Genomic DNA, 72089 nt, shown 5'->3' with positions numbered 1-72089 from the left:
GAAGAAATGGTTAAATATTTTTATGCATTCATTTACTCAACAATAACTTATTGAAAGCTTAGAATGTGCTTTACTATTCTATATCCTGACCAGTAGTGATGAGCGAATGGATAACGCCTGGAATTTGTATCTCTAGTGGGAAAAGAAAGAAAACAAATAAATACTGGTAACAATAATAGTGGTAAACACATAGAGGGCTGACTATTTGCCGTCAAGCTTCTGAAATGTAATACCGTTTAAATCCTGATAACAACTCTATGAGGTATGTAACTACTTGTGTAAAACTCACTTCTGTCATGAACCTGGGGCACAGCGTAACTTGCACAAAGTCTCATGGATAGTGACAAAATATGGTGGTAATACACAGTATATTATGGTTTCAGGGCTGCTCTAGCTAGGGTGGTTGGAGAGACGTCTCTTGGTCATATATGAGCAGAGATGTAGCCAGATGAGGTGAACAAACTCAGTCATGCAAACGTGTGGAACCAAAGTATGTTTGACCTGGAGAGGAGATGTAAGGACTCTAATGTTCAAAACACACTTTAAGACCAGTGTGGCTGGAGCACGCTCCATGGACAGTGGCAAGAGAAGTCAGAGAGATAGGCAAGAGTAGAACATTTAGAGGGTAGAGGCTATGGTAAGGTGTTTGCATTCTGTTAAAAATGCAATAAGTCATTAAAGGGTAAGGGATGGGGTGGTGATATAACTTGCATGTCTACAAGACCAGTCAGTCTGCTCTGGGGAAAATAGACTAGAGAGGCAAGGCAAACCTGGAAGATAAGGTAGAGGGTAATTTTTGTCACCTGCTTAAATGACAGCGTGGCTAGGACAAGGATGGCAGTAGTGGAGGTGATGAGAAGTGGTTGACCTCCAGCTGTATTTAGAACGTACTTCGTATCAACAGGACTTGCTGATGGTTACAACCAAAAGAGCAAAACTAAGAGACACAATGACATGAAGCTCAGAAGAATAAAAAGCCAAGATTTACAGCAATAGTCAGCACTGTCCAGTACAAAAGAACCTAGAAAAAAACTGAGAAGGAGGAAAAAGGCCACTGGTTTTGACTTCTGAATGTCATGAAGGCTAAAAAAGTGTTTTCAGAGGATGGTGAAGATAGAGGCCAGATTGCACTAGATGGAAAGAGTTGGCTGTGGCTGCTGGTAGAAAATGCTTATCTAGAATCTGGGCTGTGAAACAGAATGGAAATGACAAGTGCCCAACTGTTCAATGATCATACGGCCTTTTGATTTACCAGACCCTATGCTTTTCTCTCTGGCCTTTTCTGTGTTCATTAAAATCAGTAGTAAAAGAACATGGAGATCATAGAAGAGGTTAACATTACTAGTTAAAATGGAAGTTGGGAATCACTGATGGATTTCATACTGCAGATAACTGAGAGTTGGCTCCCACCCCAAATTCCAGGAAACGGACCCGTGCATGTGAGTCATGTGCTTACATAAGATGAAGTCTAGATTACAGGAGGAGAATCTGGCTGTGGGAATAGAAATTAGCCCCTAATCATTGGGTAGGGCCTCTTTCTAGAGCATGGGTTGGGCTATGGAACAGAAGGTTGAACTGGAGAACATGCACAGTAGCTCTATTGAGAGTTTGTTCCTTCCCCAGTGCACACGATAGCTCCTGATCTGTTGGTAGGATCATGTAATTGAAGAATCTTAAGTAGGAGGTTTGGAATTAATGGCTACAAATCATAGATGACTTCTCAGAGGTAACAATTTGCTCTCCTTGATGTCACAGACTGGGAAACCTGGCAAGGGTTTGTAGTTGAAATAAAATGCCATGTTTCTGCCTTCTTAATCTGTGCTTCAGGCTCTCTGATTTACCATTGTCTCTATAATACTATTTCAGAAATTGGGACCCAATCTCTAGTATTCCTATGTTTAATGTATATTTGTTTCCTGGCCACTTGTCATTCTGTGGTACTTAGTAGAAGGGCTCAACATGTGCCACTGATATAATAATGTAAGGAGGGATTCCTTCTTAGGACCAACCTAGATTGTAAAACAGCCCCAAACCAAGACTGTAACAGACAGTGTCTGCCTTTTTAGGTACACGCACACACATGTGCACATACACAAAATGTGGATAGTTTGTGTAGCAATGTGCAGATAAAATTACAAATAAATACATCTAGAGTCGAATGACAAAGAAACAAAACCTTAAATATCACAGATATATTTTCTGAATCTAGGTCCATTCCATCTGAAATTTAGGTCCTCCGAAACATAAAAGAAACTAACTTTGGAAATCACATCACAAGAGAAACAATTGAATTATTTTAAAAGTCCTTGACATTGAGAAAATGAAAATTTAGCATATAATGAAAGTGTGGCTTTTTCACAGATCGTCATGAGTCATAGTGCGTTTTCTTGTCTGAATGTGCAACATTTGGTTTCAAGCTCGATTCTTTCATCAGGAAACAAATTCAATAGACATTGCCCCCTCTGTAACAGCCCTACCTATATCAGTTTACAACAATGGTAAAAGAATTTCTCCATGTTGGTTTGAAAACCGGCCCCTATACACGAAGGGCAAGGACAGACTGAAGGAAGAGAGGTAGACCATTCCAGACTCGTAGGTAGCAGGTTTAATCGACAAGGGAACTTACATATGGGGCTCATCTTGGGCCATCACCCACCTGCCAGAATCTCTTTTTTTCTTTTTTTTTTCAGACAGAGAGAGAGAGAGAGAGAGAGAGCACAAGTAAGGGAGAGGGGCAGAAGGAGGGAGGGAGAGAGAGAGAGAGAGAGAGAGAGAGAGAAATCTTAAACGTTAAACAGGCTCCACACTGAGTGTGGAGTCCCACATAGGGCTTGATCCCACGACACTGGCCTCATGACCCGATCCCAAATCAAGAGTTGGATGCTCAACCACCACCCAAGTGCCCCTCATCTGCCTGAATCTTAAAAGTGTATAGAGGGGCGCCTGGGTGGCTCAGTTGGTTAAGCGGCCGACTTCGGCTCAGGTCATGATCTCGCAGTCCATGAGTTCGAGCCCCGTGTCGGGCTCTGTGCTGACAGCTCAGAGCCTGGAGCCTGTTTCGGATTCTGTGTCTCCCTCTCGCTGACCCTCCCCTGTTCATGCTCTGTCTCTCCCTGTCTCAAAAATAAAAATAAAAAAAAATTAAAAAAATTAAAAAAAAAGTGTATAGAGATGTCTTAAATAGGTTTACTTGCCTATTCAGTCCGGATGGTTTCAACAACGTCTTATTCTCTCATCCTTGTAAATTGTGGGCAGAATGTACATTCCCAGGACAGGGAAGGGTGTGAGGAACCTACGATTGTCTGGGTTCAGTTAATGGGTCAACCAGTGCTCACTTCCTTTCAATGACCTCCTTTCATGTTCCACTAAATGAGGAGTTTAGGAGTCATGTTCTGAATGTCACTCACCAAATTCAGCAGCAGGGCCTTGTGTAGTTGGAAAGAAGCTATGGAATATAGTAGGGTGGTGTGTGAAAAGAACAGGGGTTTTATTAAAATTTATGGTTATCTCTTTTTAAAAGATGTACTCTTTCTTTGTCTTTATAATTATTGTTTTTAATTACAAAATAACATATTTGTTTTTAGCAAATTTTCATAGTACTGTAAAATTCAAGTAAAAATAAGTTTAAAAGTTACCTTTTTCCCTACACCTTAAAATGACCACAGTAGCGTTTTAATGTATAGTTTTGAAATCTTTTATGGGTCTGGGGCTGTGGGTGTATGTGTATGTACATCTACATGCAGAAATTGAGTCACTCTGTGTATGCCATCTTGCTTCTTGTTTTTACCACTTAATAATGGCATTTTTACAAGTCAGCAAATATTAAATAGCATTTCAGTGACTGTATAATCTTAAAACAAAGCTATTATTAGATGTGTAAGTTGTTTATAATTTTCCAAAATTGTATACCAATTTTGAGGAGTATCTCTGTGACAAAGCCATTGTGCCTCCCCATGGTTATTTCTTTAGAATAAATATGCAAAAGTGAGATTACTGGAATAAAGTTAGGTACTTATAAAGTTTTCCTTTAATACAAGCCTCAACAGTTATTTTTTAATTTCAGATGATAAAAGAAATTTCTGAATGTCACTAGAAGACTTTGGCAAGTGGTTCAGTCATGAGTTAACCTGGAAGCTTTCCATCCCCCTTCGGCCATCGTTTCTTCTCTGAACAGCATGAGAAAAGCCCCAGATATCTTGCGCCTCTGCCTCTAAATATTTCAGTATTTATTTCCTAAGAATAAGGATATTCTTTACATAACCACAGTCAAGTTATCAAAATCAAGAAATTTAATATCTACATACTATTGCCAGATATTCCTTCCATATTCAGATTTATCAATTGTCCTAATAATGCCTCCTATGGTTCTTTCTTTCTCTTTTTAGTCATTTTGGTCCAGAATTTAATACAGGATCATATACTGCATTTTGTTTTCTTTTTAAAAAAATTTTTTTTCAACGTTTATTTATTTTTGGGACAGAGAGAGACAGAGCATGAACGGGGGAGGGGCAGAGAGAGAGGGAGACACAGAATCGGAAACAGGCTCCAGGCTCTGAGCCATCAGCCCAGAGCCCGACGCGGGGCTCGAACTCACGGACCGCGAGATCGTGACCTGGCTGAAGTCGGACGCTTAACCGACTGCGCCACCCAGGCGCCCCTGCATTTTGTTTTCAAGTCTCTTTAATTTCCTTTAATTTGGAACAGTTCCTCAGCTTCTTGGTCTTGACTTTGTAAAGATTACGGTATAGCTATTTTCTTTTCTTTTTTTTTTTTTATTTTTTTTACATTTATTTATTTTTAAGAAACAGAGTGAGACAAAGCATGAGCAGGAGAGGGGCAGAGAGAGAAGGAGACACAGAATCCAAAGCAGGCTCCAGGCTCTGAGCAAGCGGTCAGCACAAAGCCTGATGCGGGGCTCAAACCCACGAACTGTGAGACTGTGACCTGAGCCGAAACCGGACGCTCAACCGACTGAACCATCCAGGTGCCCCAGTATAGCTATTTTCTAAAATGTCCTTCATTTTAGAATTTTCTGGTGTTGGTTCATGATTAAATTCAAGTTACGTATCTTCAGAAGGAATATGCCGGAAGCAGTAGTGTGTTTCTCGTGGTACATTATATTAGGAACCACAGGATATTAACTTATCTCAATGGTTGTGGTATTAACTTTGATCACTTAGTTAAGGTGCCATTTATCCTTTAGATTTCTCTACTGCAGTTACTATTTTTCCCTTCCTAATTAATAACTAGTTTGTGGGAGATATGTTTGGGCTATGTTAATGCACTATTTCTCATCAAAATCTCACCACTGGTTTTAGCATCCACTGATGATTTTTCCAACCTGTCATTGCTTCTACATTTATTATTTTGCATTCCATAGTAAGGAAGAGCTTTTCCTAAAGCTTTATTTATTTATTTTTAATCAGTATGAATTTATGAATCCTTGTTCTATCACCGGTTTTATAAATTACAGGAAGAGTCCTCTCATGTCATTTCAGTAAAGGGATTAAGGGAACATGCTCACAATCCAGACTGAGATCCAGGCAAGGCTCTGGTACCTTGGGCGTCTTACTTAACCTGTGAACTTGGCCATGTCACCAAACCTCTCTGTGCCTCCATTTCTTCATCTTTATAGTAATCCACCTCAAAAGGCTACTATAAGGATTAATTGTACCTCTGGGGTGAATTGTTTTTCTCATCCATATAATTAAGTCAGCTGTGCTTTTGTACTTTGGGTTTCTGGTAAATTTTCAGCCTTTCTTTCTTTCTTTCTTTCTTTCTTTCTCTCTTTCTTTCTTTCTGTCTTTCTTTTTTTTGAGAGGGAGTGGGAGGACAGAGAGAGAGAGGGAGAGAGAGAATCTCAAGCAGGTTCCATGCTCAGCATGGAGCCCGATGCGGGGCTCAGTCCCATGACCATGAGATCATAACCTGAGCCTAAATCAAGAGTCAGACACTCAACTGACTGAGCCACCCAGGCCCCGAGCATTGCTTCATTAATCTTTTGTTAGAAGTGCTCCTGAGCAGGAGAAAGCAGAGATATGCACAACTTTTCCAGATCATGCTGAGCTGGTGGAAGATGATAGATGAAGCATTTTCTCTTAGTGAGGCATTGGGTCTCCTTGGAATCCCTGAGTTTGCAGAACATCATGTTGACCTGTTTCTCTGGCGCCCCGTCATCGAGTGGGAGTAGAAAAGACTCAGTGCCTCCCCAGAGGGCTTGTTCTTTCACTTTAGAGGCTGGAGATCAGGAATGGGCAAGAGGAAGTTCAGTGCTTCATGTAAGGTTATAAGAAAACCCATGAAAACAGGAGCTGGAGGGATTAAAAACCAGGAATGTGAACAGAGAGTTACTGATAAAGTTATTAACTGAAATGCTATTTTAAAGAGCACAATCTTAGGTACCACATAAAGTTTCAATTAATGGGAAATACACTGGTCAGAACGTGTGTTCATACTGTCCTTTTGAAATTCTGTTTTGCACAACTTAGCAAGCTTACGCTGGTAATTACACTTTGAGGAATCCATTCTGAAGAAATAGTCTCAAATTCATGTAGAGAATCTGAACAAGGATGCTTATCATATCATTGAACTTAGGATTGCAAAAAGTTGGGAACATTTTATCTATCCATACAATGAACCCATAAAATGAAAATGCTGTTTCTGAAAATATTCTAATGTCATTGGGAAGGGCTCACAATTTAATGTTAAGCAAGAGAATGAAGGCATAAAACTGTGTTGGCTGAGTTTTCTGGGAAGAAAAGATTTGGGGGCAGGATAATGTCTTTGAAAGACAAAGGAGAGGGACTAGGGGAACTGGGGAGAGACTTCAGATGGCACTGTGGGTCTGGCATCTCTCCCGAGAGGGAAGAAAGACTAGATAAGAGGAGATCCTCAGCCTGTGGTTCAATGCCAAGAGAGTCTCAGCCAGGCCAACAAGGGGCTCTGGTTCTGAGATTGCTTGTAGAGGAGTCCCACATGAGGCCAAAAGGGCAGGCCCTAGTACCCATTGCGGTGCATAGCCTTGGCCAGACCTGCCTGTGGACAGTGTCCCTGTCCAGCACTGTGGCAGACGTCAAAGAGGCTTCTGTCTGTGGACTGCACGCCCTCCAGCTAATCAGGACACTCTTTCTTGAAGGGAGATCAGATCGCTTATTTCCTCACTACTTATTTGATGCCATGCCACTTTTGAGAAAGAGAGAAAAAGAAAATGGGGGAAGAGGAAGGGGAAGAGAGAGAAAGAAGGGAAATAAGTAAAAATCAGGTGGCTATTGATTATCTCTGGAGTGTGGGAATATGAATTTTGTAAAAAGTCATTTACATAGTTTACAGATTTCTACAATAGGCATATATTATATTACACTAAAAAAATTGATCCAAGAAAGAACTCACATAAACTCGCACGGAAATTAGCGTGAAAGGTACAAAATATCTCTGTGCCGTGGACATTCCCAGCTACCTTTGCTAGTCTAAGAGCTATGTATAGTTCTTCCACAAACTAACAGAAAAATCCCGGTTTTCATTAAATGTTTCCCTGTGAGCTCATGAGAATTCTAAGCACTATTTAAAAAAGGGATTAAATCAACATGTATTACGGTCAAATGGCAAGTCCTGTTCCCTCCCCACCTCTCCCAGTGAGTCAAAGAACACCCTATAATCTTCATAATCTCCTACTTGCCTACAACATCACATTGAAAAGGTTGGCTGTGCGATCAGAGTCTAGACTGGAGGCAGGTAGATGGTGGGGTATCAGAATGGTGAAGTGGGCAGATGAAGTCGAACCTTAAGGCCACGTGAAAGACATTGTGCTGTCCTGAGAGCCAAGCCACGCCACCAGCAGTGTCCTCCCGCACGAGCACGTTTTATAGGAGCCACTGCTCAACAGCTAGAATAAGGACCTCGATTGTTAATCTCTTTATTCTTGTCTTCCAGATGAAGGGGTTTAGATTGTCAGCTCAGACAAGTAGCAAGACCCTAAATTGTGCCCAGCTTTGGAAATGAAAAATGCATTCAAGAAGAGAGATGGTGGGATATCAATGGACAAGGTAGCTTTTCAAAGTAGTAGAATATATGACACATGATTTGTGATCCCTTTATCCAAGGAGGTTTGATTTTACATTGTAGATTTGTATTTGAGTCCAGTATTTCACAGATTTTCTTTTTTCCTACGCCTAATTTTTTTTTCCCCCAAAGCCTGTAATTCACTTAGCTGACAAGTAGTTTGCTTGATATGGGCTCATCTGAGCATCTGAGTACGATGAATCGTCTAAAATATAGATGTAAATTGTTTTCAAATTACATATTCACATCTATAAACTTAATGCGATGAAAAATTTAAAAAGCATATATATTAGTCATTTCAAATAATTTTGGTTTTCTACTCTTTAAAAGTCAGTATAATTATCTCTCCCAACTTCTGGGGTCGTGGTGAGAATTATATGGATAACACGTCCAAGGGATAGCCAGTACCTGTGTGCGATCTACTCTTCTACCTAAAGAAAGACTGTTCTCAGGGGAGGCCATAGCTGGTCAGGAGGAGCCAACTCATGACATCTGTCTTTCATTTTTCTCAGGCTGGTTTGGAATGTGTCACTGTGAGAGCAACAGTGCTGGTATTTGAGGCTATCCTCAGAAGACATGCAAGAAAGTTGAACAAAAGCCCCAATGAAGGCACTGCTACCTTGGATTCCATTTCTCATCAAAATCGTGTTCTCCAAGGAAGATTTTGGTAGTCATAATCCACCATTAGTGGTCAGATTTTGTCCAAGTGGAGCTGAACTAAAAAAATAAAAATAATTTAAAAATTCTAGCAAAATAAACTGCCCGAGGCTATCCCTCATGTGACTCATTTGAACGGAAATGTGAAATTATTTGAAGGCATTAGAAAAATCTTATATGAAGTGATCCAAATTAAATGAGGTAAATGCCAAGGGATGAGTCACTTCTTTTCTCCAAAAGCACTAGAATTTCTGCTGATATCATTTAGCATCATCTTTCCGTAATTATTCCACCTTGCCCTTCACCTTGCATTTAGTCCACTGTTCTACATTTAAGTCACACAGACTCTCGGGATTGGAAAGCCAGCATACTATTGTTTAAATTTTAAAATTAAAGTTGGTAATTTTTTAAAATATTTGTTTGTTTGTTTGTTTATTTTGAGAGGAGAGAGAGAGAATGAGCAGGAGAGGGACAGAGAGAGAGGAAGAGAGATAATCCCAAGGAGGCACCATGCTGTCAGTATAAAATCCAACGTGGGGCTCGATCTCACAAACCATGAGATCATGACCTGAGCTGAAACCAAGAGTCAGATGCTTAACCGACTAAGCTTAGGCACCCCTAAAGTTGGTAATTTTGCCTTTTGTGGAAGGTATCTGAGTTTTCCAATGAGCATTCGATTTTGCAATACTTCCTTTTTATAAACAAGTCATATAATGCATCAGAAGGATCCACTTACATCCATAGTTCTGAGAAACTGATAATCCGAGAAATTTCCAAACTGTATCATGAATTACACAACAGGAGTATTTACAAACAAATGATAGTTGAAATACACAATTTTTTGTCCTATCCATGTAAGATGTGCGAGGGGTAAATAAATTTCCTTTTCAGATGGTGGTTTGTATAGGTGGTGACATCTGTGTTGAAGTGATCCCACAAGCTTGCACGCTATTCATGCCCGGACGTTTTCCATCAAAGAGGGATGACTAAGAGTGACCATGCCAGCTCATAGGGACAAGAATTCCAGGATAGTCTTCTTGCCTGCCCAGGCCCAACCTGTCAAAGGTTCAGGGATAGAAATCCTCTCTGATCATCCTCATGTTCACTTAAAACTGGGAAAAGTTAGTTAAACAGAGTAGTCTCTTAAACTAGATATTATTTAGTTCTTACAGTTGACCAGTGACAATAGCCAGTGACAAAAACCATGTTTTCTCTGCAATTAGATATAATTTTTTGTTATTCCCTAACCCTGTGCAAATCAACCCTGGGTGCACATTACTATTGAATTTAATACATGAAACCATAGAAATCCTAGAAGAGAACAGAAGCAGCAACTTCTTTGACATTGATCACAGCACCTTCTTAGTAGATATGCCTCCTGAGGGAAGGGAAATAAAAGCAAAAATAAACTATTGGGACTTCATCAAAATAAAAAGCTTCTGCCCAGTAAAGGAAACAATCAACAAAACTAAAAGGCAACTGATGGAATGGGAGAAGATATCTATAAATGACATACCTGATAAAGAGTTAATACCCAAAATGTATAAAGAATGTATAAAGCTCCACACCCCCAAACAAATGATCAAATTAAAAATGGGCAGAAGACATGAATAGACATTGTTTTCAAAGAAGACAGCCAGATGGCTAACAGACACATGAAAAGATGCTTAACATCACTGATCATCAGGGAAATACAAATCAAAACTACAATGAGGTATCACTTCACATCTGTCAGAATGGCTAAAATCCTCAACACAAGAAAGAACAGGTGCAGGCGAAGATGTGAAGAAAGAGAAACCCTCTTGCGCCGTTGGTGGGAATGCAAACTGGTGCAGCCACTCCGAAAAACAGTACGGAGTTTCCTCAAAAAGGTAAAAATAGAACTACCCTATGATCCAGCAAGAACACTACTGGGTATTTTCCCAAAGAATACAAAATACTAGTTCAAAGAGATAAATGCACCCCAATGTTTATAGCGGCTTTATCTACAATGGCCAGTTATGGAAACAGCCCAAGTATATTCATTGATTGACGAATGGATAAAGAAGATATGGTATACATATATGCGTGTGTGTGTGTGTGGGTATACACACACACACACACACACACACACACACACACACACAATGGAATATTACTCAGCTGTAAAAAAGAAGGAAATCTTGCCATTTGCAATGACATGGCTGGAGCTATAGAATACAATGCTTAGTGAAATAAGTCAGTCAGAGAAAGACAATGATTTCACTCATATGCAGAATTTAAGAAACAAAACAAATGAGCAAAGCGGTGGGGGGGGGAGGGGCGGAGAGGGAGAGAGACAAACCAAAAAACAGACTTAATAGAGAACAAACTGATGGTTACCAAAGCAGAGGTGGGTGGGGGATGGCTTCAATAGGTGATGGCCATTAAGCAGTGCACTTGTGGTGATGACCACTGCGTGATGCGTGGAAGGGTTGAATCACTATATTGTACACCTGAAACTAATATTATATTGTGTGTTAAGTGGAATTTAAATTAAAACTTTTAAGAAAGAGAGATTTAAAAAATATGTCTATGCATAGGTCCTACTCCAAACAAATTAATTAACATCTCTTGGGGTGAGATTTGGTAGGAAGCTCCTTGGGATGCTTATGTGCAGACAGGATGAGAAACAATAGTCTCAACCAATGGAATCACTTGATGTGCTTTATAAAGTACAGATGCTTGGATCCCACCCCCGGGGATTTAGTCTCTATTGATCTGGGGTGCTGCCTTGAACCCTGGGAGTTTTAAGAACTCCGAGGATGATTCTAAATGTGCAGCCAGCTCAAGATGGTGGTTTTGTAAATTGTCTGCGTCTTCTCTTTAGAAAGCTGAAGAAATCCAGGAGGAAGAAGTCTCTTGAAGCAGTGGCTCCAACATTGGATCTCTTCAGAAACAACAAAGGTATTTATAACTATAATAACTCTTCACACTTATTTAGCATGCAGTACATTATATTACATCATATTAAACAGGTATGGACATATTTTGAAACAGTATATGGACAGTATATTAAACAGTATATCATTTGATGTACTGTAAACAGTACATGTATTTGAAACAGTATATGGACATATATTAAACAGTACATCATATTAAACAGGTATGGACATATTTTGAAAATAATTACAAACTACAAAATCAATACCTTTCACTATTGCCTATCATTTTCTGCTTTGTATCATCATTTATTTTAACCCTTTCTTAATTCCTCTAATAAACTAGAAATTCCTTAAGGTTAACTTCTGTATCTTATTTATCTTTGTATTCTACACGAGTGCTCGATAAGCGTTTTTACTTGGTTAGTGTTCAATAAATTTCTCTTGCATAAGGGACTGGATAATCCCCTTTGCTTTGGTGAACACTGTTGAGGACTACTGTGCTTGCTTCTCTCCGGGCTTTCTAGATCCATGAGCCTTATGCCCACAGATCCTGTTTTCATGGAACTTACATTCCAGGGAATGAATAAAATGCGAAGATTTCAACTTCCAGGACTACTCCAATGTCTTATGTCCCTACTGACAGGCCACAGCAGAGCTCCAGACGGGGACAAGCCAAAAAACGCAAGGACAGGTGCCTTTTCCTTTGCTAAGAGGAAGTCAAGAGTTAGTCTGTGTTGGATCATTGCACTCCTTCTATTATTTTAAATGAACAACTTTCTATTACTTCAAGCTTCCTCACACAGTGGACTTAAAAAGCACAACCAAAGGAATGCATTAACAATGCTTAGAACAGAAACTTGAAATCTTAACAGACGATATAAATGCCTCAGTTTGCCAGGTAATCTATGTTTTCATTTCCCGATTGGAAGGACTTTGCCTAAAGCTTCTATCTGAACTGGTGATTTACACCTGCGATGCTTGAAATGGACATATTGCGAAGAAGTCTTGGCATGAGAAAACATTTAACATACAATTAACATAAAATTAAATGCGTGCACATGTAACAGTCTCCCATGGACAATTCGGAGGAGAATAAAAGTGGCTTTTTCTCAGGTTATGTCAAGTTGAAGAAGTGATTAGGAGGAGCCTCAAAATGCCTGCTGTTAATAAACATTCTCCCTCTCCCAAATGGCTTCAGTGTCAGATGCTAGTTTATCATCCCTTTAAGCAAAGACTAAGTCCTGTATTCCTCTTCAAGGGAAATTATTGGTCATCTTCAGAGAGGCATTGGGGCTATCACATAATCTGAAGACAGGAGATTTGCAGATCAGGCTCACGGGCTCTTCGCATTTCAAAACTGCCCTGGCCAAGAAGGAGGAGAAATGAAGAAAAACCATAAATGCCCTTACTTTACTCAAGAGTTACATCCTGAGTAACTTGAGCTTTGACTGCAGGGTAGGCTGGGTGAAGTTCGGCCCAAAATAAATTTGCCTGCACCTATGAAAATTGTGTTTTCAATTTTAGAATTTGAGCTCTTTGGATTTGGTGATCAAATGTCTTTTAAGAGTACTGGCAGGCCGAATGGGGCAATGGCTGCGATTCTGTTCAAAAACCCTGTGTGCTCACATTGGAGGCAAGATAATATTCAATATAAACAACCAATTAAAGAATTACCATTATACTGGGATGTGAGGTGTGTAGGTGGGGTGGGAGAAGAGTTATTTTGAGTTTAGAGACCAAATATAAAAGTGATATACATAAATGGAAAAAATATTAGTGTACTTTCAGGTTCAACTTCAACTAAAATTATTTACCATCATAACCATAAAACATAATGACTTTAAAAAGCACCTTGACAAAAATGCGCACAGAGAATGGGAAATCATCTGAAGGTCAGAATCTGAGAGTCTGATCTAAAATTAGGGTTTTCTTCATGAATACCCCTTGTTATGTTTCTACAAATGCCAATCTCAAGTCTACGTTTTCAAAGACAGTAGATGTCTCCCAGCTCTTATTATTCTTTCAAAATGAGGTAATTAAAAGAGCTAATGGTTAACTAGGGAAGAAAAAAAAAAAGTACTACATATCCAAACAGCTGGCCTATAGTAGGTATCACTTTTCTTTTCTAAGGGAAAACAGGATGAAGATCCAGTAACCACATTTAAAGATTGGAAACTGACTAACAGGATGTAACCATCTTGGCATGAAGCTTGTGTAGGAAAGACTTAGAATTCAGCAAGATAAAAATATCAATTGATATACAAAGGCAAAGGAAATTTTACTGAAAGCATAACATTTCCATGTTGGAAATATTAATTTTTTTATATGAAACTTATTGTCAAATTGGTTTCTATACAACACCCAGTGCTCATCCCAACAGGTGCCCTCTTCAGTGCCCATCACCCACCCTTCCCTACCTCCTACCCCCCATCAACCCTCAGTTTATTGTCAGTTTTTAAGAGTCTCTTATGGTTTGGCTCTCTCCCTCTCTAACTTTTTTTTTTCCTTTCCCTCCCCCATGGTCTTCTGTTAAGTTTTTCAGGATCCACATAAGAGTGAAAAGTTTTCCTAAGTGCAAATCAATAGACGATTCTGGTTAAAAATATGCCGGATAACAGAAAACTGATGTAACTGTATTTCTTCCTTCAAATATTAATATTTGTAGCAATGCAGTATTTGTAGCAATATTTGTTGCATTGCTACAAATATTAATATTTGAAGGAAGAAATACAGCTACATCAGTTTTCTGTTATCCGGCATATTTTTAACCAGAATCGTCTATTGATTTGCACTTCAGAAAACTTCTAAGTACACGGATAGTAATTATTCATTATCACAACACTGGGATGCTGAAACATTACGAAGAGCTATTTAAAGGCCAAGCATACTTGTATACTCTAATACTTGAAAATAACCAATGTTTATGTAAATCATGTTCGGTGTATTTTAATTAACCATAACATTATTTCCTAGGGATGCCAGACACCAGACTTCTTGTAAATAACATCTATTGGTAGGATTCTCCCTTAATTTATATAAGTAGAAAAAGACCCATCGTTGAGGCCAATTAGAAAAGTGAATTATACTAAAGAAAAATGAGTAATGAATCATTAGCCTCATACTTCAAGTGACAATGAATTTGAACTCACCGATTTCACTTCTCCACCAATTTCTAGGTATTAGACGGTTTCTGATTAAGGTTGGTTCTTCTCGACTTGTCTGTCACTTTTGCCATTTGGAGAATAATATTTTAGGACCACGTTACTGAGTTCAAGCACAGATGTGCAATGATGGGAGTGATTACAAACTGTAAGAATTATGAAACCTCAATCACTAAAAAGTGTTAGAATAGCATTTTGCAAAGCATACTCCTTGGACCACTTGCATCAAGAAACTATCTGGGATGTTTGCTGCACACATGATTTCCTCGACCCCACTCTAAATCTAATAAGTCAAAATCTTGACACAGGAATGGGCATTTTAATTAAGTGCCTCGGTTGATTCTTATTCGTGCTGAAGACTGAAAATATCTGGAAAAAAAAATGACTTCTTTTCCTAACTTAAAGCCAAAATGTTGTAAAATCTGGGAGTAATTAAAGATTTAGGTTTATGGTGAGATCTAAGCTCTGGCTAATGTAAGACTGACTATCTCTAATGGAGTGATATCAAGGGCATGTCCTATTGTCAACAAAAACCATCTTGGAATGCAAGGATTTGGTTAGAGGCAAGGAAAAAGCTTTATTGCCAGGCAGTTTGCAAACTGAGAAGACGCAGCCATTGCCCACACACCAAAAGTATGCTCTGAAGGGGGAAGGATTGGGCTCCGGGTTACTCACCAGTTTTCTGCCCTTTGCATGATTTGGTCGGACTCAAGTCCCGACCTGCAAGTTTCAGGAGCGGAGGACGGCACGGAGGACACAGCTCACTATTTGTGGGAGCACTTTCAGGATGTGAGCTCTTCGAGGGCGTGACAGATATGTGGTAGGTGTCTTTTTGCAAATTTGGCTGAATTTTCTGCCAGCTTGTCATCTTAGGCTGTCCTGGCTGATTTTGTTCTTCGTAATCATTCGGCCTGATTCAAATTTTAGTTTTTCATCTTTGACATGAGGAAACCCATCTTTTCTGCCAGTTATTGCTGTCTCATTATTGGGTCTCTTGTTCTCACTATGACGCCTCGAGGAAGCGCTTCCACAGTTACAGGATGATGACGATGATAGTGGTGGTAGTGGCAATGGTGATGAAAATGATGGCGGTGATGGTGGTAGTGGTGGTGGTGATGACGGTGGTGATGATGGTGATGGTGATGTGGAGGATGATGGTGATGGTGGTGGTGATTGATGAGGTTTTTTTGAGGTGACAGTGGGATATGCAGAGTCTGGAGCTGACGACCAAGAAAGGATTCTTGAAGACATCTTTGGTGCAAAAAGGTGATTTTATGGGAGTACGGGACTGGTCCAGTGGGCAGAAAGAGCTGCCCCAGGACCATGAGGAGAGACTGATTATAAACTATGGGATTGAGGGAGATAAAGTCCAGGGGAAGTTTCCAGTGAGATTTTCATATGCTAAAGAAGACTCACAGGATACTGAAGGCCTAGCTATTGTCAACCTAAGCTTGTTTTTCCCTCTAGCAAAACATTAACATTAAGACAGTAGGGAGTTCCTGAGGAGACATTTTACTCTGCCTGCCTCAAGTATTTGTCAATGGCCGCAGGTTACAAGGAAATTTAATTCTATCCGCCATTTCCTTCTGCCTTTGTTTCCTACATCACTATGGAGGGGTGATGGAGACTTAGGTCCTGAAGGACTATGATCTCTATCAATTAACCATTAGTTTTTCCCCTTTCCTTTGTTCTTGGGCAGCCAGGAGTGCCTAAGGAATATCACACAGATCCCACCTGGTGGGGGGGGGTGGGGGGGGGTGTTTGCGGCCTGTCAGCTTGCCTTATGCTCCCTCATCAGTGATGATGCAATCAAATTAATTTTAGCCAAAATTCCAGAAAGTGTCTTGAAAATATGAAGTGCAATGCTCATCACAGGGTCTTTGCACTTATTTACGTTCCCTTCCCTGAAGTGATCATTCTCTAGATTTTAAATCGCCAGATTTTTATTTGCGCTCAAGAATCACTTTGTCTGAGAGATCTTCCCTGGCCACCCCTTAAATTTCACCACCCTCCCTTACTCTATCCTCTCACGTGGATTTATTTTTCTTCATAGGTATTATCATGTTCTATATTAATATTTATTCGTTTACTTGTTTCAGTTCTTCTCCCACTAGAATGTAAGATTGATGAGAGCCATGTCTTCACGTGTTTTGTTCACTGCTCTACTCCCAGTACCTAGGATGATGATAGCACTATGAGAAATCTTAATACATATTTGTTGGCAGTGAATGAGTCAACATACACAGTTGTTAGTCCCTCCACAAACACATGTTTTAAAATGACCTAAAAGGGAACAAGAATGTGAACTTGTAAAACCACGATTAACCTCATGTTTTTCATGCTCTGGCAAAGTTGTCTACACACACACACACACACACACACACACACACACACACAATGTACTAAAGGTAAATTTATGTTCCAATGTTTCAAGACACTCCCCTGTTAAACTCATCTCCCTGCTTTCACTATTGTCACATCTAATTCATCTTCCACGTTGAAACCAAGGTAATCAGATAACATCATTCATCTGTTTAAAACCCTTCAATGGCAGCCCATTGTGTCCAGGATAAAATACCCCTAGGGCTTTGCATGGTCCAGCCTCATCAGGATTCACACCTGCCTGATCAGCTCATCCAACAGCGCAAACTCTGCCAAACTCAAAGCCATATTGATGCTGACCTCTCTGCAGAGACTGCCCCTTTCTCCTGGCCTTGGCCAGCTCCTGCTCGACCTTCAGTTCTTAGAGGAAATGTCATTTTTTTCTATGAAGCCTTTTTTAACCTTGTGGTCTAACCTAGTTCTTCTTTTTTTAAAAAATTTTTTTAACGTTTATTTATTTTTGAGATGGAGAGAGATAGAGCATGAACAGGGGAGGGTCAGAGAGAGAGGGAGACACAGAATCTGAAACAGGCCCCAGGCTCTGAGCTGTCAGCACAGAGCCCAACGCAGGGCTCGAACCCATGAACTGGGAGATCGTGACCTGAGCTGAAGTCGGACGCTTAGCCTACTGAGCCACCCAGGTGCCCCTAACTTAGTTCTTCTTGATGCATTTTCTGATAAGCGTTCCATGATACACTTCCATAATATTGATCACAGCTCATATAGTTATTGACAATACGATTATTATTTTTAGAAGCCCACTCAACTCCACTAAACTCTGCGTTCCATCACACAAGATCCTTGTGTTCTTTTGTGTCCCCACTAATCGGCACAATGCAGTGTGGGCTCTCAATCAATATACGTTGACTGACTGAATGAGCCATCCAGAACTACCTTCTGGTAAGAGTGTTGTTAAGATACAGCTATTTTACACCATTGTGAGTGCTTTGTAGTTCCCGGAAAGCGTAATGCTTTTAAAATAGTTTTAATTCTAGTGTGCTCTTTTTATCGTTAACAGTAACTCTCATGCATTATCTGGATTTGATTTAATCCTTTAAAACCTTTCTGAGGTAGTCAGTATTGTTTTCTCAGAGAGGAGGCTCAGTACAAATGATGGGCACCAAGGTTTGAGTCCGGTCCTATGGACTCCATAGCCTGTGCTTTAACCTTCAGACAGTGCTGCTTCGGCAATAACAGCACCTCCACCAGTCTCTTACTCCTTTCTGGAGCCTGGGACACGTATTCCTGCAGAGGGCCTTGAATTCACCTTCACCGAAACTTAGTTTTCTGATCATTTAAGTAGTTACAAAATCCAATGGAAGTGAACTAAGGCATCTTACTTGATCCGTATCCACTGCAATCAAATACTCCACTTAGTAATTCATGTATGGTCTTGTGGTTTTAGGTCCTAGATTTGGGGTCTTAAAAGACAGATTTGTACTTTATTTTTTCAATATTATGAGTCAAAAATTTTAAGGAGTACAACTAGACATATTAACTATATATATTAAGATTTGCCTAATATGCAAGATTCGTATTTGGCAGCTACCTGGCATGTTAAATGTTGAACTTAAACATGCCGTGGCATGTACGAATGAGTTTGCTTTCTCTGCCCTCTTTATGACATTCGTGCTGATAAAGAAGGCTCCCGAGTCAGTTGAGAATGCCAGATCAGCTATGGAATTTATAACATTATTTGCTTTGAATCAAAGTTCATTTGATCACCCCTGGCATTCTGGATATCAGCCTGGTTCCTCTTAAATTGTCCTTGTTTATTCTAAAGTAAACCTCGGTTGATGTTTTAAAACCTTGATTAACAGGAAATCAGTGGACTGTTGAAAAAAGTAAAAGGCAAAAATTCTTTTTGTGTGAGAGTCCACTGGGCCTTTGAAGACATAACGTAATTGACATGTGAGTCACCAGTGTGAATGAGTTTATTATGTATCACTACGATTTTACCTTTAATCACCAACTTTTCTATGTGAGACAATTGTACTTCTATTAAAGCCATTCTAAAATTTCAACACTCTGTGTACCTTTATGGTTATTTCAGATGCGATCCCAAATCTGATTATGCTTGCTTAGATTGAAACAACACGCCAAGACAAGAAATCAGAAACTTTCTAACAGAATTGCCTATTTTGTTACGTGATTGACAAGAAAGAGGAGAGATAGCATTTAAGAAGTTTAGAATAACTAGCAAAAATTTCACCCGTATTTAAAGTAGGAATTGGACCATTTGGTAAGTCATGAAGGTTGTTTGAAAGTGAAAAGAATGGAAGTAGTCATTTGGCCTTTTATTTTTCCAGGCTTATAACATAAATGTGTACTAAGTTAGTGCACTTAGGCTTTAATGTACATTTGGAATTGCCTGGGTATCTTGTTATGTAACAGTTTGTGATTTACTAGGCTAGGACCTGAGATTCAGCCTTTCTTTCGAACACTAGCTGATGCGGATGCTGATGGTTCCTGAACCACACTGTCCATGCCTTACATTGTGTAAGAATTCAATATAGGCCGATTTTATTTTTTTATTTTTCATTTATTTTTCATTTTTTTAACATTTTTTATTTTTTATTTAAAAAAAATTTTTTTAACGTTTTATTTATTTTTGAGACAGGGAGAGACAGAGCATGAACAGGGGAGGGTCAGAGAGAGGGAGACACATAATCTGAAGCAGGCTCTGAGCTGTCAGCACAGAGCCCGACGCAGGGCTTGAACTCAGGGACCGCGAGATCATGACCTGAGCTGAAGTCTGCCACTTAACCGACTGAGCCACCCAGGCTCCCCATTAACGTGTTTTATTTATTATTGAGAGACAGAGAGACACAGAGCATGAGCAGGAGAAGGGCCGAGAGATGGAGAGACACAGAATCTGAAGCAGGCTCCAGGCTCTGAGCTGTCAGCACAGAGCCTGACACGGGGCTAGAACCCACAAACCGCGAGATCATGACGTGAGCCGAAGTCGGTGCTCAACCGACTGAACCACCCAGGCTCCCCATAATAGAGGCCGATTTTAATTGAATCCATGCAAATTCACTTTGGGAGGCCATGCTGTAACTTTGTCATTCTTTTATTTATTGTACAAATATACTGCGTGCCTACTGTGTTCCAGACACTGCAGTAGGCCCTGGGTATGCCTAGTGAAAAAACCAGATTCATAGCAATTCTTACAGGCCATGGTAGTCAGAACCAACTGAGTTCTGCTCTGCTTCAGAGTCCTGTGGGGAAGACAAATATTAAAGAAATAAAGACATAGGCCTATCTATCATTACAAATCATGGTATATGCAATGGACAGTATAATGAAAAAACGAACAGGTTTTGACTGAGACGTGCAGAAGTACATTTGAAAGAGGCCTAAGTGTTCATCATATGACGAGGAGGAGGAACGTGTTTCAGGCAGAAGGGGGATGATTTGGATGGTGATCCTAAGATGTGAAAGAGTTTAGCTTCCTTCTGAAACTTTATTGTTTTTGTCTTAATCTTTAGATGGCCAGTGTTAACTAAACTACAGCAAAAGAGTAGAAGGGACAAAGAAATGGGCCAGAGCTGAGTGACCACCTACCTAATTTATTACCGAATAGTCTTTCTGACAATAAAAGACTGCATTCTTAATAATTACTTTAAAACAATTAGGTATAGGGGCGCCTGGGTGGCGCAGTCGGTTAAGCGTCCGACTTCAACCAGGTCACGATCTCACGGTCCGTGAGTTCGAGCCCCGCGTCGGGCTCTGGGCTGATGGCTCAGAGCCTGGAGCCTGTTTCCGATTCTGTGTCTCCCTCTCTCTCTGCCCCTCGCCCGTTCATGCTCTGTCTCTCTCTCTGTCCCAAAAATAAATAAACGTTGAAAAAAAAATAAAAATAAAACAATTAGGTATAAACCAAGGGGTACGGAGACCACCCTAGTGTAGACAGGCAAGCAGAGGCCAATCACACAGGGACTTTGGGCTGTGAGGTGTTGAGGATTTTTGTTCTGATTTTTCCTCCGATGGGAAGAACTCCTGGCCGTAAGGGTACCTATCGGGCTATGATAGTGAAATCAGTCTTTTCGGTTTCTTTCCAAACATTTTTTGGTCTACTTCAGAAGATGCAGTGTTAAAAAGATACAACATTAATTGGAAAAAGGCTAAGGTCACATTTTAATTTTGTCCACTATATATTCCATGTGGTTACATAAGATTTAATTATTATACATGGCATATGAATTAAGCCGTTTCCATTTGTTTAATTACAAGGGCATAAACGCTAAGAAATTCCCATAAAGAACTTTAAGATTCTTGCACTATCAAGTGTTACATAAATTCAAAGAATTTTTTAAAAGTTGATTTCTTTTGAGAGAGGAAGAGAGAGCTCATGAGGGAGAGGGGCAGAGAGAGAGAGAGAGAGAGAGAGAGAGAATCCCCCTGCTCCATACTGCCAGCACAGAGCCTAATGCAGGGCTTGAACTCATGAACCCGGAGATCATAACCTGAGCTGAAACCAAGAGTCGGATACTTAATTGACTGAGCCACCCAGGCACCCCTAAATTCAAAGAAAATATCAGGGGTGTATACTAGCAGCCTGAGGTGGAGAAGTAGATATTCACAGAAATGATGTTCCTTTCCCCATATGGATCTGCTGGAAAATTAGAATACCTCACGCAGATGCTATAGAGAGACCTCTGGGGTACTTTAAAACAACTAGCTAAGTCACCAGCTTCCTTTACATTTCTTCTCTTCAAGAAGCGATTTTAATGTACCTTATTTTATTGCTTCTACATACGAAAGTGATTTATGTATCTAAAGTGATTTTACGTGCTTTGGTCTAATGACCTTAACAGTAGAAAATATTTCATCGCTTTGAACCTTTTACAATACCCACATCATAAAATCTTTCTTGTACACCCTTATCGCCCGTCTCCACAAAACTCCCTCAGACAAATTTCCAACACTTGCTCGGCTATATGCGCTGAAGCATGGAAAGGGAAGGGAAAGAATTAGGGAAGGTTGTGTGGCTGGAGTTGGAGCAGAAAGGGAAGGAGGGAGAGAAGGGGAAGGGAGAGGGAGGGAGAGAGAGAGGGAGCAGTGGAAGAGATAGAAAGGAAGGAGAGAAAAGGGAGAGAGAGGAGGGGAGGGATGGAGGGGAGGAGATTGGAATAAAGAAGGAAGGAGGAAGCAGAAAAGGGAGAATTAATGAGATGGCTGAAATAGAAGCAAGAACTCAAAGATTCGGTCATCTCACTCACTGGTGACCCAAGACTGATTTTTTAAAAAATATCTATGTATCTGGCAAGATTTTGTAAAATGTTTTTATTTATTTATTTATTTATTTAATTTTTTTTGAGAGAGAGAGTGAGTGAGCAGGGTAGGGGCGGGGGTGGGGGTGGGCAGAGGATCCAAAGTGGGCTCTTAGCTGACAGCCGCAAACGCACTTTGGAGCTCCAACTCACACACTGTGAGATCGTGACCTGAGCCGAAGTCTGACGCTCAAGAGCCACCCAGGCTCAGATTTTTTTTTTTTTTTTAATAGAATTGGGCAATAGATTTTTGTAATGCCTGAAGTTCCGAAACCTCCCACAAAAGTCCACCAGAGTCGTAAGTCAAAGCCAAGCGGCAAGGGTCGTTTATTGCAGGTTCGAACCTGGTCCCCTGCGCACTCGTCGCCGGTGACGCAAGAGGCCTCGATCGGGGTTGGTACAGCGTTTTTATAGACAGAGACAAAGAGCACAGGGGAGGTTTCAAATTATGAGGGGCCTGATTGGTTGATTTTAAAGTAAGGACATTTGTTGTTCTCTGATTGGGCGTCCTTTGTCTGTCCTTTGGCGGGAAGGCTTTGTCCGTTACTTGTGGCGGGAGGAAAAAGGGGGAAGGGGGAAGAGGGTAGGGTAGGCGAGGAATGTGCTTAAGCAAGCAGGTTTACAGAAGTGAGAAATGCCGGTTAGTTTATGTACAATTACTCATTCCATTACCTATCAGACTACATTTAGGAAGGTTTACAACCCATTCTACTACACAGCGGGTTACATTCAGGAAAGGCTTCACAATGCTCGTAGCAAACAGCAAGCAAAACAGACTTCTCAGCAATTGTATTTCTTATCAAAGATCCATAATAAGCAGAAAAGAGAACCTAGCTTTAAACTAAGGCAGGGCTGTCATTTGGATTGTTCCTTTCATTTTTTTTTTCAGTCACCTTTTTGGGGGGGAGGGGAGGGGAAGCCCACAAAGAAAAGACTGAATTCTGACCATAATTCTTCAAGACAGAAAATTCTCCAAGTTCTGTTGTATTTTTTTTTTTTTTTCTATTCCTTCTGTAACGGAGGAAATTCTAAGCCACCCAAGCTGGACAGAGTCGGTCTTGTTGATCAGAATCTCAAGTTCTTGTTGCCGCTGGGATATATGGCCATTAATCACCAAGGGGCTTGCAGGAGGGTAGGAACCATTTCCACCTCAGTGGTGGAGAGCAACTTAATGTGCTGGCTCTATTTCAGACAGTTAGGACAGCCACTCCATCTAGACATGCTGGCGGAGTTGAATCGTATCCAAGTTAGTTTCTTCTCCTGTTCTCAACAATGAAAGAAAAAAAAATCCGTCTTTCCTATTAGTACTTTTTTACAATTTATGATCTTCACAGTTTATTTGCTATTCTGATTACCTTTCAAAAAAAACATGCTTGGAAAGGCTGTGCCAATTAGTTCTTCCCAAATCTTCATGTATAATGGTCCTGGGATATTCCAAATGCATATATATGTTAAAACATTGTTTCCATACATGAATGGAATCTAGATTGGACCTCTGATAACAATCGTCTGATAACAATTCGATTTCGAATAAAGATAAAATACAGAATCTAGAAAAATCTTTTCTATTACCAAAATTAACGTCTGATGACTGATCAGGGAAGTGCACTCAGATTTTGATTGAACCAAAACATAAACAAACAAACGCTGAAACCATTGATTCGCGTTTTCAAGAGAAAGGGAGCATTTGGAAGCTGTTTTCTCATTTCATCAGAATTGACATTCATCTGGCAAGGATTTATACAGTTGTATTACTCATTTAAATATTCAGTGCTTTTGAACTACTTGGTAAATAGCTGTGGCTCTGAGCCCTTGACTCCCCAGCCATACTGTCCACTCTTCCGAAGTCTTGGCACTATCTAGAAAAAGAAAAAAAGAAAGAAATGATCTCTCATTTCCTTCCGAACCTTTCTGAATAGAAGACTGCCATGCTGACAATGCACAATGCTCTTGTATATCAGTGATTCTTGTACCTTCAACACCTCCCCACAACTGCCGTGTGTCAGACCCTCCCCCAGAGCCAAGCGAGTTTCTGGCAGTGATTTGGTTGCTGGGGGAACCCAGTCACTCCCTCGGGACACGGAGGACTGTTCATGTATCCCAGGAGCCACACATGGGTGTGGGAGTGAGGGCATCCAAAGGCTCAACTGCTTCCTTTCTTCCCTCTTCCCCAACCTCTCACTGCACGCCCTCTGATGCTGGTTGACTCATGCTCCATGCCCCATCATCTCCTCTGGAAGCCATCCATGTTCTCCCGCCTTCCCATTTCCTCCGCCTGCAGCTCTAAGACACAGAAATGCTTTCCTAAAGAGATGAGTGATATCACATCCTTTTCCCAACTGTTTATCTTACCCCCAGCTCGTGCTACACCCAGCAAGTTTAATTCCCTTTGTGCTAGAGAGGTCCTTCACATTTGTCACTGAACTAAATTTATTTTAAACGCCGGATGGCATCTTTGCTACTGATAATGGTTCTCCAAAGAATACTTAAAATAAAGAAAATGAAGTAGGTATTCCTGTCCATCCACCATCATTTATCTCTTTCATAAATAAAGATGTTCGCTGATTCTGTTTGCCAAAATGGGGGGCACCTGTGTAAAACAAGATTACTCAGCCATCTCAGGTAATAAATGTCCCTCCTTCAGCATGTAACAACTGGAGACTAATGTAGTTGCTGGAAAAAATGAAGGCCATTTCCTGATATTAAGTAGTTCTATAAGATAATGTATTTTTGAAACAATACACTTTTTACAAATTCTAAAAAACTATAACTTTTTATATTTGTTGCCAAAAGCAATTGAGCACAGAAGACAATGAAACCACCTGAGGATGCAAGGTTAACGTTGGGGACCACTGAGATCAGGTTTCCAAAGTGAGTTTCCATGTTCTCATATGGGTGGGCAGGGCTAGAAATGGGGGTGGGGATGAGAGAATAACAATCATGACCAATGGCACTAAAGTATTTCTAAGTGGGTGGCAGAAGGTATGCATCATTTCCTTGTCCATGCAAGATGTCACAGCTGCCTCTGTAGAGAGGAAGAAAGGAAGGAGGGGTGAAAGCAGAGGAGGGTATGTGAACAAAATTCTCCCATCCCTACCTTCCTCGGGACACTTCCTCAAATGGTAGGAAAAGTCAAAGAATAAAAGTGAATACAACTCACTTTATTAAGTAATTCACCAAGTGTCTTCTGGGAACACATGAACCTGGTTCTCCTTGTGGATGTGACGTGATCATAGATGATTAACTTGGATACTGAAATCATAGCCCATTCTATTCATTTGAACCTGGGTGGCTGGGTATGTTTGTATCTCTACTTTTTTCATGGATGACACAATTCCATACAATTATTAGTCCCACTATGTGATTGTTCTTAAGGGCCCCTAAGGAGGTACAGTATGCCTTTACACAATTCTAGTCTTAGGGGGCTTCATGCCTACTATTCCCTCTACCTTGAACTATGTCCTCCTAAATCTTTGCATCATGATTTCTTCATCGGTCATCCAAGCTCAAATCATACCAAAGAGAACTTCCCAAACCTTTTCGACATATAGCAGCCATGGTTACTGCAGCCCTCTCTAAAACTCATTTCATTTTTTTTTTCATAGTTTTACCAACATTTGTAAGTATCGTCTTTATTTATACTGGTTTATTGTCTGTGTCCCAACATTATAATTAGAGCAGAGACCTCATATGTCTAGTTCGCTGCTCATCTCAGTGTCTACAGAAGTATTTGGCACATGGTTCTTTTAAATATATATTTATTAAATAATGAATGAATGAAACAATATTACACCGATAAAATAATTTCATTGAAAGCAATGGATAAAGCTTAAATGTTTGTGACTCTCTGACTAGTCCCTTGAAGACAGAAGCAAACAAAAAAAGGAAATTCTGGGAGAGGATAGTGCGCAGATTACCCAGAAGGTGAGTCGGTCTGAGGATTCTCTTTCATGTGCTTACTCATTTCCTTTCCCCAGATTCTCTTAATTTAGGCATGTGAAAACACTTGGACACTGTGACGTACTTTATAAACATAAATGTTTTTTATTTCTATTACCAAGAGTCATCCTACGTTTGCCCTACTTCATTGTTGAAGATGAGGAAGACACTGGTTGTGTGGGGGGAGAACTGAGAGACATAAATTGTACGAAGGTGCAGTACCTGGGAAGGTAGCCAACCTTTGCTGGATGTCTACCACGGATCAGTGGCAATCACAGCTCTCAAAACAACCCTATGAGATACTCCTTGTCGTCTCCACTGATCAGATGAGAAACTGAGATTAAAAGAGTTTTGAAAAGTCTGTTTGAATCATATAACTTATAACTAAAGCTAGTTTTTTTTTTCCCCAAAGCTAATGTTCTCTGCTATACCATGATGGTCTAGGAGGGCAATGATGTGTGAAAAAGGAAGCCAACTCTGTTACCATTGTCCCCTCCTTACTCCACGTTACATACAGTATCTAAATATGATGGCCTGTAGCACTACAATCCCTTAAAATGTTGAGGAAAACAATCATTTACTCTTTCTGCCTCTTCATGAAGGCGCCTCTCATTTCCGCTGTGCCTTTGACTTAATTTACTATTGCAAAGGAAGCGCAAAGGGAGAAGCAAAGGAAGAAGGAAAAGGAGGAGGAGAGGGAGGAAGGAAGGGATAGAAGGAAAAAAAACAAATATAGTAAGTCTCTGGGCACCAGGATTCTGTCATTTTTTTAAAAAATCTTGTTGGCCTGCTGTATATAGACATCTATATCTACCGTTGTAGAAAATAAGACCAAAGAGAAATACCTTTCCTCCATGTACATCTTGAACCAAAATATCTGGCTCAACATAAATCTAGATTTTGTGTTTTTCTCTTACCACAGACATCACTTTCCTTTCATGCAATGTCTGGCCTTCAGTTTGGTTTTCATGGTCTTTGCTGAACCACCTTTAACAGTGAGATGTTTTTGCTGTCTCTGTAGCTTTTTTAGGAAATACTCATATCTTTGAATAAGGTTAGGGAGAAGCTGAGGTGTGGATGTGGGAAGGATGAGATACGAGGAGAAAAGGTGCTGAAGCTCAGTTTGAAGTGAAAAACTTTGGAGAGAAGCTAAGTAACCTCACCACCACCCCCAGCTCAGCCCTCAAGAAATGAAGATGTGGGGCAGGAGGGCTATTACCTAAACTGGGCAGGGGCATCCCATGTAACTGTGGCCATTTTAGTGTGGGATCTAAGCTTAGAGTCTCACTGTAACTGGCCAGCACTTTGTTCTTGTGGTCACTCTCCGTAACACCCCTGTCCCTATAACGTATACTAGAACCAGTCATGTTTGTAGTGAGGTGGAGGGGATCTGGAGTGTCCTCAGCCACCCATATGGTGGTTAAACATGGAGCCCTGTTTGGGCCTGGTTCTTCTCTGACTGGTGCCTTCTCCAACTCTCCCTGATTGGGTTGACCACATCCTTAAATAGTTCTGGCAGTTGGACCTTTATCTGGTCCATCCTGTTGAAACCCTGAATTTGTGCCCTTCTTACATATCTGTATGGAGTCTTATTTTGCACTCCTGACCCCAGCTGGATGCGTTTTGATGTGGACAATGTAGCCATGTCACCACCACCCAAAACTAGGTGTAAGATGTTTTTATCACCCTAGAAAATGCCTTAGTCCCCTTTCAGTCAGTTCATCCTTTCCTCTGCTCCAAAAGCATCTACCTTCTGAATTGTGACCCTGTAAGATTAATTTTGCCTGTTCTTGGACCTCATATATTTGAAAACTTACAGTATTTAAATCTTTGCATCTGGCTGCTTTCACTTTACAAAATGCTTTTGAGGTTCAGCCATGGTATTATACGTGCCCTTCCACCATACAAATATATCACGGATTGTTTAATTTTTAATCTTTTCTTCTGTTGATGGGTGTTAGGCTCTTCCTAGTGTGGGACAATCATGAAGATGGGCGCTATGAACAGTCATGCACATTCTCTTCAGTAAATAGATAGCAGTGGAATACCTGGGTCATAAGTTAGAAGTGTAGTTACCTGTATCGGAAACTGGCAAACCGTTCTCCATAGTAGCTGCCCCATTTTACAACCCACCACCCCCCACAGCAATGTAGGAGGGATCTAGTTGGTCCCCATCATTGCCAAAACTTTGTGCTGTCAAGTCTTTTCAGCTTTAGCCTATCTCAGGGGTATGAAATGGTCTCATTGTGGTTTTAATTTTTGTTTCTTTGACAACTAATGACATTGAGTGCTTTTTCATTCACATATTCCTTATTCATTCTCTGTGCAATGCCTTTCCAACATTCGTTAGTTTGTTGAGCTGTTCATTTTTGTATTGTCAGTTTGATTGAATTTTTTATGTGTTCTCGACACAAATTCTTTGTCAGATATAGGTACCATAAATATATTTTTCTGGTCTGTGACTTCTCTATTCATATTTGTAATGGCGACTTTTGAGACTCAGACATTTTGAACAGGTCTAAAGTATTACTATTTTTTTTCTTTTATGGTTTCCTGTTTTTGTGTCCTATCCAGAAAATCTTTGCCTATGCCAAGATCTTAAAGGTATTCTGACATGCTTTCTTTTAGAACAGTGCCACTTAAATAGAACTTTCTTTGATTGAACTTTCTGCCATAGCTGCACCATTCAATACAGTAGCCGTTAGGCCTATCTAGCTGTTAAGCACTTTAAATAAACCTAGGGATTTACCAGGGGAAAGGGAAGGGGTGTGGGCCAAATGGATGAAGGGAAGCGGGAGATACAGGCTTCCAGTTCTGGGATGAATAAGTCATGGGAATAAAAAATACATCATATGAAATATAGTCAATGGTATTGTCATAGCATCGTATGGTAACAGATGATAGCTACACTTGCGGTGAGCATAGCATAACATGTAGACTTGTCAAATCACTATGTTGTACACCTGAAATTAAAGAACACTGTGTACCAACTATACTTCAATAAAAAAAGAGAGGAACAAAAATATGCCTAGTATGACTGAGGAACTGATTTTTAAATTTTTTTTACATTTAAGTAGACATATATATGTTAGTGTCTACTATGCCAGATAGAGCAATTCAAGAAGTTTCAAAGTTCTGCATTTTATACTTAGATCTGTAATGAATATAGACCTACCATTATTGTGCAAAGTGAAAAAGAAACAGTTCATTTTTATTTCTACATGGATATCCACTCACTACAGCAAGACTTGTCAAAAAGATTTTCCTTTCCCCTTGGATTCATTTGGCACCTTGGTGGAAAAATCAGTTGACTGTATAAATGTGCACGAAAAGAATTCCTAATAAATGATACATGTTTTAGCACTTTTATGTTCTAGGCCGTGTTCTAAGCCCTAGGAAAATAAGGAGTCCTCTCTTTAAGTTTCAATCAAGATGCTATTGCCTCTGTTCTCATTAAGATCTCGGTGCAATTAGGAACAAATGACAATCACAGAAAACTGCAGTATGGTACAAGGTAGGTGAAATACAGGGTGCCTTAGATATATGTACAAAGGGCATGTAATCTGGAGTTGGGGGGGCAAACTTATAGAAGATTTCCTTAGAGGAATTAGTGTCTAAGTGACAGCTGAAAAGGACTTATAGTCAAAGAGTAAGACAATACATATTATGCAAAAGAAGAAGAAAGCATCTACGGAAAAGAATAATGTTTGAGGGCTTACAATTACCCTATGCCTTACACAGGTTATTTTAACTAACTTTCACAATAATCGATTGAGGAGCAATAACAATAACGATTTTGCACACAAATAAATTGAGGCAATCAAAGATTAAATCACTTTCCAAGTTATATATGTAGTAAGTAAAAATACCAACAATATAAAACAAGCTGCCATTCCAAAAGCCAGGCTCTTAACCCACACTCAGTAATGCTCACTTTATTTGATACTTATTCCATTATTCTGTACTATTGTATTTCATTTTTAGTTTTTAACCATGCTGGGCATTAGATCCCCAGAACTCATTCATCTTATAACTGAAAGTTTCTACCCTTTGACCAATATCTTTCCATTTCCTCCATTCCCCTAACCTTCAGCAACTACCATTCTACTCTTTCTAAGTTCTTTTCTTTTTCTTTTTTCTTTCTTTTTTTTTTTTAGATTCCTCGTGTAAGTGAAATCATACAGCATTTGTCTTTTTCTGTATGACTTATTCTACTCAGCATAATGCCCTCAAGATCCATGCATGTTGCCATTTGCAAAATGACAGGGTTTTTTTCATATTTTTTATGGCTGAGTAATATTCCATTGAGTGTGTATTTTAATATGCCTATATATATTTCGCATTTTCTTTACCCATTTATCTATCAGTGGACACTTGGGTTGTTTTTATGTCTTGGCTATTGTGCTGCAGCAAATGTAGGGGGTGCAAATATCTCTTCAAGACAGTGATATCATTAAGAATGGGGTTGTTGGGTCATATGGTAGGTCTATTTTTAATTTTTGAGGAACCTCCATACTGTTTTCCGCAGTGGCTGCACCAATTTGCATTCCCAGTATCAGTGCACAAGGGCTCCCTTTTCTCCAACAGTAGTTATCTCCAGTGTTTTCGATAATTGCCACTCTAATAGGTATACGATGATATCTCATCAAGGCTTTGATTTGCATTTCCTTGATGATTCGTGATATTCTGTATTCTTTAAATAAATGTATGTATTAAAGAAGAATAAAGAATATAAGCCTTTCTACGATTATTAGATCCATTAAGAATCAAGTTTCTTTAAAATTTTCCCCATCAACACTGTAGCTAAAAGCTTCCTCTCTAATAATATTAAAGAATTTTAAGTTAGAAGGTCCTACAGTGATCAGATAATTCTGCACCCACTGAAGATTGGTCAAATCTTTTAACCTGAGTTTAAGTAACTATCATACCTGCAGCCTGAATTTTGTCTTTTCTCATTCCCCTTATTCACACTTTAATATTGAGATAAACGTTTTGGTTTTAAAGGATCTAATGCTCCATCACAAGGCCATATTCCAGACTGCACTAGGGAAGAGAAACCAGTTCACAGAGTACATAATGAGTCCCCGAGTTATCAAGAGCTGGTTGTAATAAACTAAGAATAGCCTGTAACTCACTTCCAAGTCGTTGGTGTTAGCTCTATAGTGCTGACAACAGAGAAAGTAAACAGTCAACACACGGTTATGACTCAGACACAGTACACGGTATGTTTATAGAAAGCCAAGTCTGGCTCTTTCTTTGTATCCCACACGGTTCCTCCTTATGCGGAATTCCTTTTGAAGTCAATTAAAGCTCTGTGATGGAAATGCATTAAGAAACATGAAGAAGAAAACAATAAATGTGCTGGTAAGTGGTTTAAATGACAATCATTATGTCTAATCAGGAATCTAAAGTGATTTACTAACATCATACAGGTGACGATCAACTATACCAAAGCTAGAAGATGGATACTCAAGTGTCCTTTCTTTTTTTAACAAATCCTTTATATAATTACATATGCGTTATAAATATGTTTTTGTTTGTACAGAAGATTTGATAATAGAAATGAAAAAATGTATACTAACACACTTTCCATTTAATGTTTTTAAAATTTTTTTAATTTATTTTTGACAAAGAGAGAGACAGAACGTGAGCAGGGGAGGGGCAGAGAGAGAGAGAGAGAGAGAGACAGAAACACAGAATCTGAGGCAGGTTCCAGGCTCTGAGCAAATCAGCACAGAGCCCGACGCGGGGTTCGAATTCGTGAACCACGAGATCATGACCTGAGCCGAAGTCAGCCGCTTAACTGACTGAGCCACCCAGGTGCCCCATAACACATTTCCCATTTAAAAATACATGAAGAATTTTTATTTCTACCCATCTGCATTTCACTGTTTGCATTATTAAACTTTCTTACTTATTGCACTAAAATATCACTTAAAATTATTTACAGCTGACAAGCTTAAATTTACTTACACTTGAAAGTGTTAACAATTTCTATGAAAATAGAATGATCTTTCATTTGATTTAAAAACAATATCTAAGGGGCGCCTGGGTGGCGCAGTCGGTTAAGCGTCCGACTTCAGCCAGGTCACGATCTCGCGGTCCGGGAGTTCGAGCCCCGCGTCGGGCTCTGGGCTGATGGCTCAGAGCCTGGAGCCTGTTTCCGATTCTGTGTCTCCCTCTCTCTCTGCCCCTCCCCCGTTCATGCTCTGTCTCTCTCTGTCCCAAAAAATAAATAAACGTTGAAAAAAACAAAAACAAAAACAACAACAACAAAAAAACAATATCTAAAACTCATAATCCCATGCCATATGAAAAAATCCTCAAAGCTTTCACAGAGATAAATGAGAGGTGGCTGGGAGAATCATACTGATGAGGTTGGACTTCTCAGTAGCAACACTGAGCGTTAGAAGGCAACGAGACAATGACTATAACGTTCTGAGTGGAATAATTTGAAACTAGCATTTGATACACAGCCAGCTATCAAATAAATGTAAAAGAAAATACATTTTAAGATGTGTAAGAACCCGGAGAGCTAATAGCTCTCACGCCCTATGCCAAAAACTTTATTTGAGGAGATACCCCAGGAACAGAAAAACAAACAAACAAACAAAAACAAATGAAAGACCATGAAAGAGAATGACGCATGTGGTAGAAGGAAGAAAGGCAGGGAATAGGACCCACAAGGAGTGAAGGCAATTAAACAGAAAGACACTTTGAAATAGACTGAAAGACAGAGATGCCTGGAAGATTCTTCTTTGAGCAGTAGAACTTAATGACCTCTTTCTCCACAGATGCAATATATTGCTTGATTCTATAATGTGGCAAATACTATGTATTAATTTTCAATTTTCAAATCATCTACATAAAAAGCAAAATGACATTAATTACAGTAATAGACGCTGGAGTTATAAAATAGAGTAAGATTAATGTAATGAAATAACCATTGGAAAGAGATTAGGAAGTGAAAAAGCGAAAAGTAAAGAAGTAAAAAGTGTAGGGGCGGTCGGTTAAGCATCCGACTCTTGATTTTCACTCAGGTCATGATCTCATGGTTCGTGAGTTCAAGCCCCACATCAGGGCTCTCTCTCTCTCAAAATAAATAAATGAAACCTTAAAAAAAATTTTTTTTAAAGTAAAAAGAGTAAACTTATTTCTGTTTTACTTAGGAGTCAGTAGTTTCTATGTGAGGTCAATAAATCCAACGTCATGTTTTAAATATCTTATTTAAAGTCATAAAGGCAACAAATAAAAAAATACAATTATAACTTACAACATATGGGAACCAAATGAAACTGAGAGGTAGTGTCAGTTATTACATTTCTCTTCCTGGTCAAGCTCAATAATGTATAAACCAGATTAAGTCAAGAATAGAGCTACCACTGTATTATATAAAGTTACAATAACCATCAGAAGAACCGAAAGCAAATGGATACCAAGGGTTGCATCTGAGAAACGGCATGGTGGGAAGTGATAGTGGAGGCAGAAAGTCTTTATGAGTTATTTCGTGTACACTTTTACCCTCGATGGAATCACTTCTCGGCCTTTTTGCTAAGGTCAAGTATACACTTGATTGGTGTAATCATGTCTAAAGCTTAATCTGCAAATTTAAGACTGAAATGAATATAACAACTTGTTAAAATTTCTGTGCTTTAAGGGCACCTGGGTGGCTCAGTCGGTTAGGCATACGACTTCAGTTCAGGTCATGATTTCATGGTTCGTGGGTTCAAGCCCCGCGTTGGGCTCTGTGCTGAACAGCTTAGAGCCTGGAGCCTGCTTTGGATGCTGTGTCTCCCTCTCTCTCTGCCCCTCCATCACTTGCTCTCTCTCTCTCTCTCTCTCTCACTCTCAAAAGAAAAAAAACATTAAAAATTAAAAAAAATTTTTTTTTCATTCTGTGGTTTTGTCAGTGATTTTTATTCCCTGACATTCCAAAAAAGAATTTCAGGAGGCTCGGTTCCATGAGTTTTGGGTTTTATATTTATTAAAAGATGTTTTTCTTTCAGGGCACCTGGGTGGATCAGTTGGTTGTGTGTCCGACCCTTGGTTTTGGCTCAGGTTATGATCTCTCAGCTTTGTGTGTTTGAACCCTGCATTGGGCTCTGTACTGACAGCAAGGAGACTGCTTGGGATTCTCTCTCTCCATCAGTGCCTCTCCCTGACTCACGCTGTTTCTGTCTCTCTCAAAATAAATAAATAAACTTAAAAAAAAAAATAAAAGCTTTCTTGTTTCATAAGCAAAGCATTTTGAATTTGGTTTTTTCCAAGACCTGCGTTGGACATCTTGAGTGTATAAGAAGTCAAAGGTAAATGTCTTTAAAACAAATACCTGATTATCATAAGGTGGCTCTAAGGCACATTAATGATTTAGGGGCTGCTACCCTCACTGTCCTACCCTACACTGGCATTCCTGCAGATCAACACGGGATGACGCACACACCTAAGCCTTCAGATGCAGGAGCTGTCAGCATTTTTATTATTCTGTACTATTCCCAATATTATTCTCATCTAAAATTTGCCCTTTGCACGTTGAGATCCTTAAGAATGTTGTCTTCAGCTTACGCTGTAAAAGTCATTTGTTAATTCCTCCTACAAAATTTTACAGAATCCTATTAGAGGCTTTCAACTGCGGGCTCCAAATCCCTGAACTGTGTGTCATTTGCAAACAGTACACGTATTGAGAACTCTTAAATGCATGAAGGGTGCTACACATGTTAAGGTCTCCGGAATGACTCATGTGTAATAGAACTGCCACAGCAACAGTTCTTGGTAGGTAACAGTCTTTCTCAAAACATGAGGAAAACAAAGCAAGATGATGTCATCAAGGATCAAGCCCAGAAGTGTACTACTGAATGCCTGGGCTTGGGTTTCCTGTCTGTTTATGCGGCTTGTAACAAAGAAAAGGGGTCACAGAAGAAGAGTATTTGTTGCTGTAAGAATGAGCCATCATAGGGGTGCTTGGGTGGCTCAATCAGTTGAGTGTCTGACTCTTGGTTTCGGCTCAGGTCATGACCTCACGGTTCGTGAGTTCGAGCCCCACATCTGGCTCTGTGCTGACAGTGTAGAGCCTGCTTAGGATTCTCTGTCTCCCTGTGTCCCTTCCCCATTCATGCTCACTCTCACTCAAAAATAAATAACTAAACATAAAAAAAGAAATGAGCCATTATATGTCTTAAGAGTTAGATGGATTTCATTATAACTTTAAGACTGCTGACAGTGACCTGGCCAGCTCATAGATGGGGCTCTGTCAGCAGCTAGTCCCCAGCTCCTGGTTAGATACAGACCTTTGTAAATGCAGTTCCCTTGCCTGGAACACTACCATTCTCCTCACCCTCACCCCCACTCCCACAATAAGCTTACACATACAATCGCCTACTTGTCACCTAGCCAGTCCAACTCATCCTTTCCAGATGTCATTTCTCCCAGGAAGTCTTGCTGAATCTCCCAAGTCTAGGCTACATTCCCACACTATGTAGATCTCAAGGTGCCATGTCACTTCTTTAGTCATTTTCTCATGCCACCTAATCACGTGCATTCTAATTATCTGCTACTTGTCCATATCTGCTTCTGTACTGTAAGTTATTTAAAGGGATTGTCTTGGGGCGCCTGGGTGGCTCAGTTGGTTAAGCGTCCGACTTCAGCTCAGGTCACAATCTCGCGGTCTGTGAGTTTGAGCCCCGCGTCAGGCTCTGGGCTGAGGGCTCAGAGCCTGGAGCCTGCTTCCGATTCTGTGTCTCCCTCTCTCTCTGCCCCTCCCCCGTTCATGCTCTGTCTCTCTCTGTCTCAAAAATAAATAAACGTTAAAAAAATTAAAAAAAAAATAAATAAAGGGATTGTCTTGTTCGTATTTGGATTCCCAGGCTTCTCACAGTGCCTGGGATATAATAGGTAACACATAATAATACGTAATACATAGTAACACTTAATAAGTAAGAGGTGTTGGATGGGTGAATGAATAACTTGCAGGTTCGGGACACCTTTGTGGGCATTCTTTTTTTTTTTTTTTTAATGTTTATTTATTTTTGAGACAGAGAGAGACAGAGCATGAACAGGGGAGGGTCAGAGAGAAAGGAAGACACAGAATCGGAAACAGGCTCTAGGCTCTGAGCTGTCAGCACAGAGCCCGACACGGGGCTCGAACTCACAGACCATGAGATTATGACCTGAGCCGAAGTTGGACGCTTAACCGACTGAGCCACCCAGGCGCCCCCATTGTGGGCATTCTTGAAGGACAAATCTGACTTTCAGAGATGGTCTGACCAAACTCGCACAGTGAGATAGAAATCCAGACGTCAATTTAGTAATTTACAGTAAGAATTATGACTGTTGTGCCTGGTTGCGGAATTTTTCCAGCCTGCAGAGACTTTGGACAACGAGAAAAGAGGACAAATTCTAATCAGGAGTTGCAAAAGCATCAAGGTGAGATAAAATGAGTGAGTTGGATATATATACTCTTTCAATAATGGTGTATCAGCTACCAGAATAAGAGAGGGGTTCCTTGAGCCCAAGAAGATCACTCCTGGAAATGTGTTTGGATGCACAGAGCCAACTTTAAATCTCCCTTTTGATTGGCACTTTTGTCCTTTGATTTTATTAAAACAATCAGTGTCTTGCAGGTCTATGAGCCATTTTAATCTTTTAGACTTATTTTGCATATACACTCATTTCACAACTACTCTATTCACATCACATATCTGTTCTATTAGTTATTATAAACTCAGAGGTCAATGTATTTCTGGGTTCTTTTACACTATGGTATCATCAGCATTTGAGTTTATCAAGCAGTTTCCATTTTAAAAATGTCTGAAAAGCACCTACTATATGCCTAATGCTATGCTAGACATTATATGTAATAGTGATTAAATGAATGGGCTTTGGGTCAAAAAGACCTACGTTGGATTCCACCTCTATGAAGTAAACACGTGACCTCCAGCAAGTTATGTGAACCCTTGATTTCCTCATCTGTTACATGGAGACGATAACGTTTATTTAAAGGGTTTTATGAAGGTCAGCTGAAGTAAAATCTATGAAGTGCTTACAGCACAAACTCTCAATAAATGTTATCTAAATTATTTGATAATATTTACAACTTAAAGGTACTCTTTCCAGTCAGAGTCACCTCTTACTATAAAAGAAAGGCAAACCCAAATTAATAGTTTCAGAATTAATAATAAATTATGAGGGTTTTTTTTTAAGTGTAGGAAGCACTTCATGGATTTCTGTTCTTATCTCAGGTACTGTATACAGTAATAAATAATGTTATTTACTGAGAACATCCAACATATATAACATTGTTCTAGGAATGAATGGTGATGAACAGATAAAGAGAATATTCTCCTATTCTTGCAAACTATCCATGTTGGATGTAGTTAGCTCTCATTCTAGGTAGATTTTTCAAGCATCTTGTTTCACTTAACTTTGGTACCCAAATTAATGACTACAGAGTTTTCTTATGTGAAAAAAAAAATCATTTAAAAATGATGGTAAGTTCATTCAAATGTTACCTTGGCAACTGTGAAACCAGATTTTCTTGATTTGCTTACTAAGCATTTTCATTCATTTCATTTTACTGACCCTAATGGAGCCCCTAACCTGCACCAAGCCCAGTTACAGGTGAGAAAGAAAAAAGCATCCCTTGACATCCAGGAGCTGGTCTAGGACTATCACCGTGGCCTTGATGGTCTCCTGTTGAACGTAAACAATTTCACAGCACATCAACATCAAACAAGGCCACTCTGTGGCCATGATGGATTATGGTAAAAGCAAGACCTTCCATAATTATGTCTGAGCACAAACAAAACATAAACACTGTCCAAGCCACAGCACTCACCGAACACCCTCCTCTCTTGATTTCTATGGGTGATGGCTGGTTCTTTAACAATTACAGCTTTAGCCTCTCTACTTCTGTAAGATCTATTAAGATACCCAATCATGAAATTATGCTCACTTCCTGACAGTAGCCATTCCAGAGCAAAATGTCATTCCTTCAACCCTCCTCCAAATTACCTAACCCAAACCCAATCCTGTATGTTCTAACACTTACTCTACAATATCTCTTACTGAAAAATTCACAGTTCCCCAAGCTGCACATTCTTCCTCACTGTAACTTGTTCAGTCGTGTCCCTGGTGGTCTTTGGCTGGAGGACCGTGACACGAAAGGGAGTATCATAATAAATACAAAAGTTTATTGATTAAGAAATCATTTAATATTGGGCTCAGCTGCATATATCAGTAAACCTAAAATAAGTGGCTTATAAAAGAAGTGTTCTCTCTTATATAAAAGAAGTCTGAAGGTAAAGAGTACAGGGCTGATGTGGTAGCTCCAAATCAGGGATTTGGGCTCGCTCTTTCTTTCTCTTCCACCATTCTAGCACGTGCCTTCCAGATTCAGGGTCAGTTCATGGTCCACCAGTATGACTCCTGGAGATGCAGCCAAGTGTCCATAGTCCAGGCAACTGGAAAGGAGTAAAGACAGAGGGATGATAGGAGTGGTTCCCACCTTCATCAGATCCCTTTAAGAAGCCTTCCAAGAAAATCTACACATCACTCCTGCTTAGAGCTCACCAGACCTCACCGGCAGAACTTAGTCTTGTGGCCAGTATTATCTTCACGAAAACGTGGGAAATGTTATGTGTTAGCTGGGCACATTGCCAGTCTGAACAATACCAGGGTTTTACAAAGGGAAAAGATGAGAATGGGTATTGATCAAGTAGGGTTTATGAAAAAATTATTGACATAGTAATTTGGATTGAAAAAATAACTCTTTCTGTTACTTCGGTGTCAATTGGGTTAGTTAATGGTGAAAAAAGAAATTTCACTTACAAGCAATGTATTTACAAGCATAAATGGCCTGATTCTTTAGGAAATTATGGTTTGATGACATTACAGGGTAGGAATTATCAAACAGCTAAAAAAAAAAAAAAAAAAGGAAAGGAAAAGAAAGCAAGGAAAGAATCATTCCACAAAGATTTTTGATGTTTAGAACAAGAAATGCTCTGGAAATGTCATATTCCTGGAATCAGCAATGTAGGCTATTTGCAACAAGACCTTAAAATAACAGAGTTCACTCGTTGCCCTCATCGTTCTAAAATTTTTGAATTCAGGGATGCTTGGTTGGCTCCCACGCACCCGAGTTGGTTAAGCAACCCACTTGATTTTGGTTCAGGTCATGATTTCACAGTTCCTGAGTTTAAGCCCTATCCTGGGCCCCACGCTGACAGCATGGGAATCTCTTGGGATTCTCTCTTTCACTCTCTCTCTGTGGCTCCCCACTCATGCTGTCTCTCAAAAATAAGTAAACTTTTCAAAAAAGTAAAATAAGGTTTTTGAATTCTTACAGACCTATCTGCCACAGTAAGCAGAAGTCCTCAAGTTATGAAATCAGTATGTCAATAAATATTTAGCTAAATTAAATCAACATAGTAATTTATCTGTGTCCACAAATATGCATTGAAAAATTTTTCATTGCAACCCCTAGTACTTTCTTCATTGGTATCAATATTATTAACAATAACAATAATAATAATACATAAGATATTTGGGGTCATCATGAAAGGTCAGATGCTGTTCCAAGTGTTTTACATGAATCATCACATTTAAACCTCACAAGAACCCTATGATTTAGTCACTGTTATTATCATCTATCTCCCTTTTTTTGAGATGAGACATTAAAGCCATAAAGTGTTTGATTTACCCTGGTTGGTAAGGGGAAGAACTGTACTAAAATCCAGTAGTCTCAGCCTGAGATGCTAAAGCCTTAAGCACCTCACTCTACCTTCTCCCTACCCCACCGGGCAAAGGAAGCATAGTCGGGAGCAATTTACTAGGGTAGGGAGATTGCGGGAAAGCAGACATTCAAGTGAACATTTTCTTTCAAATTTGACATCCTCTTTGGAAAAACTGATGTAACTGAGTATAGAAATCATGTCAAATCAACTTCCTTGGGAAATGGTCATGCCTAGATTGGGGTTTTTACTTTAAAAAAAATAGAAGAGGGGCTCCTGGATGGCTCAGTCGGTTGAGCGCTGACTTCAGCTCAGGTCATGATCTCATGGTTGTGAGTTCGAGCCCTGTGTCGGGCTCTGTGCTGACAGCTTGGAGCCTGCTTCGGATTCTGTGTCTCCCTCTTTCTCTGCCGCTCCCCTGCTCATGCTCTGTCTCTCTCTTTCTCCCTCAAAAATAAAATAAAAAAGATTAAAATATTTTTTAAAAATAGAAGAAATACCTGATCTTTGTACACTTATTAGAACTCCAGGAAAGCAATTATTTTTTTGACCAAAGATAAACATTCTTAACACTTCATATATTCTCTCAGAATGTTTCTGTGCATGTATATCTGTATATACACATTTATATATAATATATACATAAATATTTGTAAATGCATTACATGAGTTTCACACTGTACACACTGTTTTGCTAATGTTTTACATAACAGGTATTATTTATCTATTTATTTTTAACGTTTATTATTTTTGAGAGAGACAGACAGACAGAAAGGCAGAGAGCAAGTGGGGGAGGGGCAGAGAGAGAGGGAGACACAGAATTGGAAGCAGGCTCCAGGCTCCGAGCTGTCAGCACAGAACCTGACATGGGGTTCAAATCCAAGAACCGTGAGATCATGACCTGAGCGAAAGTCGGGCGCCTACCCAACTGAGCCACCAGGCTCCCCTCACATACTTCTTAAAATGTTAATGACGTTTGTCTATAAAGCTTTCCTCTCTTTCCTTCTTTTATTCTTAAAAATAATGGATTCTTTAAAAACGCAGACTTGCTCTTATACTGTTCTCTTATCCTGTTCTCTTTCCTCGTGTGTGTGTGTGTGTGTGTGTGTGTGTGTGTGTGTGTTACACTTCAAAAGTTACACGTTTAGGTTTTTCCAAGAAAATATCATTGAAAGTAATCATTTTGTGCAGATTGAAATATTGGTAAGGAAAATAAAAACGAAGCACATTTCATAAATTAGTAGAGACATAACCTCAAATCTCCAAATTGAGCAAATGTGGAAACACAATATTTAACATAGAATTTATGTTCTTATATCCTTATGTTCTTATATCCTTAAGCTACCTGATGGTTACAATAACTTTTAAAAGGGCAAGCTACATGACTTTTTCCAAAGACATAATTTTAGGCAAGACATACCTTCAAAGTTTCTATTTTTTTCTATTTAAATAAATGTAAGAATTTTAGTAAATACCATCTTTGAGATAAGACTAAATGACCAAATTTATATTTCTTTAAAAAAATCCTTTAAAATTTTTTTCTATCATGTAAGTAGTACTCCCTCATCATTATGTCATGATTAGTTCAGGCCAGTTGTACTGTTGAAAAGCCAAGTATTTCTAGGGTGCCTGGGTGGCTCAGTCAGTTGAGCATCTGACTTTATCCCAGGTCATGATCTCATGGTCTGTGAGTTCAAGCCCCGCGTTGGGCCCTGTGCTGACGGCTAGGAGCCTGGAGCCTGCTTTGGATTCTGTGTCTCCCTCTCTCTCTGCCCCACTTGCTCTTTGTCTCTCTGTCTCTCTCTCAAAAATAAATAAACATTAAAAGAAATTATTTCAAAAGGCCAAGTGTTTCCTTATAGTCATACAAGGTAGTGCTTGAGAATCCCGGAATTACCTAGCAATTTGATATTAAAACTATGTTCTTGGAATATTTGTTATCTTGAGAAGTTACAAAACTAATGACTTTTGGAATTCCTATGGAAGGAAAGAAAGCTAGGAGCAAAATCACATCTTCTGCATACCTGACCAAATAATTTGGGAGTACATAAATCCAGGTTTAAGACAAAAATAGTGATTCCAGGAAGAATACTAAGGGACACACTTGATATTTACAAGATTTATAACTTTATTTTGAATCCCTCTTTTCCTATGAGGTCTACTTTTGTCTGGATTCTTCCAAATGAACTTACAATTTTTTTTAGTTATGGTCATAAAATTTTAATACACACATTCAGAAAGTTCCAGAAGCATGGCATCCAAAGGCCTGTTTCTTTGTGGCCTACCCTATCCCTGCATAGGACAGACTGTACAGGAGTGGTTTATTCAACAAATTAGTCATTTATTCACTTACGAAATTTAAAACCGCCTATTCTCATTGAACTTGAAACAGAAGCTTATTGTGTTTATGGGGAAATACAACAAAATCTATACATAAGATAGCCTAACCCTGCTAAAAGTTGAAAAAGACATTTAAAGAGACTATCTAAATTCATAACAAGAATACTTCAACTATGGGTCGGTGATAATAGGATTACATAACTTTTAGAGGTATGCAAATATAGTCAATTAAAAAAAATTTTAATGTGTATTTATTTTTTGAGAGAGAGAGAAACAGAGGCAGAGACAGAGAGTGAGGGGGTAGGGGCAGAGAGAGAAGGAGACACAGAATCCGAAGCAGGCTCCAGGCTCTGAGCTGTCAACACAGAGCCCGACGCGGGGCTCGAACTCACGAACCATGAGATCCTGACCTGAGCCCAAGTCGGACGTTTAATTGACTGAGCCACCCAGGTGCCCCTATTATTGTCAATTTTTAAGTAATGATGGGGCAAATAGGAGCATTCAGAAACTATGAAAAAGTGGTCATCGCATAATTTTGAATGTGTGGTACCTGGTAAATTGCAAAAGAAAATACAAGAAAATTTTAAAACGTAGACATGCACTAAAGAAAGGTTAAGTACGTACAAAACGTTTTCTGAAATAACTAATAAAATCAAGAATATGATTATTTAAAGACTAATTGTAGTCCATAAAAATCTTTCATAGGACTCTGACTAGTTCAGCCATCTGACTTTGATATATTAATTTCTGAAGTAACAAAATGCCAAATATTAATCTGAAATCCTAAAGTCATAAAGCATTAATAGAATACTCAAGTTTGACATGTTTCCTAATTCGGTGTATGATACTTACAGACATTCTGTTTTCCGACCTTACTACACTCAGACCGGAGGTAGTGAGATTCCACAATAATTTGGCATAGATATGATTCCACCGATGTGACAAACTGGTTTCTGAAAACTACATGCAAAGTGGATTTTTTTCTTTTTCATATATTCAGATGCATTTTTATTCCACTAGCGTAGTGTCGTGTTTAAAGGAATTGCATGTGAGTCAGTTTGTAACATGAGTTCCTCAGAGATAAATGTCTTCATTACACTTACATGCTTCCTGTTGAAATTCATTTCTCCCTCCTTTACATTTCCGGCAAAATTTCCACGTACATGAATGTGCCATCCTGCTAGTTCACACTCTCTCTGAGTGTACCTCGACTATTTTTCACTTATGTATCCCCTAGTGGAGTAGTTCTTAGTCCCAAGGGCACATCAGAATTTTCTTGGAGGTTCTTTAAAAAAATACCACGTGGGCCTGCACCCCACACCAAACCTACGGAATCGAGATGGGAGAATGGAGTGTACATTTAGAAAAGGTTCTCAGGTTATTCTGTTTATCTGACTTTTGGTTAAGAGCTGGAGAGCTCTGGTCAGCAGGGCTAAGAGGGGTGTTTGAGAAGTGACTAGTGGAGTGAATTCTTTTTTTTTTTTTTAATTTTTTTTTTTTTAACATTTATTTATAATTAAGAGACAGAGTGCAGGCAGAGGAGGAGCAGAGAGAGAGGGAGACACAGAATCCGAAGCAGGCTCCGAGCTGTCAGCACAGAGCCCGATGTGGGACTTGAACAGTCAGACAGTCAACCAACTGAGCCACCCAGGCGCCCCTGGAATGAATTCTTGTGCAATGTTTCCAAATCCTCCATACTTTTGAGGCTCCTCCATTCAAGGCATCCATCGTTCAGCATCCCTCATTCTTCTTGTCTATGCTTATTTCTATCTCTCGTTCCTATCCTTGCCTATCTCTGCTTTCCACAGCTGTTATTATTCCAAAGAATACTCCTCTCCATTTTATCCTGCCCCGTTTCCTGGAGAGAGAAACTGTGAACTACTTTACTGTAGGGGCTATCTTGAATTTCCTTTTATCATCTTCTTCCACCATCCCAAGCCCTCCAGATCACATATTTTATTTCCTTTCTAAGCGCATCATGGCCTAAAATTATTTTATGTATGGTTCCCTTGCTTATTATATGTTTCCCCTTAATAGAATGCAAGGTCCCTAAAAATGAAGACATTATGACTTATTCAAAGTTTTATCCCCGGTGCCTAGAAGAGGACCTAGTTCTCAAAATGTATTTGATGAGTAAATGAACTACCTAGAGCATTTGTTTCTTGTGTGTTTAAATGCAGTTAATTGTATGTTACATTTGCCTAGTTCCTACTGTATCAAACAGTCTGCTGCCTTCCGTCCCATCTGCTAGTTACTGCTCTGCAAAAGCCATCATGTTAAGGTTTTAAAGGGCCAAGTACTTTTATTTTACTAGTATGTCAAGGTACCCAACAAATCAAATTCATGGAAGGCCTGTTTTTGAAGAAACTAGAAATTATATATTCTTTAGCATGGATAAATTCGCAGGTGAAGAGTAGAAAATTACAGACATCTAAATGGAGCCAATGCATTTGTTAATAATATAGGGAATGTTACTTATACATGAGAGAATTTCTTAATTTTAGTTGAGGGTTTCATGGGTTGACTCAGACCTGGCCCTCTCTATAAAAACTCAAGATCAATTATATGAACAAACACATGATTATTCTTGGGTTCTATGGCACACCTTTTAGCAGAGTCAAAGTGAGTTTGTTTCTATTATACATTTAAAATATTATCAGGATCCGGATACTAGACTTCAAAGTGAGTGGCTGGCTGGGAGCACTGGCCCACAGAGCTGCCTTTAGCCTCCTAGTAGGTGTGGGAACCATCAATTGTTCAAGATAAAGAAGAGTAGCTACTTGAATTCTACTTGAATTTCTTGAAGTTGTTCCTCCCTGTCTCTGCTTAGCATGCAGAATGTAGAGTATCCAACATGACATGGGGAAGGTTTCCCTCTCATGTGCAAATTCCAGAATGCTGTGAGTCATCAGGGGTGCTACACTGTGATGCAACCATTATGACGCCCCATGGTACCCGATGATGAACCATAAAATGTTCAAAATGGTTAGAGTTAATGGGAAGTAGGTACAAAGTTCATGGGCTTGAAAATACTGAAGATTATTTCACTTCCTCTGTGAGTAGCTCCATTTATAAGAGTCACTTGGTTCTTCAATGTGATTAATAGAATGTACCTATCATAATGCCAAGGCTAATAATAATAGTTGCCATGTATTGAGCACTCGGCATTTGCCAGGTTTTGTGTTGCTTGCATAGGTTATCTTATCTCATTTGATCTGCTTAACAGCAGATCGGTAGCTTTATTTCTATTTTCAGATGAGGAACCCGAGTCTTTCAAATATTAGGTGGTTTAGTTTGTGGTGGAATTTGTACATGATTACCCAACTGGTGTGAATTTACAGCTCATACTAAGCACTAGCAATCTGCCCCTATAATTCTATGTTCCATCCCATACCAACGGAAATCGTCACCCTCCACATTTCCAGTTGTAAAAAGACTAAGCAATTTCCGGTGTAAAGAACTCACTTCCCTTCAAAGTGAACCATTTCTGATGACGCAAGCACACAACTTGCCTTCCTCTCACTTGAGAAGAAAGAGTAAGGTAAAGGGAACAATGGGACCAGAACAAAAGCGAAGCCTGAGAGGAGACCAGCGCCATAGTCTGAACAAAATCCCTGCCATCTTTTGAAATCTGCGGGCAAGGCTGTGAATCTGTCTGAATCAGAATCTTCTCCTCCAGCCACAAAGATGACGGTGCAAGTCCCTGCTTCACCCTGGGATGGGCAGTGCCGTCTTCCTGGTCTTTTTTTCCATTTTGGGGCATACTGTGTCAGAGGTGTTCTTTCCATTTAAGCTTTCTGCTGGTAAGGACATTAAGCGGGGGAGCAAAACTAAACTGCATCCTTGTTTTCCATGGCAGTCCAAATCCTTCTTATCATCTGACATAACAGAATTACTTTTCCGGCCCGCACTACACTGAGCTTCTGGAGAGCAGGGAACGGTGATCAGTGAATCGCTCTCTTTACTGCCTCCACCCCGCCCCCCCCCCCCCCACATAAAAAAATAAAACAAGCAGATGACAACAAATATACTCTCAGCAAATGTTGACTTGAAGGGAAGGCATGAGTCACGACTGTTTATTTCATCCTGCTAAATGTATGGTATTATTTAGCCCACGACCTCCATATGCCATTAAAAAGTAAGTAGCTTTACAAAAGTTTCCCAGAATTAGGATAGATGTACTGTGATCCACACTCCAAAAAGGGCTGTTGCACTGGAAGAGATACGTATCTTTAAGACAAGGAACCAGTTAGAGAGAGGGAGAATGATGCTTTCTTTTTTTTTTTCAAGTCAAGGAAAATCCAGTTCTGGAGCTGTGTCTCCATCAAAGTTACTCGAATTGAGCAGCTCCCATCCTCTTCATTTTTCCTTCTTGTTGGGATTAACTGCCCTACCAGACTCTAACTGGGCTTCCTCAAAGCCGGTGGTTTTATCCTGGGATTTGTGGTGCACAGACTTGGGCACCCCCTTCATTTAAACGTCAATACCCTCCCAGCAGGGGTTATTCCTTAGGACCAAGTATTGTTCTTCCCAGAAGCTCTCTTTCCAAAGATCGGTTTACTCCAAATTCCTTTATCAGAGTGGAGAGAGATTTTAGAGTCAGAGGACCTTAAATCCATCTGGTTTCTGCCATAACCAGGGGTGTCAAGTCCTCCTTGTAAAACAGGGGAAAATGATTCTTAACCAGCAAGGTTACTGACTGAGACGGTGCAGGTCATCTTTTAAGCGGTTATAGTTTGGCAATGATAGATGGTCAATAAATCCTCATTTTGATAAGGACCTTGGGACACAGACAAATGGGAGGGGAGACGATTTGAAATTCTGGCCGCTTTCCAGCAGTGGGGAAGAAAGGGCTCGCGGTCCGGATAAGGGCCCATCATAAATAAAGCCGCTCCTCATTAGGGGGCGCTCTCTCTAGCCGTTTCACGAACTTCATAATCCCTGTTAAAGGACATCAGCCTCTCCTTGCTAAGTCACTCTTGGTCTTAAAGTACTTCTACATCGTAACAGGGAACTCTTCTAATCAATCCCTGTCACTTGTAGTATTAAGACCAACCAAAGTCTACACGGAGGTTCTTCAGGTGGTTTGAGAAAGTGGGACTTTTGACTGTCAGCTACCAGCTCTCCAACTCTACTCCCACCGTCGAATGTGGAGCGGGCGTGTTCTCAGCTCGCAGCTAGGGTTTAATTTCCATTTCCTCCCGGTGGCTCTCCACGCTCCGGGGAGGTGGGGCGCCTGCCATCCGCGTGTGGTTTTGGGGTAGTAACCTCTTGTGGCGCAGCCGCCCTCCTCCACCCACAGCGGAGGCCGTGACGTCACGGGCCTGGCCCGGGTCCCCGCCCGGCCTATAAAGCCGCAGGTGCGCGCCGCGCCTCCGGAATGTTCGCACACCTTTTGCCCGCGCCCGAGTCGGAACCGAGGGATCCCGAGGCGAGCTGTAGGCGCTCGTCCAGCGCCCGAGCCCGGCCGGGCGGCGAGCACGGCCGCACACTCCCTCCTGTCCGCTCTCTCTTCCACCACCTCCTGTTCCAGCCGCGACTCCCGGCCGAGTTGCCCCAGAGACCGCGACGCCGCCGCCGCGCCGAGGGACCAATGAGAGCCCCGCTGCTGTCGCCGGCGCCCGTGGTGCTGTCGCTCCTGATCCTGGGCTCAGGTGAGGGCATCCCGGCTCCGAACTGCCGGCCTGCGCTTCTCCCACGGCGGGAGGCGTCCACGGCAGCGCCCTCTCCAAGGTTACTGCCGGGGAGGAGGAGAAACGCGGGCAGGTGCCTCTGACGTCCCAGGTCAGGAAGAGGGTGCCGGAGAGTTCCCGAATTTTTTACTTTAGTCCAGCTGGAGGAGACCTCAGAGATCCTGTGCTCCAAATTCTGCCTTTTACAGAAAAAGAAACCGAGTCCAGAAAGGTGAAGCGATTTCCGCAGATCTTAGAGTAGTTAAGTCCTGGACGCGGAGCGCTGACTCCTGCCTAAAATCTCCATCTCCTCTGTCTAGTGATTGTACCTTTACCTTCCTAGAGGCCCTCCCAGGGAGAAGTAAAAGCACCACCCTGTTGCTCCTTTAGATAAACCAGGGGCCTGAAACTTTAGGCCCCCAAATCTCACCTGCCCCCCCCCCCCCCAGGTTCTTCCCTAGGTAGGAACAAGAATAATGAAACGATGACAGGAAGAGTCCTTACTATCAAATAGCATTTATGTTGTTTTACAGTTATGTATGTCACCTTTTTAAAAATATGAACACGTGTTAAGAGAGTCTGATATTTATATCTAGAACCCATCCGTTCAAGTGGGTCATTCTAGCAAACACAAACGCATTTGGCGTGTGAGGTGATGGGACTCTACAGACATTACCTGTTCAGTAATTAGACGAACTTGCCTATTTGGCAGCATTATTTGGTGTGGAAGGTGATGGAGACCGTCTGTGGAAAAGAAAACCTCGATGAAAGCAGCTCTGTAAATTGGAGCAGCTGAGTTTGCTTGTTGGCAGAATGTGAAGATGCTTTCATAAGTGACTCAATCCCAAACAATAGCACATGTGCAATAACAGCTTTGATATCAGAAGATAAACATTTCTCCTGAACCCAGCTGACTGGTGAGAAAGGCACTCACTCTGCTCTACCTTTTCTTTTCGCCCGTTGTTCTTTCTCCCACAGCCCATTATGCTGCTGGATCAGCTGCCAACGACACCTCCTCTGGGAAAGGGGAACCATTTTCTGGGGACCACAGTGCCGATGGATTTGAGGTTACCCCAAGAAATGGGTCCTCAGGAAGGGAGATTTCCCCTGTGAGTGAAACGCCTTCTAGTAGGGAACTGTCCTCGGGGATCGACTATGATTATGCAGAAGAGTATGATAACGAACCACAAGTATCTGGCTATATTGTAGATGATTCAGTCCGAGGTGAGTGGAGGATAAGGCGAAAACATAGCCTAGAAGATGTGTGTTTGTATGGGCAAAGCTGCTTCAAACGAAGAGCCATTCCCTGGCTCTCGGAGTGGTTTTCTTGGCGTGTACATGTGCTGCATATGCCTTGGGGGAGCTACCACCTGAGATGGAAGGAGCTGTGTGTGGGTACATCTGATATGTCTGGAGCTCTAAAAATGGTCAATGTCTATTAAGTCTACTTTACAAGTAGGAATTGTTAGCATTTTACAAAGATGATAACTGGAGAAGGTGGTTTTGCCCAAGCTTCCACGGCCAGCAAGCAGTTGAGCCAGGATGAGAACTCCAGTGTTTGATGGTGATCCGATGCTCTTTCCCATTGGGCCACAAAGCCTCCATGCTGAGAGACAGACATAGACATCAACCAGTCGTCAGCTTCTGTGTCTACTCCCCGTACAAAAATTCCCTAAACACCTGCATTTTAACACAAATAAGGGAACAGAACAAAGTAGTGGGGAAGGACTTTAGTGGGGTTGGACTTTAGCTTTTAAGTACCCCAGGTGTTGAAAAACAAGTGTTTCTAAAACATGACAAGAATAATAATATAACCTTCTGGAAATACTAAAGAACAACTATGCATGGATTTCAAATTGCCAAAAATCATGATTTAGCCCCGGATTCCATGTGTTAGTTAAATAATAGTGACCCATAGTTTTGTTCCCTTTTGCTGTTATCTGATCTTTAAAAAAGAGCATCTGCTTAAAATGAGAGTACCAAAGTACGAGGTTAAGTATTGTTCATTACCCTCATATTACTTTGGAGTTTCAGGACAGATGAGGTCATCACTAAATCTAAATATCCTAGAGACATCCAATATGGAGGCAGAACATAATGCCCCGTCTCTCCTGACCTTAGTTTCCCTGACTTCTGCCCCTCTGTCTGCCTTGCAGACCTGGTGAAGGGACAGCAGGTGATATACCACAGGGAGAGTGACTGGGTTAAGCAACAAGTGGAAAAAGCTTTAGGGAACGCTCGACTTTACTGCTTGTTCAATAACTTGTGCTTTTATGTGAGGTGGGGAAGAGGTTCATTTATATTTCTTTTTGGAAGGATAAGAGGAGAAACTGTTCTCTTAAAGATGTTTCAAGTCGTTAAGTTTCAAAAGGCCAAATAAACTGTTAGCAGTGAAACTGACTAGTGCCTTGTGAAATACAGGGAAACTGATGGGTGAGCTCCTTTGAAAGGCTGCTGAACCCCTGGGGTTGCTGTCTGTTGCAGCACTTCAGCGTGGTGACGATTTGTCTCTGTCTACAATTTGCAATGTATCTGATAACATGCAGTAATACTCATTTAAAGTGTTTTCTTTTAGAGGACTTATTCTAATTTGTGTTGCTTATTTATCACCAAATTTTCAATATAAAAATTGCATAACCGGTTAAGCATTGCTCCTAATTTGACTATTATTAATGTCATAATAACCTGCTAAAATCCTCATATTTATTTGTCGCTTCCTTGATCACAGGGTTCTATCTCTGATACCCTTCCCTATATTTCTAATGTTTTCTATTTAATGGGACATTATGCAGGACCATTATGACTAATGGTATTATGACATTATGGTATCTTCCTCTTTTCACTGGGCTCTGTTTGCTAAATACTTGCTTAGATAAGCCTATTCAGGTACTAGTATAACAAAACACACAGCTCCAACATGAACACTCCTCCCTCCCATATTTAGTATGTGGGAAAACTATGCCCTGTATAGCAATAACACTGAACGAATGTTTCTGTAGATCAAAAGAGTTAAGATGACTGACTCTCAGAAGCATCAGGTACAAATATTTCTAGATTCCTATTTTTCAAATAGATTGACCACAGAAATGAGCCCCATGGAATGAATAATTATAATCTGTCGTAATCTGGGAGTTGGAGAAAATTGATTAATTCTAATATATAATTCTCCGTTTTTTCCATCTTCAAGTGATACACAGTAATTCCCAACTATGATAATGAGCACAAGACCGAGATGCATATATAAAATCAATAGATACACTAAAGCACCAGTTTAGTCCGTAACCTTGACCTATCCAAGAGAAAACATAGGACAGGGGGGAATGACAGGTTTTGATACCCCAGCATTGTCATTCTCTAGCTGCATGTCCCAGGGCATATAACTTGTTTTCATTCAACTTCAGTTTCCTCATCTATAGCATCTGGATAACAATACACTCAACCGTGATCTGAGTTTAATCAAATTAATGCTCCTTAACAAGAACTTGGTATGTATAAGAAATTCAAGAAATGTGCAAGATATTTCCTCATTTTTTTTAGACAGGTACATACTATTAACAATAGTAATAATACTGGTACAAATAAATTCAAAATATGTTTCTAAGCTTATAAAATAACAAGGAGGTTCAGATTTTCAAGCGCCACACCATTCAGATATTCTCTTTAACCAGTTATTATATATGAATTTGGGTTAAATAATGAGAAAAATAGGGTTATCATGCCCATGAGCTCTCACTGCTAGGACTTCTTTCTCCATGTCTCCAAAATGATATGCAAGATGAAGAGAGACTGCTGTCAATAAATCGTATCTATTTTTTTTTTCAGTTGAACAGGTAGTTAAGCCCATGAAAAACAAGACAGAAAGTGAAAAGACTTCAGATAAACCCAAAAGAAAGAAAAAAGGAGGCAAAAATGGAAAAAATAGAAAAAACAGAAAGAAGAAAAATCCGTGTGATGCAGAATTTCAAAATTTCTGTATTCATGGAGAATGCAAATATATAGAGAACCTGGGAGCAGTAACATGCAAGTAAGTTTTCCTAAATTAAAAAGAAATCTATTTATAACACTAGGCCTGAAACTCCTAGATGCAGAAAACCATTTATTTCTCTAGTGTCAAGGGTCTGCAAACATTTTCTTTTCTTTTTTTTTTTTAATGTTTATTTATTTTTGACAGAGATAGAGAGAGAGAGAGAGACAGAGCATGAGTGGGGGAGGGGCAGAGAGAGAGGGAGACACAGAATCCGAAGCAGGCTCCAGGCTCCGAGCTGTCAGCACAGAGCCCGATGTGAGGCTCGAACCCATGAACTGTGAGATCATGTCCTGAGCTGAAGTCGGATGCTCAACCGACTGAGGCACCCAGGTGCCCCCGTAAACTTTTTCTTAAAGGACCAGGCTGGCAAATAATTTAGGCTTCTTTGGTCGAGGTTATGTATGTGCTTCCAACTAAAATGTAACCATTTAAAAATGGTGTAATAACCATCCTTGGCTTACACACTGTAAAAAAAAAACCCGACGAATGGCCAGATTTGATCCACTGGCTACAGTTTGCTGACCCCCGGTTTTATAATATACGAAACAAACCATGCAAAAATATACAAAAGGTTTGCAAAACTTTTTTTTTTTAAAAGAGGACCTAAAGGTACTCTTCACATAATGCTCTATACTCCCTCCTCTCAAAAGCTACTGACACATTAAATGATAGTGGGATGTATTAGCTGCATCACAAGTATCACAAGTGACAGAACTCATCAGGTGGTCATACAAGGAGCACAAAGAATGAAAAGGTGTGTCTTCTTGGAATATCACACCCAAACTAATCTCAGCTTGTTCTTACACTAATAGATCTTTGGCTTGAATGCATTCTGTCTCCTGATTTTTAAACACAAATAGATGGCATGGCTTTTTTTTTTTTTTTGAGTGTTACAATTAAATGCTAAAATAGAATGCTTTCAGTTATTATTATAATTTTTGGATGTGGGTTGTTTCCAGATGTCATCACGATTACTTTGGTGAACGGTGTGGGGAAAAGTCCATGAAGACTCACAGCATGGTTGACAGTGATTTATCAAAAATCGCTTTAGCCGCCATAGCTGCCTTTGTGTCTGCCGTGAGCTTCACAGCGATTGCTGTTGTTATCACAATCCAGTAAGTACGGCATAACTTAAAGATTCCTAATAAAATAATGCCGGGTTGGTTTATTTTCAGTATGCCGTCACAAAGTACTGTATCCCATTTTAGATGAATTATTCTATTGGTGACATGTGATCCTTGGTCATAGCTTTACACTTCACTGACAAAGATCATAGAATTAGGTCAAAATATATATTACTTCGGCCACCATTGAAACTTCATATGTAAAGCTATTTTTCAAAAAGCTTAGAAGTATTTTGAACTTAAAAGCAGGTGGTTGTGTTTCATGTCTTGTTTCCACTCATGGCTACTTCCTAATCTCAGACTGTTGATAGCCACTGTGAATATCTTTAAGCTTAAGGAAGCTTCCCAGAGTCTAATGAAAGCCTGGTTCTGGTTCACAGTAGGTTGTCAGAGATCCTGCTTTGGCACGAAAACTCACAAAGAGCTTCAAACCAGGAGCCCAGAAAAGATACATCTGTTTCTGTTAAAACGCAGAATTTGGAGTTAGAAATGTCCTAGCACGGTACTGATTTACATAGGACGTGCGCCTATTTGTAATTGTTAAAGGTAATATGGGAACTCAATTATGAAAGAAGAAAGAGGGAAAGAAAGAAGGAGAAAGAAAGGAAGAAAGGGAAAGAGAAGAAAGAAAGGAAAGAAAGAAAAATTTCCTCCGGAGGGGCAGGGCGTAGGAAGCAGGGACAATTCTGTTACTGTTCTACTCCTGCAGTATCTGCCCTGTGCTCATAATAACATCATCACACTTCATGACCAACGAATGTTAGAAGTAGACTGTTCCTGGTAGGCACTGGTGGGTATGTCAAAATGGCATTGTCTGTCAAACAGAAGTCAGTGACTTAAGGAAGTTGGGGGAGGGCGTGAATGGCTCTATAATGACTCATGTGCTACTAGAGCTTGGGAAAAGCAATAGACTCATTATTCTAATTTTAGGCCTTGGTAAATTACTTTAACAACTGGACTGTGTGCATGATCTACCACTCCTGCCATTCAGGAAACAAGGAGTTATCTTCTGCCGTTGTTTACTATTATTTAAGATGCAGATCAGATAATGACAAAAAGACACATAAAAAAAAACTGTTTTATGATGCACATAGAGTTTGATGTGTGATTTCATTTTGTTTTGCACACCCTGGAAATTATTTTGATCTGTTAGCACCTCAAGCCAGATATGCAAACGTGTTCAGGAAAAATATTCTCAGACGAATCATTATTGTTTGACATAGAAGGATAGAAGGGAAAAAATAGCCAGATAGGAAAGATGTTTTGAAATAATTATTTAAACGTGGATCGTTCAGGTTGAAATATTTAATAATCCTTTGGAAAAGTGTGGAAAGACTTTTGTCACGTTGGCACTCCTAAAACCAAGCAGTGACTTTTCTCCTATATTCTTGTGTTTGGAACATATAGCAAACACTAGCCCAAGCCACATTTTGCTGTTTTTCCGTAGTTGAATTTTTTTCCCAAACATCACGTCAAAGTTTTTGTGATTTTAGTAGGAACATTTAGTGGGTGGACTAAAGACCTACCAAAAATAGAATTTCTTGTACAGCACCAAGACTGTTTTAAACAATTGAATTTTAACAGAAAGTAACAATAAATAAAACTAAAAGGAAGTATTTATTATATTTAGAAATCAAGAGAACCCAACTTGTTTGGAAAAACTCTAACCATTTCAATTAGTTTGTACAAGTGTAAAGTCCTTTCGTGGTAAAACTACACCATCTTTTTCCTCCTCCAGTTAACACATGGCAACTGTGCTAAGTGTTGATGAAAAAAGAATGAGATCTTGCCATTCGAAACAACGTGAATGGACTTAGGGGTATAATGCTGAGTGAAAGTCAGACAAAGACAAATTGATTTCACAAAGAAAGACAAGATCATTTCACTTACGTGCGGAATCTGAAAAACCAAACAAATGAATAAACAAACAAAAAGCAGAAATAGACCCATAAATACAGAGAGCAAACTGGTGGTTGCCAGAGGGGAAGGAGTGGGGACATGGGCAAAATGGGTGAAGGGGAGTGGGAGATACAGTCTTGCAGCTATGGGATGAATAAGTCATGGGAATGAAAGGCACAGTATAGGGAATATAGTCCCTATTGTAATAGTGTTGCATGGTGACAGATGGTAGCTACAATTGTGGGGAGACTAGCATAATGTATAGACTTGTCGAATCATTATGTTATACCTCTGAAACTAACCTGATATCATGTGTCAGCCATTAAAAAAACAAAACAAAACAAAACAAAACACATACAATGTGTTCCATGCCTTTTGAAAGTTTGTGTCTCAGGGCATATCTACTTAAATCCCTGGGATTACTTAACTGGGAATACGTTTATATAAAGTCACCATGAACATCCCCTTAAAAAGAACAGTTATAAAATATTCTAGAGCTGGGTTTAAGTTTTGGTTTGGTGTAGAATACAGTGTAATGGTCCATGAGGACTCGCAGAAAGGAACTCCCTGTACTCACGAAAACCCCAGTCAATACGGAGATGAATAGAACTTTGATGACCATAGAATATCTTGTTCTCTGAAGGCTTCGAAAACGATACTTCAGGGAATATGAAGGAGAAGCTGAAGAACGAAAGAAACTTCGTCAAGAAAATGGAAATGTACATGCCATAGCATAACGGAAGGTAATGAATGGTTCAGGTTTGGGTTTTAAAAGACAACTTTAAATCATATCCTATAATTTTGAAAAATACAGCATTTGTTATCTCAAGAAAAGTGAGGAAAGTAAGTGTCCTCAATTATGGATACACTGTGAACATTGGCTACATGAAAGCCTTAGTTTTTGAGCATGAGATAGGTTCAATAGTGAGAAAAGACTATGTCCTAGTATCATAACAGATGTAAAGATGAGGTAGACACAGATCCTCTTTTCAACGCAGTTAGTGTTTAGTAGATAGAATATAGTGTAAGGAACCAGAATGCCAGGGGCAGTAAATTATGTCATATGAAAGGAATATGAAGAGTTTCCAGTGAAGGAGAGAAAGTGCCATGGGATGTGTGTAGGGAGCAGGACAGGACGCTATATGTAGGCATTGGAAGTGAGCCTCTAAAGACTGATGAGATTGGGACAAGCAATTATGAAGGGAGAGGAAGATTCATACTGTGAGATGGACGAGGTCACCTGAGACCACTTGTGAAAAATGGCCTAATTCAGATGGGTGTTGGAGAGAAGGTTGGAATGATAGGTTGAACTCATATGGTGGAGAGCCAAGGCATATGGTTGTGACCACAAACATGAGACAGTGGCGGGAACAGGATGAATATCCTTTTAAAGAAAGGAAGTCAGAAGGGGGCAGAGGGTACAAATTTGAAATATACCTTGGTTAAGATATATTATAGTTCTTGTTTATAAGTTGTTGTGTTTTTTTGTTTTTTTGTTTTTTTTTTTTTTGGAAAGAGGCAGAGTTTAGCATGTTGTAGGAAAGGTAAGGAGCTATAGAGAGGAATGTTTTATTAATAGCTAAAGTGGACAGCTGAGGAAGCAAACTTCCAGAGAAAGAGCAGGCAAAGAGATCAAGGACACATTTAAAATTGGTCAGAAGGAAGAACTCCGTTTCCTCAGACATTCAGGAAGGATGTCACATCCTTAAACCATCGATACTTGACCTTCATGGGCTTAAGAATCACTTGAGATGCCATTTAGATGTGCATATTCCTAAACCAAAGCCTAAATCTACTAAATCCAGTATTTCCCTTTCTAGTGAACACTGCAGATGCATGGAGAAGCACTGTTTCGCGTTGGTTAAGCACAAGTATTATGTTCTGAGCCTATTACCGAATTAGTATGCTAGCTCAGTAACTCATGAAGTGGCTGATTATCTATGCCAACCAAGGCTGTACTCAGTACTTAGCACAGCAGAATTTATTATTGTGTTGGTCTTAAGCTAAGACCACCAACATGAATAAAGGGAGCTTTTTGGTCCTTTAGTGCAACTGAGATCTCTCAAAGGAGGTCTGAAATGATTTTTGGAAAAGGAATATGCTGGCCTGGCACGTAGTGGCAGCTATTAACTGGTAGCTACTGTTATTATGCCCTTGGTACTAATTATCCCAAATTAACTGTATATCACAAATATACTGTGCCACTTCATCTTTCTTTTTAATTATGTCCACTGCACAGATTTGGTTAGGAAAACTAATTCCCATGAGTGTTGTTGTTTTTCATCAAGCAGAATTTGATGAAACAGGCTTCAGTGTATGTAATCCTCCACCTAAGTGGGCCCATAACCAAAGCAGGTGTGAAAGAGGAATTCAAGTCCAAGTGATAGTCTGTCTCTGCAAAGCTCTTAGCATTTTTCACAACACATTCTAAATGGACAGAAATTCTGATTCCTGATTTTTTTGGGTGTTTTCTTAAAGCCCTAATGAAATAGAGCTTCTCTCTAATATTTTATTGTATTTTTGAAACAGGGTATCGGATCGGAGTCACTGCCAAGTCACAACCACGAGTGATGAGCTGGCTCCTCTTTTCGGTGGATCATAAGAAAACAGAACGTTTTCGTTCTGATGGTTTTAAACTTTCAATTGCCACTTTTTATGCTAAGTCTTATTTCTGTACATAAAGATGCATGGAGATAAAAAGTATTTTTTCAAGTTGTAAATAATTTATTTAATATTTAATGGAAGTGTATTTATTTTACAGCTTATTAAACTTTTTTAAGCAAAGAGATTGAGAGTTTGAATATTAGTTTTGAGACTGCAAGGCTGTAGGGTATTTTTCTAACACTTAGGCGATCATTTTGAAAGCTCCTTCCGTTGTAACCTTCAAAACTTACTTCTTTTCTTAGAAAGCACTCTTCATGGAAAAATTAACTAGAGTCATTTAGTCCTCCTACAAATACTAATATCTTAAACTAGCCTTTCTTATTCTGTGTAGAACTTACTCCAAGTCCTGGTCATTTAAAAACTTATAAAATCAACATGTAGTCCTCCCTCTCTGTCACAGTAGACACAGATATTAGAAAAGAAAGAAAATCCACTGCCCGACCATGATCATCATCACAGACAAGAATAAGTGTCAAGATTACAAATGAGGCACCTCAAAAGAATCAGGACATATTAAGAGACCTTCTTTCTCTAATATCATGACATGAATCTATAAAGCACTAACACCCATTCCTCCTTTTCCTCCCATGGCTACTATTTTTTTTTTTTTTTAATTTTAAACAAATACATGTGCATTTGTGGTGAGTGCTCCTTCAAGAACATGAATTCCTTGGAATGACCCAGACTTTGGTTCCTGACTGGCCAACTAAGTTACCTGCACACAAAGCAAAATGAACCAACCTTTATAATGTACGGGGCACATTTTGAGGAACTTTGTATAATTCCAGCAATCATCCCACAGAAATTCATGAATGAAAGGTGCCTAGAGCAGAAACACTTTCATTTCTCTCTAGAGAATTTCTTTCCAAATCCTTGTCCACTGATCACCTAACCCACTGGTTCCCAGCTCAACCTGCGCATTATCACATGAGTTTTGGATGTCTCCATGCCCAGGCCCCCGTCCCAGAGTTTCCTATTTAAATGGACTGGTGTGGGTCATTGATAGCTGTATTTTTAAAAGTTCTCCAGATGTTTCCTATATGCAGCCAGTGTTGAGAACCTCTGATTCATCTCTGCTTGAACATCTTCAGGACACATTTTCCTCAACCTCATTCATGAAAGACTAGGGATGATTCAAGTATAGTGCTACAGATACAAGACAGAAAAGCCCTGACTTTGAGACATTTGCCAGCCAGTTGGTGGGAGGGAGTATGTCTTGTCAATACAGTGCAATAAATAATTGGGTGACGTGTGTACTGGGGATCCATGGGAGTCCAGGAAGCTGTCACCTAGCCTGGCCTGAATGAGTCAAGGAGGACTTTCTAGAGAGTTGCTAGCTGAGATTATTCTTGAAGGATGAGTGGGAGTTATGTGGCGGTCACTATAGGCACAACCCAGCTTACCAGGTCATGAGACAATATGACCTGAAAGAGAAAATACATAAAATAGTTCAGTATTACTGAAACCGAAAGTGTGAGGTCAACAGAGGCTGTAAAGGAAGCAGTGAGGGCAGGGTCACCTAGGACCTGTAAGTATACTGCAGGCCAGAGGAATCACTCAAGCCAGTCGGTCAAGGGTAGAAACTTGATCAGATTTGCGTTCCAATTAGGTTATCAGGCAACCAGGTGGGGGAGGGACTTGAACCAAAGCCAAAGGTCAAGAGACTGGCTTGGAAGCAGTTGAATGAACACCTGAAGCCGAGAAGATAAATTGGGGAAAGAAAAAAACAACATGTATTTGAAGATTTGTTAATAGATTAAAAATGATTTATTATAAAAAGACTATGGAGGGAGGGGCACCTGGGTGGCTCAAGTGGGTTGAGCCTCTGACTCTTAATCTGGCTCCCTTTCCCCCTCTCCCCATCTCCCTCACTTGTGCTCTCTCTCTCAAAACAAAAATAAAATAAGAAATAAGAAGAGAAAACGACTGTGGGTAATGAGATAGGGAAGAGAAGAAATCTATGATGGCCTTCAAGTTCTTGGCTTTGGTGGCTAGGCAGATGGTAGGGAATATCTTGAACCAGTTTATTGAATATTCTAGATGGGAAGCATGGCTTTTTATTTATCCTTGACTGAAGAATGGCTCTTCTTTATTTTGTAAAGACTATCCTTTCTAATTTGTAATGGATTTATGGGGAAATAAGGACCAGCCCAGCCAATTAGTCAACTGAATCAACCCTAGGCCTTGCTTCACATCTGAGATTGAACTTGTGAATGGGAAAAGTCTGCATGTGTGATAATGGGTTCAGTTTTGTATCTGTTGGGTTAGAGATTCCAAGAGATATCTACTAAGCAGCTAGCTCTACAAATCTGAAGTTCAGTGAGTGGAAGAATTACATATTGGGAGTGGTCAAGTATATATATATATATATATATATATATATATATATATGATAACTGAAGCCACGGAAGTGCCCAAGATTACCAAAGGAGGTTATAATGAGTCCAAAGAAAATATATTTGTATTAACAAGTCTCCCCAGCTGTGACCACACACTTGTAGGGAAAAGCCAGGCAACTATAGCCATTGTGAAGGTTCTAGGCATTTGCCTGCTATCCCATGTACTTTTCTAGCCCTTAAAACAAAAAGTTTATTAAACCATTGTAGTGGAGTAGAAAAACAAAACCTTACTTTCATGACAGAAATAATAATCTTAAATTTATTGAGTACATAGTTATCCCACAGATCATTCTGAGTGCTTTACACATAGTCACTCATCGAATCCTCATAATTTCTTTCAAAAAGTAAATACATTTTATAGATAAGTTATGCTAGGCTCAGGGGCACCTGGCTGGCTCAGTCAATGATGCATGCAACTCTTGATCTCAGGGTTGTGAGTTCGAGACCTGTGTTGGGCTTAGAGATTCCTTAAAATAAAATCTTTTAAAAAATTAAAAAAGGGGCACCTGGGTGGCTCAGTCAGTCAACCATCCAACATTGGCTCAGATCATGATCTCACAGTTCATGAGTTGTATCCCCACATTGGGATCTGTGCTGACAACTCAGAGCCTGGAACCTGCTTCGGATTCTGTGTCTCCCTCTCTCTCTGTTCTTCCCCTGCTCATGCTCTGTCTCTTTTTCTCAAAAATAAATGTTAAAAAAAAACAAAAACAAAAACAAAACAAAACTCAGGGGCACCTGAGTGGCTCAGTAGGTTAAGCCATCCAACTTCAGCTCAGGTCATGATCTCATGGTTTGTGGGTTTGAGCCCCGCATTGGGCTCTGTGCTGACAGCTCTGAGCCTGGAGCCTACTTCTGATTCTGTGTCTCCTTCTCTCTCTGCCCCTCCCCTGCTCGTGCTCTCGCTCACTTTCTCTGAAAAATAAATAAAAGCATTTTTAAAAAAAGGCTCAGAGAGATTAAGTAATTTGTCTATGGTCACACAGCTAGTTAATGATAGAGTCACGTGTTCTGGCTTCAAAGCTGACCCATTTAAACTCCCTTCCTCTACTACTTCTCCTATAGTAAAGTTCAGTTTAGGTCTAAACTGCATACTAATTTAGTGTGGTTTTAACTACCATTTGTAAGAAATCTGGTTTATTTCTTGAAGACTCAGATGACACTTTTTTTTTTTTTAATTTTTTTTTTCAACGTTTATTTATTTTTGGAACAGAGAGAGACAGAGCATGAATGGGGGAGGGGCAGAGAGAGAGGGAGACACAGAAGCGGAAACAGGCTCCAGGCTCTGAGCCATCAGCCCAGAGCCCGACGCGGGGCTCGAACTCACGGACCGCGAGATCGTGACCTGGCTGAAGTCGGACGCTTAACCGACTGCGCCACCCAGGCGCCCCTCAGATGACACTTTTATCTGTGCTGCCTTCACAAAACTTTCCAGGCTATACCCTCCCTTGCACCATGCACCACAGAGTTAGCCTACCCATGGGAGAAGAAAGCTGGAATATTTATATGTAAATTGTATTTATAAATTTCAAAATAATTGGCTAGGAGTTGTTTCTGGGGTGGGGAAGATTAATTCCCTGGAACTTCTGGCCAGCCTCGTGTGTAGGCAAAATGAACTCCAGTGGTCAAAGGAAGGCCTCAGGTAGTGAGATACAGGTGGGCTGTAGGTAGGACTGATATACTGAGAAACAGAAATGACTTAGGGTTTTATAGAGGGGACACGGTACTCATCTGCTAAAACGGCTGGTTTCTTGCTGGGACACCTGGGTGGCTCAGTCTGTTAAGTGTCTGACTTTAGCTCAGGTCATGATCTCACTGTTGATGGGTTCAAGCCCTGTATCGGGCTCTGGGCTGACAGGTCGGAGCCTGGAGCCTGCTTTGGATTCTGTGCCTCCCTCTCTTTCTGCCCCTCGCCCTGGTCGCGCCTCCCCACCCCCTCTCTCTCAAAAATAAGTAAAAACATTTAAAATTTTTAAAAAATAAGATAAAATGGCTGATTTATTGTGGAACAGTTTAGTTCTTATTTCTTGGCTACTTTGTCATTCATTCAATAAACAATTACAAATAATTATTAAACTAAATTATGTACCAGGCAGGTATCGATGACTAAAAAGCAACATCTCATAAGTGCTAAGGAAAAGCATTTGCAGAGTTAACCACAAAAGGGGAATGGCAAAGTAAAAGATTTAGATGGTGCCAAACTAGATAATAATTCTATTAGTAATTAATAATTCACTTTGTTTGATAGATTTGACCCTTATGTGTTATAACTAAAGCAATGATACTGGTTTTCCTCCATAGCTTAGAAATCGATATAATTACTCAATAATACCTGATGCAAATACACTCACATTAATTTCTAATCCTTCAAATTACACATATATATTGTGTGTAATCATTAGTAAGTATTTATTGAACATCTACTGTAAGCATAGTGATGCTTTAGACAGTACAGCCCAAACTTCTTTCGGATTTCTCTGCGGAGAGCAATTATGTCAGAAATTTCTCTGGGTGTGTATGTGTATACATGCTGGTGATGAGGTCATTGGCAGCTTGGTCATGGAATCATAATGCAACGCAATTAGAAAACTTTAAAGTGAGGGGCTCCTAGGTGGCTCAGTCAGTTACACATCTTGATCCCAGTTCATGATCTCACCGTTCAGAGTTCGAGCCCCATGTTGGGCTCTGTGCTGACAGCTCGGAGCCTGGAGACTGTTTCAGATTCTGTGTTTCCCTCTCTCTCTGCCCCCTCCCCTGCTGGCCCTCCATCTGTCTCTCTTTCAAAAAGAAATAAACTTTAAAAACAAAATTAAAAATGAACTTTAAAAGGACAGAAAAAAAGAAAACTACTCTATGTCCAGACCCTAACATAATGTAAGATCTCTTGAGTTAGTTTAAGAAAAATTATAAAATACTTAGAACTGAATTAAAATGTTGCATCAAAATTTGTGAGGCACTGCTAAAATAGTACTGAGTAGACAATTTGTATATTTAAATATATTTATCAGAAAAAAAGAAGAGCTTAAAAGGAAAACAACTTAATCTAAACATTTAACTCAAAATTTTGAAAAAGACCAATAGAATAAACCCAAGGAAGATAAGAAGGAGATATTTAAAATAAGGGCAGAAATAAATGACAAAGATCATTGGAAAACAAAACCAAAAGGCTATTATTTGGAAATACTAATAAGATAGGCCTCTGTTAAAATTGATCGAAATAAAAAGAGGACATAAAAATAAGCATAGAAATAAAAATTCAAAAGTATATTCAAAAAATTGCATCATGAAAGTAGAGTTTGGGTCAGGAATGCATGGATGGTTCAGCACCAGAAAATCTATTATTGTGGTATAAAAAAAAACAAAAGGCAGTTTACACAAAAGACAGTTAAAAAGCATTTAAAATTTTTTTCTTTTATCTTAATTCCCATATAGTTAAAACATTTTTTTAAAATTAAAGGCAGAGAAAGCTTTTAAATGCAAAATTTACTTATAATTTAAAATAATTTTGGAACTAGGAATAGAATGCTTCCTGAGCTTAGTAAAAGCTATATATACTCGAACTTACAACAGATTTTAGACTTAGTCACATATCTATAGATCTGACACAAGGATGCACATCATCACTACCACTAACCACTGCTTCACATAGTACAATAATTCTGACCAAATCTGTAAGAAAAGAAACAGAAGAAATGTAAGAATTTATAGGAGTGAAATAAATCTTTTCTTGTTGCAAATAATATGGTAGTCTACCTAGAATAACCAATAGAATTAATATGCCAGTTATTACAATCTATAAGATAATTTCATGATATTGACATAATGTAAAATTCCAAAATGAAGAGTATTCTTCTTCAATGACGAATTATCTCAATATTAAAATAAAAAAATAAAATAGCATTCACAATTGCTAGCAAACTATAAGATATCTGTGCATTAACAATAAATACATGGTATTTCATTTAAGAAATAATTAGGTATCTGTTAAAAGAAAACAAAAAAAAATCTGTCATGGAGAAAAATCTCTTCTTTTAGACTTCGGAATGTAAACAGGTTAATTTTCTTCCCAAATACTCTTTAAATTCAGTGAAGTCTTAATTAAAATTCCAGCTGGGTATTTTGAGGAACTTCCTACATCATATTCTAAAATTTTCTTGGGAAAATTTCATGAAAAACTGCAATTTTGAACAAATAGAGCAAAACCGAAGACTTGTTTATAAAGACATATACAAAGTAAATGTAAAACAGTGAGGTTTTATACAAAGTAAATGCAAAACAGTGAGGTTCTGGCATAAGCATGGACATGAGTATGAACAAATAGACTAGCGAGTTCAGAGATGACTAATCATGTGATAAAAACAGCACTATAAATTAGTAAGAAAAAAATGAACTGCTTAACAAATGTTGTAGAGAAAAGGGGTCCTCGAATGTGGAGAAAATTAAAATCAGATTACCTTACATCACAGTCAAAGGCAGATCCCACCAAAGATTAAATATCTAAACGTGAAATGCAACACTATCAAGTTAACACAAAATAATGCAGGAAAATACACTTGTGAATTGAAGTCGGGGAAGGATTAAAGCAAGATCCTACAATTTAAAGACATGACAAGAAAAACTGTTTTTTGATTGTGTCAAACTTCAGAAGTTCTGTTAAAAGAAGGACGTCATAGACAAATTCGACCGTTGACAGAATTGTAGAAGAAATGTACAATGTCTGAAACCAAAAAGGGATTATAATACACAAGTAATGACTAAAAATTAACAGGAAATTACAAGACCTTCAACGTAATGGGAGGAGAGGATATGAGCAAGGAATTCCCAGAATGTGAAACCTAAGTGACTAATAAGTATGGGATCTGGACTAGTGCTAGCCCATACGTCGCTTTGGTGAAAATTATCAAATGTCAGCCCTTTCTGAGGACAGCTCTAGTTCCCTACCAGGGCACGCAGAGCATGGCTTGGATCTCAGCTCCCACTCACGTTCTAGCTTGGGCACTCTTCTGTACATAGTGTCCATTCAAACATCATGGCCCTGCATATAAAAGGATGCTCGAACATATTAGAAATGACAGAAAAACACATCCAAACAATCAGATATCACTTTGTACCTGTCAGATTTGCAAAAATAGAGAGTTAATGTTGGCAGAAGCTTGCAGGCGTAGATAACCTTAGACATTACTGAGTGGAGGTTGGCCTGGAACTGTAATTATGGTGGTGCTTGATCAAGTTCAAGGTAAATACACCCCATTACCCAGGGTGACCATATCAGAGACACGGAGGCCCACAGAGGGACCTGCATGAGGATGTTCGTTGTGGTGTTGTTTACGATGTGGAGAATTAGAGGCGATCTAAGTCTCCATTACTGGATTCCACAAAAGTCAAATGGGGCGAGAACAAACTCGAAAACATGGTTCAACCATTAGAAACAAAGTAGGCGTACTCATAGTAATTTGAGTAGATTTAAAAAACATCTTTTTAATGTTTATTTATTTTTGAGAGAGAGAGAGTGACAGAGAGAGACAGAGTGTGAGGGGGGGGAGGGAAAGAGAGAGAAGGAGACACGAAGCAGGCTCCAGGCTCCGAGCTGTCAGCACAGAGCCCGAACTCGTGAACCGCAAGATCATGACCTGAAGTCCGACACTCAACCGACTGAGCCACCTGGGCACCCCTCAAATGTATTTTTTTAGATGTTAAGATTTTAAAAAATGGTGTTGAAGCAGGTTAAGACATAAACCAAGACAACTCTTATTTCCTTATGTTAATTAACACACATTTTACAAAGGTCACAAATTGCTTTAATTAAGTAACACTTACTTTAGGGGCGCCTGGGTGGCGCAGTCGGTTAAGCGTCCGACTTCAGCCAGGTCACGATCTCGCGGTCCGTGAGTTCGAGCCCCGCGTCGGGCTCTGGGCTGATGGCTCAGAGCCTGGAGCCTGTTTCCGATTCTGTGTCTCCCTCTCTCTCTCTGCCCCTCTCCCGTTCATGCTCTGTCTCTCTCTGTCCCAAAAATAAATAAACGTTGAAAAAAAAAAAAAACTTAAAAAAAAAAAAGTAACACTTACTTTAAATATAAGAAGGTCACATAAAATACAAGGGTGAGGGAAGGGTGCTGGGAGCAGAGAGATGGCAGGGAAGGTATTGAGAATTAACTGAATCAAACAACGGGAAGTCTGAGAAAAGTGTTGAATTTAAACCTCTGCACCTGAGGTCAAAAAAACAAAAACAAAAACACGACAAGGAATAGAAAAAAAAAAAATGTGCATAAAATGCTGAGAAATAAATGAAGGTAATAAATATGAGGTTTACATTATAACTTATGGGTGTGGGGGAGGGTGTTGTAGACCAAATGGGAGGCCTCACTGAGGCCACGTCATTTAGTCGTTTCGAAGAGCAGTGAAAAGTGGGACACCTGGTAAATAAGACAAGAATTAATGTGGGAAGGTGGCCCCTGGAGGTGCTGTGATGGAAAAAAGTGAGGGTGGTAATTCTGGGCCAGATCCTTCAGGGGGGCGTTGGAGTTTAGATTCTTGTGTGAATCTATGAATCAGGGAGAGCTATGGATTGACTTAAAAGCGGAAAGTCTCACGTTTTGATTAACATACCATATTGCTACGTGGAGAATGGAACAGAGACGAACGGGGAAGAAGCAGAGAGATCAACATGAGCCAACACTTTCACTGGGGCGAAGGCCAGAGATAAAAAGGTAACTTGAGCTAGGGCGGTGGTCGTGACAGTGGAGAGAAGTAAGAAACTGTTGGAAGGACGCGAAAGACAGCCCGCAGGACAGAGAATTTGGGGAAAATAGTAACTCCAGTTAAGTGCCTAAATCTTATCAGTAAAAAAAATAGAATCATGGGTTTCTCCTGCTATCCGGAAATACAGCATTACCATAAAAACTTTCCTAACCCCAAATGGCGTAAACTGAAGAAGCAAGTAACATTCATTTATATGGGAAAAAAAAATTTTGTGACTAAGACAGTTGAATGTGTGGTTTTCATATTTCACAATACAAATACAAGTTGCTTTTTTTTTTTTTTTTCTGTCCCACTACTTCCTTGCCAAAACTATTCTCTCTTTGATAGGAAGGGGGAGCAAGACTTCCCTGTCAGGGTGTTAGAAAACAGAGTCACAGCACCATGATCTCCTGGTGAAGTAAAATGGATTAAAGATGTTCCTGTCTCTCCTTATGTGTCTTGTTGAGTCATTCCCGGCAGAGTGGGCACCATCACGGGACCGGCGGGAGGTCACATCACTGGGATGCCAGGAGTCATTGGCACATGGCCTCCCATAGGTGCCCCTCATTCCAGAAGCAGGGCCCCCTGGCATCATCACAGGAGAAGGAGGGCCCATCACTGGCATCACGGAAGGACTCCCCGTGGGAGGTGCTGGTATCATACCAGGGTGAGGAGGACAGGGACACTGGGGGTGGTGGGTTCATTGCCCCTGCAGGAGGAAGAAGAGAGAAGGGAGTAGAAGGGATCTTTCCTTTTTGAAATGCTGTGGTTGTTTGGTCAGGTCAGACTCTGAGCCTACTCTTCCGTCTGTTTCTGGTAGTCGTTCACATTCTCTTTGTGTTTTCTACCACTTTGTGCGGTGTGCCTTTCTCACAGATGGAGAGACGTGGGTGAAGTATGTGATGCAGGGTCACAATAAAACTTAGGCCTGTTGCTCTGCAGGCTGCTGGCCACTCCATCCCATGCCTCCAGGAAATGGTGCACCAAATGGAAAAATGTGTGTTTCCCAGACTCCAAAAATCACCTCTCTTAAGCTTCTCTAATACCTTAGGACACATCTAACAGACGCACAAAATAAATCAAGATAAGCCCAGATGTTCACAGACACAGTTCAAAACTATGGCGGCTGGATGCTGAGATGCTGAGTGTAGTTGGGGGAAGGAGCTTAGTGGGGCCGCTCTCACCGCCCAGGATGTGCTCTGCCTCTACATTGTGGCTCATTACAAAACAAATGATGACTGCTACTTTTCCTTTTTGCCTTTATCTCTAACAGGGAAAATCCTTCCCAGCTTTCTCTCAGTGTAAACAGGTAGGTCTTTCTAATAGCAAAGTGGTATAAATCAAACTTTTGGAAAGCAGGGGATACCCATACGCAGTTATTAGAGAGAAAATGCAGTATCTCTATTGTTCCAATCCTTAAGGGTTGACTTTGCTGAACGCAAGTAAGGAATCCCTGAAAACTGTCCAACAGTAGACGTTGCTGCCGCTGAATTTCTGGATCTCAGTCTAGGAAATCATTTAAGCTAAAACTGTGTCTGAATCTGTGGCGGTAGAGAATAGGGAACAGTAGTGAAATCTGGGTAGTGTGCAGAAGTTGGACTAAGTGACCATTATGGTCTCTTTCAATGTTAAGTGGCATTCATTCTATGAGAAAAGCAGAAATCTAGATAGGAGGAGACAGTGATTGAAACCCCAAACCTCTAGCCATTCTAGTTTGCTGATTTTTTTTTTTTTTTTTTTTTTTATGCTGTGGGTCTAACTATAGGATCCTCTGGGATCACAAAATCCTTTGAACATAAATGAAACTGTTCCCCACTCATTTATACTTGGTTTGTGGTTTCCAATTACAGGGGCCCCACAGATTCCTGGAAGCCCATTCATTAACCACCGAAGAGGAAGAGTCTGTGGGCCAGGATTAAGAAACTCTGGATTAACAGGTCCTATGTGCCTTGATTTTTCTTTTTCTTTTTCTTTTTTTTTTCTTTTTTTTAAACGCTTCAAGGTACTCAAAGCTTGTTTAGTAGTCTCAAAGGCTAAACCCCAGTTCTATTTGTATGCAAATAACAACTCCCTTCATCCTATCCGTAGCCCTCCTGCTAAATTACAAGAATATTTGGTGGAACAGAAGACACAGGTTTCTCCGTGCATGGGAAGAGGGTGGTTGGAGGAAATTTCTGAGACTGGAATGGCGGTTGGAAAAAATAAACGAGTTTAGCAGTTTCAAGTACCAAGAAGGTGATGAAGTGGAGGAGGAAATAAGTGCAGAAAGATTGGCAGGATAAGCATGGTGCCGGGCTCCGGAGGCATGAAGAAATCTTTCCTTGTAGTACCGAAAACGTGCAAAGCACCTTTCAGGGATGGACAAACAATTAATTCAAAGATAGGGAGTGCCGACTTGAATCCTGCTTCCGCCTAAACAAAGACCTTTTTAAAAAAATTTTTTTTAATGTTTTTATTTATTTTTGAGACAGAGAGAGACAGAGCATGAGCAGGGGTGGGGCAGAGAGAGAGGGAGACAGAATCCAAAACAGTCTCCAGGCTCTGAGCTGTTAGCGCGGAGCCTGACGCAGGCCTCGAACTCACAGACTGTGAGATCATGACCTGAGCTGAAGTCGGCCCCCTAACCGACTGAGCCACCCACACGCCCCCTGAACAAAGGCCTTTTGAGGTTCTGTAGAAATCAGTGAGTTCTTCCCACACCTTGCTTCTCTTTCCCCATCATTTGGTGTATATTCTTTCCGGGTAAGGAGAATACCTAAAGTCTTAAGATTCTCATTCTGTAGGCTGAAGATTGGGTGGAAGTTATGCTTTGCTGTTAAGAAAATAACTGGACATATATGCTCAGAATGAACCTAAGAGTCATCATGTTGCATATACAAATATGGTATTTCTTGGCAAGTGTTTTATATTATAGGAGTTTAGCTTTCATATATAAACATGAACAGAGAGGTACATCCATACACATCCCAATTAGACGTAACACATACTTATTTCATCTCAGAAATATTAACAAGGGTGCAATAGAACAAATCACTCTATGAGCTTAAGGTACCTCTGTGATCCTTACCCACAAAGGAGGAGGAGACATGAGCAAGGGCCTTTATTCTAGGACACTGGTTCCTAATTCTCTACCATACCATCCGGTAAACATAGAGGTCTTACTACTGCCAGCCCTTGGCTAGTAACTATTTAATCGATTGAATGATTCTAGGATCCCAAGAATGACCTGAAATCAGTGGCCCCATTAATTTTCAGGCACTTTTCTTAATCACAGGTCACCTGCAACTAACTGCCTTGGCAACCTTGCTGAGTTCCCCTGAGGATTATTTCCAGGACACGACTCATTCCATGGACGCTTTTAGAGCCAATAATCTCAGGACTAAGGACAAGGACTAAAAATGAGGCTCACTAGGTTGCCTTCAACTAGGAGTGAGCAGGGAGAATCTTAACTGATCAAGATTTGATTAGAGATGAATTAGGGACAAGGAAAACACAATACCTAATTCAACCTCAATCAGCTGTCTCTGTCACTCCAGTCCCCAGAGGACTTCACAGAGACCAAGCAGCTGACTGAGCTGGACCACCATGGGCCCAGCGCTCAGGTATTTGATTGGCACTCTCTTCGTCCTGTCCTGTCATGTGCTCACTGCAAGGGCCACTTGTGTCCCTTGCTGATCAAGCCTGCTGTATGATTCTGTATTTCTCCCTTCTACATGTCAGTTTCCCTCATTTATAAAGGTACAGGCCCCTCCGCTGAGAGAAGATAATGCTTGTGTGGCACGTGCCTGACAGCTACTTTGGACAAACACATCCTAAATACCCCCGTTAATCACTATCTTGGGAGTATAGAGAGTCCATCCTCCCTCTATATTCCCATCAAGCGGAATGTGCAGAAGAACAAATTGTTCAAGGTCAGGGGCTCTGGGGGTGGCCAACCCAGGGTATGTTCTTTGTCAGGAATAATTTCCGGATGGCAGGCCTTGATCCCCTTGGAACACCAGCCATGCAAGGAGAAGGGCTGCAGGGAGTTGCGAGGCTAAGTTGCTTCACTCTAAAATCTTGTTACAGGGGACCTGGGGGGCTCAGTCAGTTAGGTGTCTGACTCTTGATTTCAGCTCAGGTCATGATTTCACGGTTCATGAGTTCATGCTTGGGATTCTCTCTCTCCTTCTCTCTCTGTCCCTCCCCTCCACTCTCTCCCTCTTAAAAAATAACTAAACTAAAAACAAAAAAGGTTTGTTGCGCGTAGATTCCAGCAACAGATGCTTTGTCCAGATGCTCCTGGACTCCCTGTAGGTGAGTTCCCTCAAGAAACCTATGTGGCATTATTACTGCTGTCTCTGGATCTGTTCTTGGGCCTCACCGGACCATCACCCACCCTTGGATTAGAGTCTGCTGGGGTGTGCTTTACAACACAATCTGTAAAATACTGTGAACTTCACAGAAAAGAATGCTGGAAAGAACACAGAACCCTGAGACAGGGAACTTGGGCCTGGTAAACAGGCTCTTTGGCCTCTCCTTAGCTGTAGGGCCTTGGGCAGGTCCTATAACACATAGCTTAGGTCTCAGCTGGAGATGAGGCCCTTAGAATAGATGTTCGTGAACTCTCTTTAAATACCGAAATGGTTATTTTGGCACAAGTTGACCTTAGTTATTACCACTCAGAAAAAAGCCCTATAAAAATTCTAGAAAATGTAGTCAGTCTTCCCAGTTAGTTGGGGATCAAGTTCCTCTATATCCTTTCAAAAGGCAATTTCTGAAAGCTACATACGTGAGAATTCTTTATTTTAGCTGAGCCGGGACTGTGACTCTTCCCTACAGTATTTAGAAGAGCACTTAAGAGCCCATGGTATACACCCAATACATTTTATTTTTAATATGTGAGTAGATGTATAAACGAGGCCTTTTTAACCCATGCAGAGGGAATGAATGACTTCTTGACCATGTGGAATATGTTACAATGAAAGCTTGGACTGAAAGTGAAGTATAGTGAAATGAGCACTCAGTTTGCCCTCAGATACCCTAAGTGGGGGGCCTGAATGGTCTCTGACAAAGCGTGTGGATCGTCTAAGCTGCAGTCCTCTCATTTGCAAATGGAGACAAATACTAATATCCACCTTATTTGC

At 40.1% G+C, this 72089-nt stretch overlaps 1 protein-coding gene, 1 long non-coding RNA gene and 1 pseudogene across 2 annotated transcripts; 1 reads left to right on the top strand and 2 right to left on the bottom strand.

Moving 5' to 3' along the window:
- Nucleotides 1-38564: 38564 nt before the first annotated feature.
- Nucleotides 38565-45300, bottom strand: LOC121030827 (uncharacterized). Its single transcript, XR_005790438.1, has 2 exons — nt 45046-45300; nt 38565-38831 (listed from the first exon to the last, which is right to left on the bottom strand). It is a non-coding gene; the product is annotated as an uncharacterized LOC121030827 (long non-coding RNA).
- Nucleotides 45301-45385: 85 nt separating this feature from the next.
- Nucleotides 45386-57865, top strand: AREG (amphiregulin). The gene is made up of 7 exons (XM_040481180.1): nt 45386-45495; nt 47484-48094; nt 49091-49336; nt 51935-52136; nt 53099-53254; nt 55806-55905; nt 57692-57865. Exons 2-6 carry the CDS (start codon nt 47821-47823, stop codon nt 55897-55899), a joined length of 972 nt encoding a protein of 323 aa, XP_040337114.1. The 5' UTR covers nt 45386-45495; nt 47484-47820; the 3' UTR covers nt 55900-55905; nt 57692-57865.
- Nucleotides 57866-67413: 9548 nt separating this feature from the next.
- LOC121039386 (U1 small nuclear ribonucleoprotein C-like) lies at nt 67414-70051 on the bottom strand (annotated as a pseudogene).
- Between the last annotated feature and the right edge of the window lie 2038 nt (nt 70052-72089).

This window comes from Herpailurus yagouaroundi, unplaced genomic scaffold (assembly GCF_014898765.1).
Source record: "Herpailurus yagouaroundi ecotype Mexico unplaced genomic scaffold, PumYag 28, whole genome shotgun sequence".
Taxonomy (NCBI): domain Eukaryota; kingdom Metazoa; phylum Chordata; class Mammalia; order Carnivora; family Felidae; genus Herpailurus; species Herpailurus yagouaroundi.
The sequence above is the reverse complement of the archived record's forward strand: the minus strand, read 5'-3'. Positions and strand labels throughout refer to the sequence as shown.

Coding starts and splice junctions, on each gene's coding strand:
- AREG (XM_040481180.1), top strand. CDS start 47,821: ATGTTCGCACACCTTTTGCCCGCGCCCGAGTCGGAACCGAGGGATCCC. Junction 48,095..49,090: donor GCTCCTGATCCTGGGCTCAG/GTGAGGGCATCC, acceptor TTTCTCCCACAG/CCCATTATGCTGCTGGATCA. Junction 49,337..51,934: donor TGTAGATGATTCAGTCCGAG/GTGAGTGGAGGA, acceptor TTTTTTTTTCAG/TTGAACAGGTAGTTAAGCCC.